Source organism: Phragmites australis, chromosome 22 (genome assembly GCF_958298935.1).
Source record: "Phragmites australis chromosome 22, lpPhrAust1.1, whole genome shotgun sequence".
NCBI classification, from domain to species: domain Eukaryota; kingdom Viridiplantae; phylum Streptophyta; class Magnoliopsida; order Poales; family Poaceae; genus Phragmites; species Phragmites australis.
Genome location: NC_084942.1, coordinates 14408949 through 14481037, shown reverse-complemented (window position 1 = coordinate 14481037; position 72089 = coordinate 14408949). Strand labels below are relative to the sequence as shown.

At 46.9% G+C, this 72089-nt stretch overlaps 2 protein-coding genes across 2 annotated transcripts; both read right to left on the bottom strand.

Annotated features, from left to right (window-relative positions):
• Positions 1–32066: 32066 nt before the first annotated feature.
• On the bottom strand, positions 32067–33798 carry LOC133904526 (TPD1 protein homolog 1A-like). Its single transcript, XM_062346023.1, has 3 exons — positions 33705–33798; positions 33106–33234; positions 32067–32671 (listed from the first exon to the last, which is right to left on the bottom strand). Exons 1-3 carry the CDS (start codon positions 33796–33798, stop codon positions 32277–32279), a joined length of 618 nt encoding a protein of 205 aa, XP_062202007.1. The 3' UTR covers positions 32067–32276.
• Positions 33799–61051: 27253 nt separating this feature from the next.
• Positions 61052–64834, bottom strand: LOC133905080 (cyclin-A1-1-like). The gene is made up of 11 exons (XM_062346788.1): positions 64540–64834; positions 63708–64110; positions 63228–63361; positions 62728–62820; positions 62497–62630; positions 62331–62406; positions 62150–62226; positions 62040–62073; positions 61809–61958; positions 61568–61702; positions 61052–61485 (listed from the first exon to the last, which is right to left on the bottom strand). The coding sequence occupies exons 1-11, from the start codon at positions 64771–64773 to the stop codon at positions 61414–61416; spliced, it is 1542 nt and encodes a 513-aa protein (XP_062202772.1). The 5' UTR covers positions 64774–64834; the 3' UTR covers positions 61052–61413.
• Between the last annotated feature and the right edge of the window lie 7255 nt (positions 64835–72089).

The window sequence follows — 72089 nt, the reverse complement described above, 5'->3', positions numbered from 1 at the left end:
TGATCATTCTCATCCTCCGTGGGAACAATTGTACTACTTGTTCCCAGGCCAATTGTAGCGCGGAGACTTTTTGCTCCCAGTACAATCCGAACATCCGATGCCCAAGTGAGATAGTTGCGGCCATCAGCACTCAGCTCAACGAACTCCTTGTTCGTGATGCCAGCCATCTACATATTTAAATGATGCAATTATTACTATTACAAAGGTTGCTTCATGTTGCTAAATTGGATTGCTGCAATTTTTCGATATTTTCTATGCTATTATGTGAATTTTACTAAATTTAAACGCATAACAGGCAATTTAAAAAGCAAAATAACATAGAAATAAATACTGCATAATGGCTAAAACATATGCAAAATTTAAATTCTAGAGATACTTTCATGTAGGAAAAGTATTTTCAAGATTTTCCATAAAGCCCGAGGGTTTATATGCAAAATTCCAAAAATTTGCGTAATTTTCAGAAACCACAGGGTCTAATATGCAAAATCAGAGCCTCTGGATAATTTTCAGAACAACCAGGGGCCTAAACGCAAAATTCAAGGACTGCGCTTAAATGTTGGAAAAACCGGGGGGCTCAGCGCAAGTTTTTTTTCTTCCCGGTTTACTTCATTTGGGCCGGCCCATTACCGCTGGACCAGCTCGGCCTACTCCGGTCCACCCAACTTCTCCAAAACCAGGGTGGCTAGGGTTTGGAAAACCCTAGCCACCACATTGACCCCGACGGCAATCGTCTTTAGGATGACGGGCGGCACCCGGCGGTGGCGCGCGCCCCGACACAGCTGCTGGTCGGTGCTCAGGCCCACGGCAGGTGGCGCGGTGTCAAGCAGAGCTTGTGCGGGAGCGGCGGCGGCGGCGCAGTTCGGGCGACGCACGTGCGGGGCGGGAGTGACTGAGCCGGCGATGGCGCGGTCCAGGCGGCGCTCATGCGAGAGCGGCGGGGCTCGCGCGGTCGCTTTGAGCGACGGCGGCGTAGCCCACGACCCAGCGTAGCTGTTGTTCGGTGTGCGGGCTGGTGCTAGCGGGGGATGCAGCGGTGTGGTCCGACGAGGCACGGTGGAGAATACCGTCGGCTTCAAGTCGGCGGTATGCCTCTCTTTTTTCTTTTTTTTTCTTTCCTGTGTTGGTGGCCTTTGAGCCACCCTGTATTGGGACAGTTTGCGTCGATGGGGGGTGCAACGAAGTTGCTGGCTTCATGCCGGTGATGTGCCGTGCCTCCCCCTTGTTTCCCATCTTCAATCTGTGCAGCGAGGGTGGTCGACGGTTTGCTGTCCGCAGAGCACAGTGGTGGCTGCGGGCCTCACCATGGCGTGCAGATTGATCTTGCTTCACCGCGTTCATGTGCTAGATACTGTCACGCGTATTGTTCATGTGCTAGATACTGTTCAGGTGTATCGTTCATGTGCTAGATACCATTCACGCGTATGAGGTGATGCTATTGTGCATTGCTTATATGTGCTACTATTCATACATACTCGGTATTGTTCACACATACGATGCACGCTACTGTTTATGCAAGATTTCAGATCTATTTTGATGCAAAAGACAGTAGTTGCGAGGATACATACCGAATCGATCGTACCTTTCAATTCTTGCGAACGATTCGTGCCGCGTAGGGCATATAGGCTAGGCCAAAGACCTGCCCGCTTGACGACGATGTTGATGAAGTGCAGATTGGTCGTAGGCAGATTCGTTCTGCTAGCTTGATCTCCAGCAGAGCTTCGTGCTGATAATGTGTTGAGAAACTGCTGCTACCGGGTGTAGTCTAGCGATCTCTCTGGATCAATTACAAAAGGAGACACAAGCGTAGGGGAAAAGCTGTTTATTCTTTATTCATCTGTGTTTATAATGAGGGGTGCTGCCCCGTATATATAGTGCCAAAAACCCCTAAGAGATAGAATCGAATCTTTCAAAAGATTGAGACGGTCCCACATTCGGTTGTAAAACTCCAGGTTTTCTAACAGGGACAAGCGGCGAGGGAGGTGGGTGAACGCACGGGGGCAGACGGGGCGGGTGGTTGGGGAATGAGGACAGGGCGTTCCGGTTTTTCTGGGATTTAGTTTTGCAGTTTTTTTGTATTTTATTAGGGAAAACTCCGAGCATGCTTGGTTCTTATATTAACATTATCATTTATTAGTTCGATGCATATGCTTTACAAGTAGTAATGCGAAAGCGCGTTGCCAAGTGACAGCACGCGAGAGCATGTGGCGGCGTGAGGGAGCGAGGGCGCGGGAGTGCGTGACGCGGGCCCACGCAGGGAGCAAAGCGGAACACAGGGGGAAGTGGAATTTTCGGGAGCGGAACACCGGACGCATGGAATAGGAATCCGTAGACGTTTCTTAAGTAGTACAGATTTGCCATAATTTTTTGTTACACTCGTTTAAGGTTAGTCAATCAAAATATTCGTTGCATTTTAGCAAGACTAAGAGAATCCACACTTTTTTAAGTCAGTGACATACGAGACTATAGCAATATGAAGAGAATCTTACCACAATTATAGCTACAAATCAAACAGATATCTAAACTGGTCAAACCTGACTAATCTTAGGTGTGACAAATCGTGGTAAATTTTGGCTATGAACCAGACATGCCCTACATATCACTCTTGAAATCTTAGCCTGATCTTCAAATTTCACCATAAACTATGAAACCAGATATATTTCACCTTAAACTTTACAATATCACTTAAATTTCACCCTAAACTATAAAACTAGATATATTTCACCATAAACTTTATAATACCACTTAAATAACTCCTTAGCCAGATTTGGATGTTGGTTTTACTAATGTGGCAAGTCTGCATCGGTGGTTAAGCTATGCAGACTGACATGCCAGTTAATTTTATTTTTATTCTTCTTTTCTCCAAATGATTTTGCCATGTATTCACTCGGTCATGTTGCTTCGTCATCATTCAACGTGTAGCTAAGTTAACACGGGCTACCCCAGGACCTTAATCTTGTTTTTATTCTTCTTTTTTTTAAGTGGTTTTGCCATGTATTAACTCGATCATGTTGCTTCATTATCATTCGACGTCTAGCTGAGCTAACACGGATTGCCACCAGGGTCTATACTGCCATGTCTCCATAAGGTGGATGGTGAACTAGACCAAATCAGCCATGACAACATGCCCTGTGGCAAAAACTAGTGTTATTTGAGTGATATTGTAAAGTTTAAAGTGAAATATATCTGGTTTCATAGTTTAAGGTAAAATTTGAATGGTATTATAAAGTTCAGGGTGAAAAAATATTTGGTTTCATATTTCATGGTAAAATTTGAAGATCAGATCAAAATTCAGAGGTGATATGCAGTTTTCCCTTTATTATTACCTAGGATGGTTTTTAATGGAAGGGGTAGGACAAGGAGGCAGGGGTGACATAGAAACCAACTCGTTCTTTATATAGTAGAGATATGATGACTCTACCGTGAATTTGAATATAAACTAGCAAGGTGGTTCATCAAATAACGAGGCTAGACTCGCTCAAATATATATTTTTCGGTACTTCTAATTGCCACACTAGCGAGCTGCTGTTTGCATTAGAAGGATTTGATTGATGATCCTAACGTATTTCATGTCAAGAACGGACCATGAACGATTCAACCTCTTATCGTATATTGACCAAGGGATCAATATCAATATACAAAGACTTTATTGATGATGACAAAACAATATCATCAACTTAACATAAAATCATTCTTACAAAGAGTACCTTCGAGGGTCAAAACTTGTAAATAAAACTACAGCTAATGTGGTCTTCAATTGTTCCGAACAACTCCACAAAGGATCGATGAAGAGCACCGGCTAGAATGCGCATTCTCTAGATGGTCCTCGGACTCCTCCCCGACTGAGCATCATGGATTTTAAGCAAGCATGAGTACAAAATTGCACTTCATAAGTTATAGTAAAAATGCAAATGGGGCATGAACTCAAGAATAAGGCCAACTAGGGTACATTTTCATAAAAACATAATTTATTTAAAAACATGAAATTAAATGACAAGCAATAATTTAAATAATCTTAAGATTTCCACCCGCTTGACTCATCCCAGATTCCAACCACCTCAACTATGATTCTCACCACTAAGGTTGACCAAACTAAACCACCAAGTTGTTCAAATCATGTATGGGTTCATCGCTGCTCTTGACAGTGGCATGGCTGATTAATCAATTTTACACTCTACAGAGGTTATACACTTTACCTAAAAATTGTAATTTCTCATTTCTCTCATGTCAGCTAAACACTTACACGTGTGACAGCCCATATTGATTAAGCATCATTAGCATCATGTTTATTTGTTTTGAGCAATTTTTAACATGCAATTTCAATTAAACATAAGTTCTTAAAGTTAATGTGAATTGGTGCATTGTGAAGCATCTCACAAAGTTACTATGAAACATAGGGCTACAAAAAAAAATTATAAATTAGTCCATACCTTTTGAAGAATATACATGAATTTTTCCAAATTTTTGAAAACTATTTTGAAGGCATAAAAATTACCATAAGTTAGAAAATCTTGCATCTTTGGGGAATTTTAATTGAAAATTGGCTCAGGCAATTGGGGTCAGTCAAAATGGATTGCACGTGAATTATAGTTTCACACAAAATTTATTCCATAGTTTTTGGACCATGGAAAAATTTTCTTTCGGATTAAAGAAGCGATGGGGATATTTTTCTTTCTGCTGTTCACTGTTCACCGGTCCCACATGTCATCCCCTCGCTCTCTCTCAGGCCAAGCGGCTTCCAGAGGCGATCGTCATTTTCCTTGACTTTGGCAGCCGACCAGCCACATCGCCGGAAAATCGGGTCACGACACCGTGCTCCTTCCCGAGGCACTAGGCGCCGCCCTTATCTCCTCCCTCGGCCTCCCTCTCTGCTCGCTCTCCTCTCTCTCCCCCCCCCCCTCTATCCCTCACTCAGCCGAGCAGCGCAGAGCACGCGCATGCACGTTGCCACTTAAATTCACCGGAGCCATGCCGTCTTGATCCCGCCCGGCCACCGAGAAGCTCGGAGGAGCTTCATTGAGCTCTCCTCGCGTGATTCCCCAACCGAATTCACCCCCTCCTCCACCGGGACGAGCTCCCCACGCTCCCTCCTCTTCTCCGGCGTGTTTCCTCCACCGCTCACCGTCGACCTGCCTCACCAAAGCTCCTCCGTCCAATATGAAACTGCGGTGAGCTTTCCCAAGCTCTCTTCTTCCTTTCGCGTGTGTTATTTTGGGCTTAGCCCACGGTCGGCGCGCCTCCCGTTGTATAACCGTGCATCACCGACCTGCTGCACACATCACCGTCGAGTCACCGCCAGGCCCGTCGATCCATAGACGCACTGTTGAGTCTGCATGCCCTTGTAGATGTTGTAGGAGCTTTCGGCTGAGTTGATCTCGTTGCCATTTCGCCGTCGGCGCACTGAACCGAGTCACCGTCGTGCTTTGTCCGTCATGCACAGCCGCCCACCGCCTTCTGGCAGTCGCCATTGGCCAGGTGTCCGTCGAGCAGAACCGTGCGCATCTACTAAAGCCACCGCTACCCTCCCTGGCCGCCTGCGTTGTGCCGCTCGCCACCAGCGTACCTCACCAGCGCCACCCGCCATGGGTAGCCTGAGCACGGGTCAATTTTGACCCGTGGTAAAAATGTTCAGGCCCACTGTCAGCGACCATGACTAGCTCCCCGCTGGTGCAAAAGGTTTAGGGCCATTTAATAACTCAGTTAAATCAAAAATTGCTAATTTGAATATTGGTTCAACTAGTAATGCAGCTGAAAGTTGTAAAATGCATAGAAAATAGAATATTGTTCAAAAATAGTGAAACCTATTTTGTTGGGTGAGCATAATCTACATGTTAAAAATACTAGGAGCTATAAAATATGTACTGGAATTTCATTAGTTAACAAACTAGGTTTAAGCTTTATTAATCTATCATTAATTGTTGATAACCCCAAAATTGGTGAGGTGAATTTTGTTAATCTCATTATCTTATGCCCTGTTCATTAAAAATACTCACATTCACGTTAAACATAGTTAACTTCCTAATTTGATTTGAGTTTGGTTTAACCATAATTAAATCCATAACCTATTAAATGTTTAACAATAAAGTTAAATTAAGGAAATCTGTAAAGCTATAAAGCCATAACATGAAGCATTGCATCTCCACTGTTGTCATACACTGTGGAGCATCTGTCATTACATGTCATTCATGGTCATCATTGCATGCGTTCTTCAGTAGTGAACGAAGATCCGGAGCGTGACGCAAGCGCGATTGAGAACAATGTCAACATTCTATATTTTTGTGAGTTCTGTGCGGGAAGTATCGAGCAAACCCTGGAGTGGCAAGGCAAGCATCTAATCATACTGCAGCCTTTGTTCAAATTTAATGGAGTCTAAATTGATAAATTATGCTTTATGTATATTTGCATATGTTGAGTCCAGTGTCGGGCTGATATGGGTAGAACATATGTTGATGCATTGTCTCTACCTTGACTTATTGATGAATCCTTATCCTTGTAGTTTTGATGATATAGTTGGTGTCTAGCTTCAAGGATTATTTGAAATACTTAGCAATGCTTAAGTCCTCGATAGAATTGAGCAACGGTGCTGCCATTGTTCACGAGCCTAGAGCTTAATCACTATTCACAAATACAAAGATGAGGTTGAGATGTGAGATTGAGGTGAGATATGGGCGTTATTAGGGGTATCTTCTGCCCAAGAGGAGTCCTCTGGGTAGTTCGGGAGGCGTGCTCGGATGCCATAGACCACTTGCATCATTTAAGACCGTCCGTCGGTGCAATTGGCTCTAGCACTTTCTGTACTCACCGCATGCTGATCTAATGGTAAGGTAAGAAGATTATCATATGTCGTGCTGACACTTGACTTGCGGCTCTATGACGCGTAAGAGAAAAAGAAAAGAAGAAGTAAGGTGTTGGGGAGCCGAAGCATGGCCGGGACTTGCTCACGATAACCCCGGTGCCATAGGGGTATTGCAAGTGGTGGTTCCGGGTATAAAAAAGGTTGACATGAGGACCCCCTTGTTTGTACTTTCGGGAGTAACACAAGAATGGTTCTCGAGTCGTGCGGGTAAAGTTGTACCCCCTGCAGGGTGTAAAAATATTTTTAAATGCCGCGCTCTTGGTTATGAGCATGTTTCTGTTCATTTGCATCAGTCGTAGAGTTTATGAATGTGAGATAAGGTTATGGTGTGACGGAAATGTTGGTGGTATTTGTTGATGGGATACTATGGTTCCTATACATACATGCTCAAGTTGTGGTTTGCAGGGTACATTAGTATGTCGGTTAAGTATAGATGCTCACACATAGTTGTCCAGGTTGTTTACCACATATGTTTACTTAAACCTGTGATCTTACTCTTGCTAATAGCTCAATACATGATCTTTAGAGTCGAGCTATTTATATGTGCCCTATATGAATTAAGTCTTGCAAGTACCTTCGTACTCACGCTGCTCTTTCAGGTTCTGCTGGTCAGGGTGAGGCGGTATTTAGCTACTTCATGCCCGCCGGTGCAGGTAATGGGCAAGAGTAGTGTATCCTATTCTGGTGAGACATAGCTTTTTGGATGGAACCTAAGAGCATATGACTTTAGATATTTTACTAAGAAAAACTCGAATTATGACTTTAGGTATTTAATTAATAATTTTCAGAATTATTCTACCACTGGAAACCTTATTCTAATTATTTTCAGGTTTATCAAAATTATTTTGCTATGGAAAAAGGCATTTATGATGTCGGCATGATGTTAGTAGAAAGATTAAAACTAAAACAATTAAAATGTTGGCCGAGTGCTACTAGCATGAGAGTGAACTGTAGTGAGTTAGCGTATGTCGGCTCTGGCTGGGTTAACATCGACGGCGGCTCATTCGTGGAGGCACGGGCATGGTGAGTCATCAAAATTGAGTACCAATGCTTGAGCTTCGATGACAAGCGGTGGAAGTCGATGCTGAGGTGATGGCGAACTTGTTTGAAGGTGTCGTGGGCGTCGGGAAGCTCCTCTGAGGCGTGGCGATAGTGCGCAACTCCGGCAGCATTGCCAGCTCGATTTGAGAGCTCTAGGGCGGCGCGCTCGCAATGAGAAATTGAGGAAAAGGAACTATGAGGTGTGGGGGTCTCGAATGGCTTTATATAGGGTGAGGAGGCGGGGCCGAGGTGGACTAGGTATCACAACGGTGCGCAACATCTTTTTGTAGATTTCCATGTTTTTCATCCGAGATCGTCATACATTTGGTTGGGAATTGATGGCACAATTTACGGTTTCCCATTTGACACTTCAGCGGTGATTTAATTCCTTAAACCTGAGCGGATTTGGCGGGGAGTGTTTGATTTCATGTCGGACGCAACTATGGGAAGGGGCAGTGGGAAGATGAAGGCGAAGCTGACTCATGGGTCCGGCGCGCATGAAGAGAGCAGAGAGGGGAGAGAACAGAGGGAGGGCGCAGACATGTTGGTGGGCTGAGATCGACTTCGGCCCTGGGGCGGCACGCGCGAGCTAGCGGTTGGCAGCCCAATGTGGAGACAGCCTGGGGGGAGGGCTTCTCGCACGGGGAAGACCTAGGTCGTGGCTGACTTCGGCCTAGTGGCAATGGATGGAGGCAGCTTGCGAAGGGGATAAGATGGGCTGCGCCTAGGAGGTGGAAAAGAGCTCAGGCCGGGGAGAAAAAGAATAGCTCGGGCCTTTCTTTTCTCCACACATCCTCTTGCTTCGGCTGCCGAGCTGCCGTGCAGCTGCGGTGGCGCTACCTCCTCTTGTAATGGCGTCAGCTTCCTTTCACGTGCAGGAGGTGTGGCGTCGAGGGGTTGACGTCGTCGACTTCCCACCCATCGCTTGTTCATCGTGTCAACCCCTACCATTTCCTCTTCTCTGACGGCGCCTTGGACCCCATTTTTCTCGGATGACCGCGCGGCCTCACGGCCGAGGCCGAGCGTGCCATTCGCCGCGTCTGTTGCATCATGCTCGCCGTCGATCGGGAGATCGACCACTCCACTGTCACCCCGCTCTTCAAGAGGTCACGCGTTGTGGATGTGGACGACATCGCCTGGATGGATCCCAGGTTAGGATGCAAATCTTGCAGAGCAATGGCACCAATTCAAACCCGCATTGATTTGTGTATCATTCGTTACCTGCATTGTCAAGCTGTTATCTAGTTTTTTTAGGAGCTATAAGTATGGGGAGCGAGAATCTAACAGGGATGCCTCGTGGTTTGGCAGTTGGATCTGCTTGTGTTTTCTTAAAATGTAATGGTACTGTGAACTTGAGAGTCGAGTACTGAATATGAGCTGAAATTTATTCAATGATGAATTCATATATGAGCAATATGATGTAAAATTATAACTGCATAGGAATGTTGCTATAGAATATAGCATATAAATTTGAGATTAAACTGTAGAAAGGAGTCACATTGAACACCCCCATGTATTTATGCAGACTACTTTGAAGCGAAATTAAATTAGAATATATATTTTTATACATGTTCTTAGCCATATCTTACATGGGCATTCTGTGCCGTCGGTCATCACCTACAATTCGTTTCTGTTTGTGACCCTAGATAACGCCATGTATAGATTGTACATACATGGTAGAATACCTGCTTATGCGAATACAATTCAACAATGTTAAGCGAAACCACTTCGGATCGCTTATTGACAGGATGATTAGAGGTATGAATACTTTGTTGCCTACATATGTTCCTGTGGTTATTTGTGCCTTCATGTACTCCCTTCCAAGTTCAGTGATTTTCTTGTACTGTTGCATAAACATGTAGAGTGGTTGATGCTGCTAAGGAGCATCACCGGCGGACCAACTTTGAGCTTCAGCTCATGGTTTGGGAACTTCAAGCTGTTGAGAAACTCCTCCATGTACATGCATATATTTGTGGTCAGAGTTTATAAAGTTTGATTGTATATATCTCTAAACGGTATCTATTTTAGAATGGAGGAAGTACCTCATAATCTAAATGATATAAAAAATATCATTAGTGGTTAGGTGCTCGTTTGGTCAAACAAAAGGGGTTGCTTTGGATGGGCACCCGGTCTTGAAAATATTACGTGGCCACTAACCTTTATCACAACATATATATAAACCATGGCAAAGTTATAATATAGATCATGAACCTACTTTTCAAAACGAACGTACTCATATCGTTTTAAAATGTCCGGGCTCAATATTTAAAATCATCAATGGCCAAACATCAAATAATTTAACATCTAGCACTCAACCCAAGCGACACTTTATTTGTGTTAGGAGGCAGTATTACCAAGTAACTAAGTTTATACGTATATTCCTATGATTGATAGACATCAGCGCCATGGGCCTTTGTCGGTGTATCAAGAACCGAAGGTCCCTGAGTCCCGAGGTCAGGCCAGCCATCCGCCACATGGCGTCATCCCGCGAGGTCCCTCCTGCGGGGTGAGAAAAGTTCGAGTCCCGGGAGAAGGTGCTCGGGGCCACAGTCACTGGTCCCCGGGCACCCCAGTTCCCCGGTGACCCGCGGAGTCTAAGTTCCAGGAAGAAAGTGCTCGGATCGGTGCCTGGTCACCTCCGAGCACCCTAGTCCCCCGATAATCAGAAGAGCTAAAGTTCCGGGAGAGAGTGCTCGGGGTTGCGAGCAGTAACCCCCGAGCACTCGGTTCCCCGAAGTTCCACACAAAGAGTGCTCGGGGCTGCACGTGGCAGCCCCCGAGCACTCGGTTCCCCGAAGGTTCGTATAAGAGTGCTCGGGAGAGAGTGCTCGGGGGGGTGAACAGTACCCCCAAGCACCCGGTACCCCGAGGACAAGGATAGGCATTCTCGGGAGAGAGTGCTCGGGGACGTGAACAGTACCCCCGAGCACTCGGTCCCCCGACGACCCAGAAAGGCCCCCGAGGGGCCCGCCGATGAGGTGTCAATCAGTCAGAGGTCCGAGGCCGCATTTAATGAGCGTGCGTGGCCTGACATCCCCAACTGCTCCCGCCGCAGTGTCAGTTCCTGCCATGTTTTGGCAGAGAGGCGTGGGGCTATTAATTGCACGGGTCCCGTCCCGTATCATCCGGCGTATCTCGGGATAACATCGTCAGGATCAAGGCGTTTCGTCTGCCACCCTGCTGTGGCAGAGGAACAAGACAGGGCGAGCATGCCGGGTTGCTCTGCGACTGCCCGGTGGGCCCTCTCCACGGCGCCCGTTGCCAGGGCGTTTATGGTGATAGGTGACCGGGCGTGCGACGTATTTTCCACCCTCCGGTCACTTCACCCAGAAGAAATGATGACGCCTTTCCCAGTCGTGGCGTCTTGGAACTTGTGCCCCCCTCCTTCCTGTTTGGGGCATATCACAGCCGGCGAGTGCATAAAAGAGCCGGCAGCACAGAAGAAAAGGAAGGGAGCCCAATCGACGAGTAGGACCAGAGAACCCAATAGAAGAGGCATCAACAAGCAATCGAAGAATAGAGCAAGAGACCGCAAGCATCGAACATAGAAGCACCAAGAACCGAACCACAGACCAACCCAAGACACGGTCCCTGCCCAAGAACAAGGAGCCTCAAGCTCTTAGTTAGACAAATATTCTTGTAACCAGCAACATCCTTGAGGGACTTCCTTAAGGACAGTTATTACATCCATACAGGAGTAGGGTATTACGCCCCCGTGCGGCCCGAACCTGTCTAAATTCTGGTGCATTTACTTCTTTCTTGCACTAGGCCATCATCACCCTCACCACCGGCCGTTGCATTTACTCTCATTCATTTCTCCGACAAACTTATTCAGGATCATCCCCCCGGCCGAATCTCTAAAAAAGGGTCTCTCGGGATCCCTGCGACAGGAGTTAATCCTCCGACAGCTGGCGCGCCAGGTAGAGGGGAACATACCTGAATCTGTTTGTTTGTTTTCTTCCACAGAAAAAATGGCCGGTGGACACCGCCTCCAGCGTTCCGGCTCCAGTTCCAGTGAGGAAATGCAGCCCCTCGCACAGGAGGCCCCAGCCGCGGCTACGTCCCAACAGCAGCCGCGTTCTGCACGCGCGGCGTTCCACTCCCAAGGGGACCAGGGCGCTGGGCCCAGCAGGGTCGCCGCCGTCGCCACCGGTGCACCATCCAACCCCCAGCAGGTGGTCGAAACTCCGGCCGCCTGGTCCGCCTCTGGACAGCGCCGGGTGCCACTCCGGCGTAGGCTCGCCTTCAGCGAGGCCGGTTCCGGGAGTGCGCTGCTTGCGGCATACGCTCTCCTCAGGCACCCTCCCGTCCAGGCGACGCCGAGCACTCCGGAAGGCCGGTGGATCCAAGAAGTCGCTGCCCTGGTCGACACTGCTCGTCGCCAGGTGCTGGCCAGGAGTTCTCGTGCCACCACCCAGCGTGGCGCCGCCAGAACCGGCCCATCAACGAACAACGCTCGCACTGGCTGGGGGGCCTCCAGGCAGAGCGCCACCCCCCTAGCCGCGTCCGGAGCCCAGGACCTCCGCTTGCGCCTCAACGAGCAGAGGGGCCACGAAGATGCGCGCGTCACTCTCGAGTGCCAGCGGGAAACCCGGCAGGAGGCCGAGGCTGAGGACCAAGCTTCCTCTTTTCCGGCCCACGACCGCGAGGATTCCCCGGCTCGCCGGCATTCTCCGCAAAGGAGCGCCGCCCGTGCCACGGGGTACGGCACTGGCTGCCGTGCTTTCTCTAGTGAGCTCCGACGAGTCAAATGGCCCTCCAAGTTCCGCCCAGAGCTGCCGGAGAAGTACGACGGGTCCATCGACCCCGTCGAGTTCCTCCAAATATACACTACGGCCGTCCAGGCGGCCAGTGCCAGTGAAAAGGTGATGGCAAATTATTTCCATGTTGCCTTGAGGGGCTCCGCCCGTTCTTGGCTCATGAACTTACCCCCAGGATCTATTAGCTCCTGGCATGACCTCTGCCATCAGTTTGTGGCTAATTTTCAGGGCACGTTCACGCGCCCCAGCTTGGAGTGCGACCTCCATGCCGTCAAGCAGCAGGAGGGGGAGACGCTGCGGCGCTTCATTCAGCGTTTCAGCCAGGTCCGCAACACCATCCCGCGGATAGCCCCCCACGCTGTCATCGTCGCCTTCCGGTAGGGTGTCCGCGACGAGCGGATGCTCGAAAAGCTAGGTACGCACGAAATCAAAACCACTACGGAACTCTTCGCACTGGCCGATAAGTGCGCTAAGGCGGCGGAGGCCCGGGCGTGGCATGCTCCGCGCCTCGCCACCGACCAGCCGAGTTCTTCCCGCTCCGACAGGCGGGAAAGAAAAAGAGAAGAAAGCGCGAAGCTGCTCCTGTCGAACCGGCCCAGGACCCCGCCCATAGGTTGGCCCAAGAGCCCGACTGCCGGCAAGAATGCCGGGCGGCCGCCGACAGACGGCCCGCGCCAGCGAGGGCCCCGGCGCCCGCAAGGGCCCCGGCTCCAGCAAGGGCTCCGGCCCCCGCCCGGGCTCCTGCTCCAGCGAGGGCCCCCGCTCCCGCGGGGCCCGAGCTAGGCAAATGGTGCTCCATACACCAGACCAGATGGCACGATCTCACGGAGTATCGTACGATCAAAGGCCTCATCGAGCAGCGCCAGAGGGAGCGCGACGAGTCCCGCGGGGGAGGCGATGCTGAGGCCGCCCCCGGCAACGCCGAGCTCGACTTCCAGGAACCCGAGCATACCGTCGCCTTCATCGACGGAGGCGCTTACACGCCTTCCTCGCGGCGTGGCATCAAGACCATGCGGCGCGAGGTGTCCTCGGTAATCCCGAGCAAAGAGGCCGCCAGGCCCCTGAAGTGGTCGGACGCTCCGATCACGTTCAGCATAGCCGATCACCCCGCCAGTACTGCAGCCGTGGGGCGATTACCCCTGGTGGTGTCCCCCACCATCTGCAATGTCAAGGTCGGTAGAGTGCTGATCGATGGGGGTGCAGGCCTCAACCTCCTCTCCAAGGAGGCCTTCGAAAAGCTGCAGGTGTCCTCCAGACGCCTAAAGCCGTCGCTTCCATTCTGCGGAGTGACACCCGGGCACTCCCTGCCCTTCGGGCAGGTCGAGCTACCCGTAACCTTCGGGAGTCGGGACAACTTCCGCACGGAAAACGTCCTCTTCGACGTCGCGGAGCTCCCCCTCCCCTACAACGACATTCTCGGGCGCCCGGCGCTCGCCAAATTCATGATGGCCGCACATTACGCGTATCTCACGGTTAAGATGCCGGGCCCAGCAGGCCCCATCTCCGTGACCGCCGACTCCGGCAGCGCCATTTCCTGCGTCGAGCAGTCGTACATGGCTTTGGTCTCAGCCCAGGCCGAGGTCGAAGGCTGCACAGGGGGCCCGGGACCCTCTTCATCCAAACCCCGACTCGCCGCCGACGCCTCTGTTCCTACGAAGCAGGTCGTGGTGGGCGAAGACGCTTCCCAGGTCGTCCGAATCGGCGGTGACCTAGGCAGTAAATAGGAAAGCGCGCTCGTCACATTCCTCCAGGCTAACGCCGACGTGTTTGCATGGCAACCGTCCGACATGCCCGGGATCCCTAGGGAGGTGATTGAGCACCACTTGGCTGTGCGCCCGGACGCACACCCGGTGAAGCAGAAAGTCCGGCGACAGGCTCCTGAGCACAAGGAATTCATCCGGGAGCAGGTCAGCAAGCTCCTCGACGCCGGATTTATCCGAGAGGTCCTCCACCCCGAGTGGCTGGCGAATCCAGTTATCGTCCCGAAGGCCAACGGCAAGCTCCGCATGTGCGTGGACTACACCGACCTGAACAAGGCTTGCCCCAAAGATCCCTTTCCCTTGCCCCGCATAGATCATATTGTAGATGCAATCGCGGGATGTGATCTTTTGTGTTTTTTAGATGCAAATTCTGGGTATCACCAGATTCGCCTGGCCGTAGAGGATGAAGAGAAAACTGCTTTTACCACCCCGGTGGGGACTTACTGTTATATGTCAATGCCTTTTGGTTTGCGCAATGCTGGGTCTTCTTTCCAGCGCGCTATTCGCATCACCCTTGATTCACAAGTTGGCCACAACGTCGAGGCCTACATCGACGATCTCGTGGTCAAATCCCGAGACCGCACCACCCTGCTCGACGACCTTGCCGAGACTTTCAACAGTCTCTGCACTACCTGCCTCAAGCTCAACCCCGAGAAGTGTGTCTTTGGGGTACCCGCGGGCAAGCTCCTCAGTTTCTTGGTTTCCAGCCGACGAATCGAGGCCAATCCAGAGAAGATCCGGGCCATCGAGCAGATGCGACCCCCGGCTCGACTCAAGGAGGTTCAGTGTCTCGCCGGCTGCATGGCGGCCCTCAGGCGCTTCATCTCCAAACTTGGAGAGCGGGGGCTCCCCCTCTTCAAGCTCCTGAAGAAGACCGGTCGTTTCGACTGGACGCCAGAGGCCGAGCAGGCCTTCCGCGATTTGAAGAAGTACCTCACCTCACCACCCGTGCTGGTGGCTCCCTCCGAAGGCGAGCCCTACTACTCTACGTATCGGCCACTCCTCAGGTCGTAAGCATAGTGCTGGTGGTGGAGCGTGATGAGTGCGCGGGGCCAGGTGCTGGGTCCCAGCTCCTGGCCACCCCCGAGCACTCCCCAGTCCTCGCGGCTCCCCCCGAGCAGGGGGTCGAGCCAGAGCACTTGGCTCCCCCCGAGCAAGGGGTCGAGCCCGAGCACTCGGTTCCTCCCGAGCAGGGGGTCAAGCCCGAGCACTCGGTTCCTCCCGACCAGGGAGTCGAGCCCGAGCACCCGGTCGGCCCCGACCGCGCTGCCGAGCCTGGGGGCTGTAATAGCCCCTCGGGTGAGGCTACCGTCCGGGCCCGCCGGGTACAGCGACCGGTGTACTTCGTCAGTGAAGTCCTCCGGGAGGCCAAAACAAGGTATCCCCAGGCTCAGAAGCTGCTCTATGCCGTGCTTATTGCTTCCCGGAAGCTGCGCCACTACTTTCAAGCGCACAAGGTCTCGGTGGTTACCACGTATCCACTGGGACCCATCCTCCGGAACCAAGAAGGCACCGGGCGTGTTGTCAAGTGGGCGGTGGAGCTGGCGGAATTCGACCTGCACTTTGTCAGTAGCCAGGCGCTCTCCGACTTCGTGGCAGAGTGGACGCCCGTCCCCGAGGTCGTCCCCAAAGAGATTTCTGCACATCCCAGGCGCGATGCGCCCGGGTACTGGGTCATGCACTTCGACGGTTCCCTCTCGCTGAAAAGCACGGGGGCTGGAGTGGTTCTCACCTCCCCAACGGGTGAAGAACTCCGGTACGTCGTGCAGCTACAGTTCCGCGCATCCAACAACATGACGGAATATGAAGGCCTCATCGCCGGCCTTCGAGCCGCGGTGGGCCTCGGGATTCGTCGCCTCCTGGTCAAGGGAGATTCCCAGCTGGTGATCAACCAGGTATCCAAAGAGTACTAGTGCACGGATCCTCAAATGGCGGCGTACGTGGCAGCAGTCAGGAAGCTGGAGAAGCGCTTCGACGGCCTGGAGTTGCGGTACATCCCTCGCCGCGACAACGCTCTGGCCGACGACCTCTCCCGCCTGGCCTCCTCCCATGTGCGCGTCCCTGCCGGAGTCTTTGAAGAAAGACTCACACGGCCTTCCGTCCTGCCTGCCGAACAGGACGAAGGGGAAACCTCGAACCCAATTCTGGGGACCCCAGCGGCGCCCTCAGTGGGAAGCCCCGTCAGGGTGCCGCCGACCGGCGAGTGCGCTGCACTTGCTGAATGTTCTCAACATGCCTCATGGATGGACAATATCCGAGGGTACTTGAAGGAAAAGTTCCTTCCCGGGTATGAGGCGTCTGCCGAAAGAGTTGCTCGGCAGTCCAAACGCTATGCCATAGTAGATGGGGATCTCTACCGGCGTAGCACAGGAGGCATCCTCCTGAAATGCATCTCCCAGGCAGAAGGCGGCGAGCTCCTCGCTTAGATCCACGAGGGCGAGTGCGGTGGCCATTCATCATTCCGCACGCTGGTCAGGAAGGCCTTCCGGCAAGGCTTCTACTGGCCTACAGCCCTCCAGGATGTTTCCGAGCTGGTTCGGCGCTGCAGAGCGTGCCAGTTCCATGCAAAGCAGATTCACCAGCCAGCTCAGGCTCTTCACACCATCCCCCTGTCATGGCCTTTTGCGGTCTGGGGGTTGGACATCCTGGGTCCATTCCCCCCAGCAATCGGGGGCTATGAGTACCTCTACGTCGCCATCGATAAGTTCACCAAGTGGCCGGAGGCGGTCCTAGTCATCAAGGTGACCAAGAACACGGCGCTCCAGTTTATCCGCGGCATCACCAGTCGCTTTGGTGTCCTGAACCGGATCATCACCGACAACGGCACTCAGTTCACAAGTGCCCTGTTCGGGGACTACTGCGAAGACCTCGGCATCAAGCTCTGCTTCGCCTCCGTCGCTCATCCTCGGAGTAACGGGCAAGTTGAGCGCGCCAACGCGGAGATACTGAAGGGCCTCAAGACCCGGACCTATAACGTACTCGCAAAGCACGGGAAGGGATGGGTCGACGAGCTGCCTGCCGTGCTATGGGCCAACCGGACCACGCCAAGCCGCGCTACTGGGGAGACTCCTTTCTTCCTCGTGTACGACACTGAAGCGGTCCTCCCCTCCGAGCTCACCCTAGGCTCCCCTCGGGTGCATGCCTATTCTGAAGGCGAACAGGAGCAGCAGAGGCGCGACGACGTCGACTACCTGGAAGAGCGTCGGCGGCGCGCCGTCGTCCGAGCAGCCCGCTACCAGCAAAGCCTGCGGCGCTATCACCAGCGCCACGTCCGGGCACGGTCCTTTGAGGTGGGGGATCTAGTTCTCCGACGCGTCCAGTCGCGCGAAAGAAGGAATAAGCTGTCCCCTATGTGGGAAGGTCCCTTCACCGTGATCGGGGTCCCGCGAGAAGGTTCTTTCAGGTTGGCGGCAGAAGATGGGCAGCCGCTTCCCAACCCGTGGAACATCGAGCACCTGTGCAGGTTCTACCCGTAGATGGCCATGCTCGCGGCTCAGGTCAACCAGCCCGGGGGCTTCCCCCCCCCCCCCCCGCCCAAGTTGACCGGGGGCTACCACTAGCTGGGTAAGTCACCCAACCTTGTAAAAAAGTGTCAATTCAATATGAATATTAATGTGCAATCATGTGTCAATTTTGTTTTTCTAGATTCCATATGTTTAATCTGTCTGGTGAGATGCTCGATTGTGCGAAAAAAGTTCGCTCTCTCATTTTCCCCGCTGATAAAAGAATCCCGATCGGTATGCGTGCGGGCGGTTGCCGCTGACTTACGTCCGACGTGGTACGCTGTGGTGTTCGGTGTCGTGGCAGGCTCCCGGGCACTACTGAGTCCCTGGGCACCCTGGGTAATCATATCGCTCGAGCTGCTCGAGTAGTCCGAAGCCTAGACCCCAGGGGCGGGCTGTCGGTGCTCGGTCTGGTTTGTCATACCCGGGCACCACCGAACCATAGGACCTCTGGGTTATACCTCTGCCTGCTCTTGTTCGCTGGTCTGGGTATTCGAGAGGTCTCGGGTCAAAAATGAGAGCAATCTATAAAAAGTATCGCACTAACAGAGTGCACCAAACAAGGATTTTCTCTATTTTCCCTTAAGTCACAGATCGACAACCAAAGCAAAAGCAGCTCGACCGCGAGGGCCTTGATACCTAGGTCGCTGCTCGGCCCCAAGGGTCCTCGGATGGTCCTACCACTTAAGCATGAGTGGTCGAGATCACCCGACCCCGGGCTCTTCGCAGGCCCCTTGATGCTCGGGCGCCCCGGCTGAGGGAACCAAGTCCCCGGGCACCCCGAGCTCGGAGCGCACGCCCCTCCTGGACCGGTTGGCCGAAAGGCCGACACCTGTCCAGTGAGTGGTTAAATTTAGACGAATTTACATCCAATAGTATTTTGTTCCCGAGTCGTCCTCGGGGGCCCTCGTATTCTAATCTTCCCGGTGAGACGGTCTCCTCGCGCACAAAACCCTACCGTGTGTCCACTTTTTCCTAGAACGACAGAACAGTCCATAGAAAGGTGTACCGTGTGTGCGGTAATGTCTGATCAAAGTCTTTCATGGTGGTCGTGGTGTTCGGTCCGCTTTTAAGGGCCCCGAGCACTACCGAGTCCCTGGGTGCCTTGGGTAATCCTATCGCTCGAGCCACTCGAGTAGTCCGGAGCCTAGGCCTCAGGGGCGGGCTATCGGTGCTCGGTTCGGTCCGTCTTAAGCCCGGGCACCACCGAACCATGGGGACTCTTGGTCGCATTCCCGCCAACGCGTGTCTCCGGTCTGCTGACTAAGTGGTCGCAAGGTGAAAAAGTGTTCACCGGTCATGGCGTGCTCCGTGCTGGATTCGACCTATATCCCGAGCAAGGAAGTTCGTGTCTTTGTCTTTTGACTTAGCCGATGCGGACTCGCGAGGGCTCGGGGGCTGAACGCACTGAAAAGGACGGTCGGGACGACTTCGTTCTCGGGGATGGAAAGGTCGGATCAAACCGACTGAGTACTCCTCGAGGCATCAAGGCAGAACATCAGAAACAACATCAAACACTCAGGAGAATACCGGAGTTGCGAGCCCAAAGAAAGCTTCCATTATATTTACAAAGGGGATACAAGCATTTCTAAGGGATCACTCCCGTATTTACATCAAGATAAAAATAAAAAGAAGAAGAAACTACTACAAAAAGCCTAATCGGAGGCGGAGTCGGCGTCGGCGTCGGAGCCAGAATCGTCACAGCCATCCCCGGGGGCTGGCGGTGGCGGCACTTCCCGCCTGAAGCCGGCCGCCACCTCGGCAGCGGTGCTCCGAACCGCTTCCCGGGCGGCCTCTCCCTCGGCTTCGACTACTCCTTCCCACGCTGGCTCCAGCGGGAAGTTCGAGTCTCTACTCCGGTAGCAGGCCAGAACGTGCTCGGCCACCGCTTGGGCCAAGCCGCGTCCTTCCCGGGCGGCAAGCTCCTGGATGGCCCAGGGCAGCGCCTCGAGGCATCGCAGACTTGCTGGAGTCCCAGGACGTGTCATCCGGGGGCATCACCATTCTCGTCCACGACGAGTCGCCCAAGACCGGCCCTCACCACGGACCGCCGCATCCGCCGGAGTACGTCCTCCAACATCTGCTGCAGGTTGACCCGCGCGACAAAGGCAGCCTCGAGCTTCTCCTTCGCAGTCCGCAGCTGCTCCTCGAGACCCTGGCCCCCGGCCGCGCCAGAAGAGCTGGCGTCGGGTGCAGGGCCGGCGGCTTTCTTCGCCTGCGCCACCAGTTCGGACAGAGCCCGCTCGCGGGCGGTCAGCTCCGCCTCGTGCTTAGCGTTCTGCTCCTCCCTGGCAGCGATGGCCGCCACCGCCTCTGTAGCCTCACCCTCCTGGCGGGTTAGCAAGTCCTCCCGGGTGCCCAGGTCCACCGCCGTAATCTCGGCGTTGAACTCCCGGATGGCGACGTCCTCCTCCCAGCGTCGGAGGTCCCCTTCGGTGTTCTGGAGCTCCGCTGCCCAACGCTGGAAGTCGGCGTACACCCGGTCGACCTCGCTCTCCCGAAGGGTCAGGTCAGCTTCGAGGGCCTCCACCGCCCACTCGCGGTTCGCGACCGCCTCCTCCCGCTCCTGCGCCCGCCTCTCCCTGGCAAGGGCCTCGGCAGCCTGCTGCCGCGATGCCTCAGCCAGGCGAGGGGCGTCTTCTCGCTCCCGCACAGCTTCTGCGCGGGCGCTCCCCAAAGCCTCCCGCTCCCACGCGATCTCTGCGCGGGTATCCTCCAAAATTTTCTGCTCCCGCGCGGCCGCCGCGCGGGCCTCTTCCATGGCGCTTCGTTCCTCCTCGTTGGCGGCGCGTTGCGCGGTGAGGCGGGATTCAAAGGCGCACCGAGCGGCCTTAAGCTGCGCCCTCTCCGAGTCCAGCCTGGCGCGCTCCGCCTCAAGCTGATCCTCCTTCGCGTCCACCACCGCGCCCAGCCGCTCGAACGCCACCTGGACGCACTCGATCGCGACCAGGAAGGGGTCGGCAGGCCGGTCGGGCGCTGGTTTCCCCGCGACCCTCCTCCGGCGGGTTCGGGGTCCCCGAAGGTTGCAAGGCCATCATCCGCCCCCGGCTCGGCACGCCCGGGGCAGGTTCCACCGGCGCCGAGAGCTCGGGCGACGGCTGCATCCCCACCTCGGCCGCCGCGTCCGCTGGCTCTGCCACGACTGCCGCTTCAGCCGTCCCCGCCTTGGTCGTCGCGTCCTCCATCCTCGCCTCGGCCGCCGCGTCCGCTGGCCCCGCCGCCATCGCTGCGTCTGCCTGCCTTGGCTCCGCCGGCCAGCTTGGCTCGGGTGCTGGCGTCGGCGCCGGCGCTCCTTCAACCTCGGCGGCGCCCGTGGGCGGCCTGCAGGAGACAGACGAAGGTCAAAACCGAAGCTTAGTTCGGGCAAACCGAGCCCAAGAAAGAACGAAGAATGAAACTTACGCGGTCGTAGTCCCCCAGTACTGCCATTTGGCCACCGGGAGCCTGAACTCCGGGACCGACAGCGCCGACCCGGAGTCCTCCCTTCTCCTCTTTCGCTGGGGGCTTGGCGGGGCTCCAGAACTGGAAACACCGCCACCGCCGATGGCGACGGCGGGGACTCCGGCACAGGAATGTAGAGCCAGGGGCGCTTCCCCCGGTCCTCCGGCGCCACCGCCGCTCCGTCGGCGGCAGCGCCTCCTCCTTCGGTGCGACGGCTGCTGCCCGCAGCGGCCCCACCGCTGGCCCGCGGCTCACCGCTCGCGACGCCCGGGCCACCGGTCCGCACCGGACTGCTTGCGGCCCCCTTGCTGGCCGCCTCATCCAACCCAGGGAGCTCCGGGGCCTCGAGGCTCCGGCTCCTCGGCCGATCGACGAGCCCCTGGGTGTCGAACTCCGGGAGCTTCGCCTGGATCGTCGTGCGTTCGCGGTTGGCGCAGAGCGCCATTTCCGGCCACGGGAGCTCCGCCCGGCTCGTGTCCTCCACGCCGGTCACCACCCGGATCAAGCCCCTCAGCTCCGCCGGGCCTAGGTCCCAGCTTGCACCGATTTGGGTCCTGGTGATGTCTTCGGGCCCGGTGTAGAGCCAGCATGGCTGGGCCCGCTCCCGCAGGGGCGCCAGGCGGCGGCGCAGGAAGTCTGCCACCACCATCACCGAGGTCAGCCCGGCGTCGTGCAGGAATCTGATGCGCTCGAACACCGGCTCCAACCTCGCGTCCTCCGGCGGCGGCGCCTCCCACGTCGACTTCTGGGGTTCCGCCGCCACCTCCGGTAGGGCAAGACGATCATGGGGGTAGACGTCGATGAAGAACCAGTCCCGCCGCCACTCCTCCCATTTGCTTCGCAGCACCTGGGGGATGTACCGCTCCCCCATGCCGTCTCGCAGCCGAAGATTGCAGCACCCCGCGACGTCCACCGTGGAGTACCCCCTCTTCTTCCCGGTCGATCGCAGGATGAAGAAATGTCGAAGAAGCGTCACCAAAGGCGCCACTCCCACGAACATCTCGCATAAATGCGCGAACACCGCCAGCACGAAGACGGAGTTGGGGCTCAGATGCACCAACTGCACGCCGTAGGTGTCGAGGACTTGGAGGAAGAATGTCGAGAACGGCGGCACCAGTCCCGCCGCCACGAAGGACGTGAACAAGACGATGCGCCCGGGGATGGTTGTCGCCGGCGGGAAGTTCACCGGCGTCACCACCGAGGCCCCCTGCTGGCCCTCGGGGACTAGCAGTTTCCTGACCCTCTCCGCCACCTCCTCATTCTTCAAGCGAGACTCCGGCAGCACGCTGTCCGGAGTCCTGTCGCGGCGGCTTCCCCCGACTCTCGGCATCTCGTCGGAGGGGGAGGTTGTCTGGGTGGTGGAGAGGAAGAGAGAGAAGTGCTCCGATCGCCTAAGGGATTCTAAAGGCTCAGGGGCGCAAAGGAAACGAGAATAGGATCGCAAGATGGCGTAAAGAGGGGGGCGGATCGCTCCCCTCCCCCTTTTATATACCTCAGGGAATTCAAACGTCTTCTGCCAACGGCACACTCGGCGGGACGGTTTCCTCGGTCGACGTAACCGCCAGGCGAATCTCCCACTGGTCGTGCGGCGTCAGCGGCTGCCAGGCGTATTTTCCTCGATCTGCGCGGCAGCCGCGCGTGCTGCCCGCCCCATTGTCATGCCCGTCGGGAGTTGTGTGGACGCGCGTCCATTCGTCTCCCCGTTGGGCCGTACTAAAGGCCCGAGTCGAAGGGGCCATCCCCTGAAAGCTTGCCACGTGGCGTCCGCACCGGCCTTGGCCTCGTTCGCGACGAAGGTCCCATCCGCAGTCTCCGTGCCATCGCCTGCCGATATGCCCGGGGGCTACTGTCGGTGTATCAAGAACCGGGGGTCCCTGAGTCCCGAGGCCAAGCCAGCCATCCGCCACATGGCGCCATCTCGCGAGGTCCCTCCCGCGGGGTGAGGAAAGTTCGAGTCCCGGGAGAAGGTGCTCGGGGCCACAGTCACCGGTCCCCGGGCACCCCAGTTCCCCGATGACCCGCGGAGTCTAAGTTCCGGGAAGAAAGTGCTCGGGCCAGTGCCTGGTCACCCCTGAGCACCCTAGTCCCCCGATAATCAGAAGAGCTAAAGTTCTAAGAGAGAGTGCTCGGGGTTGCGTGCAGTAACCCCCGAGCACTCGGTTCCCCGAAGTTCCACACAAAGAGTGCTCGGGAGAGAGTGCTCGGGGCTACACGTGGCAGCCCCCAAGCACTCGGTTCCCCGAAGGTTCGTATAAGAGTGCTCGGGAGAGAGTGCTTGGGGAGGTGAACAGTACTCCCGAGCACCCGGTACCTTGAGGACAAGGATAGGCATTCTCGAGAGAGAGTGCTCGGGGACGTGAAAGTACCCCCGAGCACTCGGTGCCCCGATGACCCAGAAAGGCCCCCGAGGGGCCCGCTGATGAGGTGTCAATCAGTCAAAGGTCCGAAGCCGCATTTAATGAGCGTGCGTGGCCTGACATCCCCAACTGCTCCCGCCGCAGTGTCAGTTCCTGCCATGTGTTGGCAGAGAGGCGTGGGGCTATTAATTGCACGGGTCCCGTCCCGTATCATCCGACGTATCTCGGGATAACATCACCAGGATCAAGGCGTTCCGTCTGCCGCCCTGCTGTGGCAGAGCAACAAGACAGGGCGGGCACGCCGGGTTGCTCTGCGACTGCCCGGTAGGCCCTCTCCACGGCGCCCGTTGCCAGGGCGTTTATGGTGATAGGTGACCGAGCGTGCGACGCATTTTCCACCCTCCGATCACTTCACCCAGAAGAAATGATGACGCCTTTCCCAGTCATGGCGTCTTGGAACTTGTGCCCCCTCCTTCCTGTTTGGGGCATATCACAGCCGACGAGTGCATAAAAGAGCCGGCAGCACAGAAGAAAAAGAAGGGAGCCCAATCGACGAGTAGGACCGGAGAACCCAATAGAAGAGGCATCAACAAGCAATCGAAGAATAGAGCAAGAGACCGCAAGCATCGAACATAGAAGCACCAAGAACCGAACCACAGACCAACCCAAGACACGGTCCCTGCCCAAGAACAAGGAGCCTCAAGCTCTTAGTTAGACAAATATTCTTGTAACCAGCAACATCCTCGAGAGACTTCCTTAAGGACAGTTATTACATCCATACATGAGTAGGGTATTACGCTCCCGTGCGGTCCGAACCTGTCTAAATTCCGGTGCATTTACTTCTTTCTTGCACTAGGCCATCATCACCCTCACCACCGGTCGTTGCATTTACTCTCATTCATTTCTCCGACGAACTTATTCAGGATCATACCCCCGGCCAAATCTCTAAAAAGGGGTCTCTCGGGATCCCTGCGACATGAGTTAATCCTCCGACAGCCTTGAACTCAGGTGGGCTGGATGCACAGCTAGTTGCACAGGCACACGCTAAGCCAGGCCACTTTCGATCTTGCAGATGTCAAAAAATGTTACTTCCTTCAATTATAAATATTTATCATTTTTTTTATTTTTTAAGTCTTCAATTTACAATTTTAATTATTATTTTTATTAAAATATATTTATAATATCTAATAAAAAGTATAATATTATGAAAGTATTTTTAACAAATCTACCCATATGATTTTTATACTTCCAAAATAATTGTTCTAGAAACTTTTAAAGATCAAAATTTTAAAAGATTGATCGAATATTGATCAAAGAGATAATTATTTATGACTTGATAGAGTACTTTCCTTCTTACTGACGTCACAAATTGCATGTGCTGGGACAAAGGCTCACCAATTGTAGAGATTCTTGCGTTGGACCAGTTGGGGTTTATCTTTAAGTGATACCCGCGATTTGTCTGTGCAAAGAGCAACGACATGTAGGGTCTTGATCACCACTATCACATACTCATATCAAAGAAAACAGAAGAATTGTTTTTGAAACCAAGAAAGAGAAGAATGTCAGCATATCATGCACCCACAAAGTTATACAGGTCCAATTAACCAGGCCCAACAATTAGCATATTTTGGACTCTGTGAATGTCTCTCACGCACGCATGGCTCCTTGTTTTAGTCCATTCCTATTTCCTATCAGCTTTAGTGCTGCTCATCTGGGCTATGTTTATTGAACCGACTGGAAGCACAGCACGATGCAAGAGGTAGACGGGTTATATCGACACGGTATAGTTAGCTGGATCGGGTCTGGATCGATATTTTAGCACAGTGTGCCAGTATGGCTTGGCTCGGCCACAGTCGCCCCGTCGCCCAACCCCGGTCGTGCCAGCCCCTGCCCCCGTCCCACCAGCTGGTCGCCCGGTTGCCTCGCCTCCGCCCAGTCGACCACCCCTCCCTGCCTAACCAACGCGCCATGCTGTAACCGTGCCCGGATCAACCTGACACGTCATGGTCGGCAACAGGTTGTGCCGTGAGTCACGCCTCCAGCATGCGGGCCGTCACAACACGGGTTGTTTGCTTAGTCGGGCCTGTCGGGTCGTGCCTTAGCCGGGTTGTACCTAGTTAGGTCCGTGCCAAGCCGGCTCAATAGACCCATTTGGACAGGTCTGAATTCAGCTTCAACGGCTTTAGGCATACTTGGAACTGGATCCTTGTTACTATTTATCAGCCATCTTACCACTTGGGGGAAACTTTGGAGGAATTTTTAGTTTTGTCACGAGTGAAAATCCACTTCTCACTTAAGTATGCCATAAAATCGATATAACTAGCAAAATAAACCATTGATACTGTGAGCTTGTTTGGTGGAACTTTAGCTTTGAGAATTAGCTTTAGAAAATTTTAAAGATGAAGCAGTGGGAAAATTGATGGTATTTGGTTGAGCCATATTATTCTTATTTTGGATTAAAAACTTATATTTAAATCATATTATTTTATTCTACAAATATCAAATCATGTATTGATCTCGGAGTTAGAGTTATATCAAGCAGACGCTCTACCGCTCTAAAGATTGATTGTTGCTGAAATACCACCTGAATTTTTGTGCTTTATCTCACTACCAAGAAGTTTTGATTCTTAGGATACCTTTTTCTAACTGCATTATGCATATTTTCATCCTTTTCAAGGCATGTGGAACAAATTTTTCATCTTCCTATCGAAACAAAAATGGTGTCTGCCCGAACCGCATGGCAAATGCAGATCACTGCAGCCGGTGCTACAGTGATTTTGTAGGATGGTGATCAGTCCCCTTCAGCAGCACTGTAGCACGTCCCTGCAGATAGGTGCTTTTTTTCAGTGTACTATCGTTTTACTGTCCATTGAGTACTGTAGCACCAAATTACTGAGCGCTTGGATTTTGATCAATTTGCACAAGTAGTGTTTCGCCCAATATGTGGAATGGTATAGTGTGAATTTTCATGAGAAACACTTTTCTTTAAAAAATCGATATATATATATATATATATAAAAGCTCAGCCGCGCACGTGCTATTGTATTGTGCAAGTCGATCCAATGGAGAAAAGTTTGACGACACAGGAGCTGGGATTAGACAGTTTGGAGTCCTATAATTACAGTACTACCCCTTTGCTGGTGTTCCTCCACACAAATTCAACTTTTTCCTGATCGAGCTTTTTGATATTTGAGACGCGCGCGTGAGCTGAGTAGATTTGCCTGCAGCTTTTCTGTTTGTTGTGAAAATGTAGATTTTGAATGGTAAAAAATTGCATTGCAAAAAACTAATGGAATCAAATTGTTAGATTGTTACAATCTAGAAGTTAAATTTACAAACTGAATTATAATGAGAAAATTGAATTATAATAAAAATTTATTTATTTTAGTTTATAGATTGTAAATTATAATTTACGACCTCTAATCGAAATAAACAAAGCCTTAATCGAGCCGTGGGGAAACGAAAGGTCACTTCCACTTCCAATGCGACCCCGTTAGCAATGATGGGGCGGGCTACATCATCAGCTTAACGTCATCCCAGTTATTCGTATCATTATCACATAAAAACAAGGTTACTTTGGTAAAGATACTCTTGTACCCCTATATACCGTGAGATCATGTAATAAAAAATTAGATTGAAATAATAAAATTGATAGAGCAAAATAATTTAGTATAATAACATTAGGATAATGTCCATAAATTGCTAAGATATTACTTAGATATGTTTGGATAGTATAGATGGTTTGATGCGCTATCAGAAGTTGAGTATGCTTATATTAGCATTATAGTTTTGCGTGATGTGTGAACTGATTTTGAGTCTAGTTAGGAAGGATTTCTGCTCATACTCGTTTGTTGTTTGACACATGTGTAGTTATTGCTCGAAGGTGAACGTGGTCGATGACGGATTGACGAATTAGGTTTAGGAGGAACTGATGTCGTGGTTATCGAGGATGTTACGCGGGACATTCAGGCTAGAGAATAATATACGTGAAGGCAAGATTACAGGTGTGCGACTAGATGCGTTGCGGGGAAGGGCAGGGGTACGCGAGGTTGTGGGCAACCAGATAATGTGTTCGAGTGATGGAGTCACTAGAGTATATGGCGAGATCAGGTTGCAGTCTAATTGGTTGGAGAGTCCAGTCCCATAGGAAATCAAGTACTAGTAAGAGTTAGACTTGAGCATGAGTTGGATTCAATTATGAATGTACGTGTTTTAGTATGGTTTGTGTTCCGGTAGGATAAGATCAGGATTGTTTCAAACCAAAGACGGTGTGGAGGACTATATATTTAGAGGGTCTCGTTCAGAGCAAGTATGTAAAAAGAACGAGATCGAATTCAGACTTTTGATCTAGAAAGTAGATGAATCTAGGTTTTAAAATTTTGTGAAAATCCTTGTTGAATGTTTTGGAGAGACATCTTGTAAATTCATCAGTGCAATGAAGAATCAAGTTTCGTAAGTTAATGAGTTGATTCAATATTTTCTTTATGTTCTATATTCTACGTGCATGGTTTTAGTTTTAGTTTGATTTCGTGTTTTAAGAAGTTTTATCTAGTTTAGTCCATTCAAAACCTTGCTACAATATCTAATATTTGATCCGAGAAAATTTTGAGTATTTTTGGTTTGATCTCGAGTAGCTTTTGTTCGTTATTAACTAGGTTTTGATCTTCTCGATTCTGGTTGATTCAGTCTATTTCGACTATGCATAATTTTTTATTTATATATCTGATTGACTTGATTCTTGTTGTAATATTTTCGTGTTTGAATCTAGTTTCTGTTATTCAAATTTGAGAGCAATCAGATCAATAGATCTTACTCTACATCCTTTTTACTAGAGTGTGTACAATCTGTTTCAAGTTAAATACTGAATTTAAGTCTATTTTTGATTTAGGTGAATTTATCTTTGAATTTAATTTCCATAATCATTCACCCTATCTGATTTTCCTCCGTATACAATCATCATCTCTTGTGCTCTGTTAATACAACTTAAAAGAATATTCAAAAGAACATTCCTTTCGCAACAAAAAACTGAAATATATTCTACATTGCTGAGCTGTGAACAGAGTATATATGCTCCACAAATAAAAAAAAGTGATGAAGCAAAAATATAGGTATATCATATAAAATGCTTATTTCCACGAAGTAATTAAATAAGATTTAATAGAACACCACACAAAAGACAAGTTACAATCTGGTATCGCTCCATTTTACTAATGATTATGCATATAATTTATGAATCACTTATCTCCTTATACAGAAGTAGGAGAGACCTCTTTTATATGAATGAATAATATGGCCTAAGCTTTCTACTACTAATGGGCCAAAGGGTCTTCATGTTCTATGGGCCTTTTTAGTCTAAATATCCACATGAGTAACCTATTAAATGTGCCTATATGCTAATTTCACGGAGAATGTGTATTTCTTCCAAGTTTTATTGCGTGGAACTACACCTACTTATGGGCCAACTCACATGGCTTGTACCGTACTGCCACATGAGACTTCCTTGTACACATCAGTTGGTCGACGTGTATCAGTTTGGAGACGGCATAGGAGGGTACATTTGCATGACAAGAAATTTAGGACAACGTTTGGAGAGAGCTTTTGCCTCTTTGGAAATCAAATTTTCTGACAAGTACTCCTGATTTTGGCTTTTAGCTTTTCCTCTGACTTCTGCTTCATCGGAAAACTGATTTAAAAGGGCACAAGGACTAGAGAAGAAATATGGAAATTACATGCTTCTCTCCTCCGACGCTGGAATGCTCTGTCTGTACGGAAAATCTCGAGCAAATCCCTTGCTCAGATGCTCCATGCATGCTCCTCCAGACTCCAGTGGTAGTGACTCGCAGAGCGATGCCAAACTGCTGCGTTAGTTGATGCGACGGACCGAAGTGATTGAGTGGAATTTCGCGCGTCTTTTGGATGCTCTCCCGCTGCACAAAGCCCAATAGCAACAGGTTTTTTATCACACCCGGCAGGCAGAGAAGTTCCTCTTTTTCTGTACTTTGGACCAAACTTGCAATCGCAGCACAGGAGTCGCGTACCTTTTTGTGTGTACGTATGCGTGCTACGAGTACTTGTTCAGTTGTTCACAACTAAGATTTGTTTTTAAATTCAAGGTTCAGAAAATGTACTATTCCGGCCTGATATATACATAGTAGTACGTGTCTTCTGATGTACTACCTGGTGTTTGGGACAAGGAATGTGAGGAGAAACCGAATCGTTTGGGAATGTTTTACTTTTCTTTACGAACAAGAAATGGAATCCTAAAAATTCAACGAGTATCCAGTGGAGCTCACCCCACCAAGAGCTGCAAGCCTGCAACCGCATCATAATTTCTATTTGAGGCGCATTTGAAAGCTGATGAAAGTTTCACTCGATTCCTGCCGGGATGGAATTGTTTTATATGAAACCCCTGCTTCCAATTGACAGGCTCTGACCCCAAAACCTTGTGTTTTATGTCTAATGTACATCTGAAATTCTAGATTAAGTTCAACAATTCCTACGGAATCAACTCGACGTGGTCTTGTAGGTTCTGTTTGGAACAAGAAGTTTACGAGAAGACACAATTTCAACGTTTTTGTATTACTTGTTTCTCCCTTACAAAACCGTAAATTCCATCGGCATACCTGAAGCTCAGACACATCAATCGTGTGCATTAACCGGCCGGGCAAGAGTATATATGGATTTCAGAGAAGTTTCCCGGCAACAAATTTGAAGCCGGCAGAAAAGATTTCGATGCGTCACCCCTTTAGAACAAAAGAAATGGCTCTGAGAATCCTCATGATCGAAATCTCGAGGCATGGCGCATAAGAATTCAAGAGGGAACTAGCATCGTTTGACATTTCCCGCTGGGTTCCTGTGTTTCCAGATCTCTGTGATCCGAACGGGGAACGTGGTGAGGTGGCAACAGCTAAACAGCTGCACCCCTTCCTCAGCTCGTCTCCTTCGATTCGGTATGGCAGTCTCCCGTCCCTCCGCGAAGCTGCCATTCCGGGAAGGCATGCAGCGCCGTAGCACGATCCACTAGTCACTTGCCCAGCCAACCACAGGCCGGCAGCTTTCATGGAACCAACCCCTGCCCTGCCTCCATCGATAGACCGCATCAGGCAAGGCAAGAGCAAAGCAAAAGATGGGAGGGAACCCAACGCGATACGCAGCGGGTGTAGTCTAGGGCGAAGGCTAGCCTGATCCCTAGGGCGAAGAAGGCTATAGAGAGAGAGCAGCAGAGACAGAAAGGCAGAGGGAGGCGCGCGTGTCCCAATCAGACCACAAACGCAGCAGGCAGCTGCTGCTTGAGCTCACCGCTGCGTCAACCCCCGCCTGTCCCCGTCCCCGTCCATCCATCGCTCGCGAGCTAAGCTTGCAGAAGGCAGCCCAGCCGATGCACACTGCTGCGCTCCGCCTCTGCACTACCTGGCCTCTTCACTCTCCTCGCTTCGCAGAACAGGCGGCCTACTGCCCAAGCCGCGATGCGCTGCGTAGCTAGCGAGATGGGCTGCTGGTAGCCGGTGCGCGCGCATCGGTTCCTGTGTGCCAGTACAGTACTCATTACCGATTGATCCTCAACTAGTCAGCTCCATCGGCTCCCTACATATGATGGGATGGGTCGACTGACGATCCCTTAGACGTGCACGTTTTGGGGTTTCGCTTCGCTCTTACTACAATTTTCTTCCACCAAAATGCAATGTGGTACTCCTATTAGTACTACTACTAGTTGCAGGAATGCCAGGTTCCATTCAATTCATTCATTTGCAAACCTGGCTCGCCTTGCAGCAGCTTATAGCCATCAGAGGAGTGAATGCCCAACACGTGTAAGCCAACACCAGGCCCCTACACCAACTCCCAACAAAGACTACGTGTATACAGTACCCTTCCCATCCCAAGAACTTTTAAAAGGGCACCCCCAGCCATCACACTGCAATTAATGCCAGGCGCGAAGCAAAGCACCCGTCGCTGCAGCATGTCTGTCACTCCGCACGAGAGAGAGGCTGAAGCAGAAGCACAGCCTTGCCCAGAAAAAGCAAGTCACAGACAAGGGGACAGCTGCACGGACGCACGGTGGAAGCCAAGCCATCCATCAATGGGGCAGCAGCAGCAGCAGCGCCCTTGGCAAAACGGCATTCCTCATGACAAGAAGAACTCACATTCACATGCGCGAGCAAACATGCATCGCAACACAGCCGCAAGAGCGCGACCAAAAGGAGAAGCAGAAAGCGGAAAAGCACTCGTCTTCTTTACCACAACTGCTGGAGTACTAAGCAGCAGCAGCGGATCGGAAGAAAGGCCATTTCGATGTAGTCCATGGAATGGAATCCCTCCCGGGCGAGGCGATCGTGTCATGTACACGTGACCCCACCATCATTGGCAAAACAAGCAGAGGCTAGCTAGTTACTTTGCCTCCGTTCGCACGCGTGACCGAAGAAGCTAACAAAATCACCATCAGTTACTTACACTTATTCCCATCTCAACTAACGATGCTTGTACGTAGTATAGTGTGCTATGAGTTTATACGTGTTCCAGTAAGCTCCGATCCGTATGGTGAGTGCGTGCGTGGGCGGCGGTGGTTAGGGCGAGGTGGTGGGGTCGACGCAGGTGGCGACGGAGACGGAGAGGCGGTACGGGAAGGAGTTGGCGTATTCGAAGGACAGCGTCTCGCCGCCGAGAAGCGGCCGCCCGTCGTTGAGGAGGCAGTCATCGTGCCGGACGCGGCGGAACTTGCGCGGGTCCACCAGGCTCACCGAGCTGAACCACCCGCACCGCACGTGGATGCCAGCGATCGCGCACTCTCGCCCGTCCACGCCGCACCGGTTCGTCACCTCCACCTTGTACGACGGCACCCCGCTCGGCAGCGGCGACGCGTGGTCCTGGTAGATCTCGATGTCCTCCACGCCAGCGCAACCCTCATCCATCCGGCTCGGCCGCGCCCCTCCGCCACCGACGGCGTCCGCGCTGCCGTTACCTGCGTTGCCAGTACAGGACAAAGTGAGACGCACGCAGATTACTCGCGCAGTGCACAAGCAGCCTTGCTACAGAAAAGACGGGCCCACTAGTCATGCACGGCGGCGGGCCAACACCAAACCGAACGGACCCACGTGTCACGGTCTAGGCTACGACAGAATGGAAGGTGCAAGCGAGCAGTTGGCCACCGGCATGGGCTCCTCCTCCTCCCTTCCCTCATCGAAGAGGTCGTTCTGAACACGACCACAAAACACGCCAGGCTCGGCACGACCGCAGGACGGCGGGGCCCGCTGAGGCAGGGCCCGGTCGGAGAAAGCGCGGGGCGGTGGGCCACCCGGGGTGCCGCGGCCAGCCCTGCACGTCGGACCAGCGGATCGGACGGCGAGGGACAGATGGATGGGTGTGGGCGAGGAGGGTGTGCGGGACGTGCAGGACGGGACGGGGCTTGCGGTTTACCTGGCGGGCGGAGGACCTTGCGGGGCAGGGGCAGGGGCAGGGCGGCTACGGCGGCGCGAGGTGCCGGATGCAGCGGACCCGCGGGTACGGCGGTCGGCGGCGAGAATCCTGCAGCGACAGAAGGGAGTTGGTTGGAGACGTCGTCAGTCAAGGGCGGCCCACACAGAAAAAACCGAAACGAAAAAGCGAAACAATTCCAGAGAAAAATACCTCGCGGTTTCAAAAATACCTTTTGGAAACAAGCCAAATCATTGGACGATAAAAAGTGTTCATACGAGTTCGGGGTAAAATTTCTAATAAGAACTGTGGAAGCATAGATCCTATCTAGATTTCATCCAGTTAATGGACGTGGTCGAAGAGGGAAAAAATGGCGTGCTGTGAAGGAGATTAATTGCTCAGAAATCCCTGGTCTCGAACAGAAAAATTGCTGAAAACCCCCCAACAAATAAAATCGAAAGGCGGCGACGAAGTAAGCGTATGTCGACTTCGTAGGTTCGGAGGAACGAACATGGAAAAAACCAACCTAGCCAAATGGTCGCGGCGGAAAAGTAGCACATGGGGATAGAGGGACACGGCACCTGCGTCGTCGGAGGCGACGAGGGCGGCGGAGGCGAGCAGCACGATCAACCACGCCAACGTCACGCGCGAGCCGGTCCACGGAGACGCCTTCATCGCGCTGGTTCCCTGCAGTAGAGACGAACGCGAGGAGTCGGTCACATCGATCGCCAAGTCTAGAACTGGAGAAACAACCCAGAACGGCAACCACAAGCCAGCAGCGAGTAGCTAGGGAGAACGCAACAAAGCTGCAGAAAGTGAGCGAGCGAGAGCGCGCTGCCTGCGAGAACTAGCAACCGCCATGCCTGGGGCTCGCGCCGCCAGCGTGCATCCCCGCGCGCCTCACCAGCGAGCGGACGCAGGGAGATCACCGCTACGCGCGTCCACGGCGAATGGCCGCAAGCGGGTACACCACGGCGCCGCGTCGCCAACCGCACCGCCGGAGAGAGACGAGATGAGCCTCCTCGGCAAGAGGCCGCGGGGAGACCACGACGCGTCCATCCGCAGCGCCCACGCCGGGGCGCGCCGCGGGACTTACGGCGCAACCCCTAACAATGCACGTGGACCCGACGGGAGCAGGGACGAAGAGCGCGAGGAGGACGACGGCGCCTCGCCTACCTGGAGGAGTTGGAGTTGTCGGAGGCGGCGGGCAGCGGCTCGTGGGTAGCAGTAGGGTTTCCTCCTCCCGTGGCCAAGCCCTCGCTCCCGCTCGCTGTCGCACGTGCGGCGGTGGAGTTGGTGGTGCTCCGGGTGCGGCCCCGGCCCGTACGCGACGCGGCTTATATAGGCAGGTCAGTCGCTCTCGGCTCGACGGGAGAATGTGTGTTGGTGGGTAGGTTCGCCTCGCCTTGGGTTCGACCGGCGCTGGTGGGCCCGGGAGTACCCGACAGGGGTCAGAGCGAAAGTGATCCGGTCTGGTCCGGTTCTGGTCAAGGCTGTGGGCTGTGGCACTGTGGAAGGCTGGGAGGAAAAGCTCTGGCTCGAGGATTTTTGGAACCGCCTGCATGCAGTGGCGGACCACCAGGAAGGGTGTCTCTCCCTTCTTGCACCTCCGCATCATCTTTTTCTTTTTTTTCTCTCCTTCCTTCTCCCCCTCCACCTCTAGTTTTCTATTTTTCACACGTCAACGTTCGGTGTTAGCGTGATTTGCTGCCATAATTCCTTCGGCCATTGTTTCTATAAACTGTATGGTTATTCATGCCATGATTGATCCTGTAATCAGGGTATGTATCTTACCTTCCCGTTTACACGAACCACATGAATGGTATAATATCATGTGGTCTGACATGTATACTAACCGGTGATCAATTAATCAAACCATGGCAATTACTCTTCAATTTCCCACACTTTCATGGTGTCATATTCAGATATCCCGCCTCTGGCTTTCGCTAATTCTTTCACCACCTAGCATGTCTGATGACGCACTACTTACGTAAATTATTTTTAGAAGCAATTTGTAACCAATTTTTATAGACGTTTAGCGTAACCGACTGTGATTGAAGGCCTGTGAAAATGAATAATTTCCACAGACGCAAAATAGACCGCCTATAATAATATATTTTCACATGTGATTTCTGTAAAAAATCAATACCACAGGTGGCTACTTAAGTGAACCAAAGAACAATCACCTGCGAAAATATATTTCCACAGGCGACGCACTTTAGTGTCCGCCTATAGATAGATAGAGTTCCACAGACGGGTGATATAAGGACTCATATGTGGTATGTATTTCATTTAAAATTAATAATGAGCATATATTTTATTCCCTCAAGATTTCAACACATTTTCAAGAAAGATTTCAACATCACAGATTTCAACAAAATTTGAATCAACACAAGTCCAATATTTAACACAAATACAATAATATTTATAACTACAATATTTTTACATCACAAGTCAATTTACATCACAAGCTAAATATTCAACACAAGTATTCTTTCATCTCCCACTCACAAAGCCTCGGATAGCTAGCCAATTCACCTCCGAGGTCAAAGAACCTGCCACTCTTGTGAATGACTTCGTAGATGATAATCCGATACATGTCACATTGGACCATCATCGAATCTGGTTTGGCCGTATCGTGTATCCCACCTTTTGTTACGTACCACTTGTAGGCCCTATTCAAATGCCAATAAGTAATTATCAATTTATAAATGATTTATAAGAATTTTCTGTATGTGGATTTTCTTTACCTCTGTATAACATCGATGAGATTTTGGTAAGATTTTTGGGGGAGATCAGCTGAGTCAAGGACTACAAGTCTGCTCGACTTCGGTATCAGCATTATACAAATAAAGTGATCGCTACATAAATCTTTATGTTAGGTTCTTAATCGACCAATTAAATTGAATACTTATATTAGGTTATGAATATATCATACTTACTTAAAGTTGTAGGGAGACATGATGTAGTCTTTATCTTGTATTTCTATCATAGCCCTTCCTATGTAGGTTGACATGTGAAGCCTACATGATTTGGTCATTCTCTTATGACCCTTGCTTTCTCCTTGTTACTCTTTCCTTTAATCTAGGGGTCATCTGTCCTCAACTTCACGACCAAGTTGGACTGGGAATCGTTGCGATCAATGAATCCGACCGGTACATTCAACTTTTCCGTATCGTTAAATTGCATTCTACAGAACAAGTCACTAGTCATTAGCTTCCATAGCATATATTAGTAGATATATAAACATAGAGGTAGATTGTATGCACTTACAGGCACCACACGCTTACGAGATTGATGCCTAGTTTCTCACGGCGGAACAAGGCATGCATGTCCCTAAAATCCACCATGAGATAGGAGTCTCTGCTTAGAAAAACGTTAGCAGGGACAGAAGTAGTGATTATGGAGAACCCAACGATATTTGCTCTCATGTACCATTCTTGGAATCTTCTCATCTCCCATGGACCTTCTTGGAGTTGAAACAATGGCATAAATGACTTGCCATTCTCATATTTCTCATGAACATCCAGTGTAGGCAAGAAATCCAATTAACGGGTACTTAATGTTTTGTCGGTCTATTTCGCGAGATTGCCCTTCACTGGAGATTCTGGAGCGGATGATGCCTTTGCTTTGGAGGATAGAAGCCACCTCTTCACCGGAGATGTTAGAGTCTTTTCGTATGGGGTAACCATGATAGGGACTCTCCGATGCTCAGATAAAGGTACCGGAGTCGCAGACGCTGGAGGCGGAGATGCCAGAGTCGCAGACGCTGGAGGCGGAGGTGCCGGAGTCATAGACGGTGAAGCACGATGCAACGATGCCTGAGACGGAGATAATGGACGCGAGGGCGAAGGTGCTTGTGGCGGAGATAATGGGCATGGGGGAGAAGGTGCATGAGGCGGAGAGGCTTGGCTCTGGGGCCGAAGTGCCTGAGGTAGAGATGCTAGGCGCGAGGGCGGCTATGACGCTGACGATTGTGACTTCTGATGGCTAAAGATGATATCCCGTCTAGAACACAGAATGAAGTTGCCAACAGTCTCATTGAGAATCTCGATACCCTCAAGTGTGCTGATGTCTAGCTTGTACTTCATGAAAAATGGTTGTACCGAGTCCTAAGAGGTGTACCATGACATCGAAAAAGGATGGAGGGAAGCACATTTTTAGCATCGATCACCTTTTAAGCAGTTGCGTTAAATAAGTGACACAACTGTGTGATGACCACCTTTATGTATCCTTTCTTGATACCCCTAATTGCAAAAGGGAGCATATGTGTCATCATCACATGACAATCATGAGACTTCATGCCGATTAGCTTTAAATCTTTCATCGAGACTAGTTTCTTGATGTTGGATGAGTAACTAGTCGAGACTCTCACCCCACGTAAGCACTTGCACAATACCTTTTTCTCTTCAGGTGTTAGAGAGTAGCTAGTCGGGGGAAGATAATGTTTCCCATTTGGTCTGTCTTTAGGGTGTAGCTCTAGCCTGATTCCAAAATACACCAAGTCCTTACGTGACTTGATTTCATCCTTTGTCTTGCCCATATGTCTAGTAAGAGGCCAAAGATGCTATCACATACATTCTTCTCAACGTGCATGACATCAATACTGTGGCGAACATCCAAATCCTTTCAGTAGGGCAAATACTTAAAGAAAATCGGCATCTTCTTTCACAGCATGCCGGTTGGCGTCTCACTTTTCTTCCTCTTTTTACCCTTCTGCAGCTTCCAAAAATAACCTTGATGCCGCTGACCATTTCAAACACTAGTGCCCCGCTGTGAGGTTTTGGGCCAAAACCTTACCCAATCGTGTTGTTAAAATGTTTCTTCATCTTGCACTATCTGTGAGTTTTGAGTAAGTACCGTCGATGTAGCATGTACAGTACCTTCTGTGAGTACGAAAGGTACAAAGATGTGATTTCATCCAAGCACACTACACATCCTTGCTTCCCTTTAACTTGTCCCGATAGGGAAAATGGTAGGATAATCACTGATGGTAACAAAAATCATGGCTTTCAGCGTGTAGTACTATCGTCGGAACTCATCCCATACTTGGACCCCATTGTTCCACAGTTTTGCCATATCTTCCATCAGTGGTTTCAGAAACACATCTATATCATTACCAGGTTGTTCGGTCCTTGGATAAGAATGGACAACATAAAGTACTTACACTTCATGCATAGCTATGGAGAAAGGTTGTAGATGGCCAAGACCATTGGCCAAGTGCTATGTGAGGTGCTCATCTCACCGAAAGGATTCATTCCATCGGTACCCAATGCGAACCTTACATTTCTTGGTTCTTCAGCGAAATCTAGATACATGGCATCGAACTTTCTCCATTGGCTAGCATCAGCGAGGTGTTGAAGCTTAGTTCCATCCTTCTCACGCTTATCGAAATGCTAACGCATCAGTACAGAGTCCCTAGGGTTCGAGTACAAACGCTGCAAGCAGGAGATCACTGGTAGGTACCACATAACCATGGCATGACTTTTTCTTTTCTTCTCCGCGTCAGAAGAAGTGTTTTCTTCGTCATGACCAGCAGTACTATTCTTCTTCTTCATGTTGGCAGAAGCATCTTCGTCCTCACAATCATCATTCCTCTTATACCGACTCGCATTGCATATTGGGTATCTATCCAAGGTTTCATACTCTTTACGGTAATGGATACAGTGGTTTGGACACGTGTGTATTTTTTGCACATCCAATTACAACGGGCATATAAGCTTCTTCGCTTGATAAGTGGTGGTGGGCAACGAGTTAGGCTTTGAAAGCATGTTTGCTAAGAGACTCAATAGATTCGAGAAACTCTTGTCGGATCATCCATTGCTGACCTTCAAACTTAGAAGTTCAAGCACCGAATGCAACACCGTAAACTCCTTATCACAACCCTTCAATTCCTCATACGAAAGTTCCTTTGATGCCTTCTGTAACGGCACAAAATTACCAAAACCACTCGTGTTCCTTAAAACATACGGTTCTGCATGGCGCAACATTTCCTCCAGATTGAAATCAGTATCATCATCCACCATAACATCAATGTCGCCTTTGACTCCCTCATCATCACCATCCACTTGATCAGCAGCGATGCCGTCATTTGGTTCGCTTGTACGTTGTTCGTCGTGATTGTACCAACATGTGTAATCCTCGACAAAACCTCTCAAAATCAAATGTGATTTGATTATGTTTGATTTGACCCATAATTTCTAGTTCTTGCAGTCAAAACATGGACCATATATTTTCTTTATCTTCTTAGTCAAAGCGTCCTTCTCGGCGGCTTCAATAAAAGCATAAAGTCCTTTGATGTATATTTATTCATATCTTGGCGCATCGTACATCCATGCTCTGTCCATCTTTAACTTCAACCACAGAATTAGATATATAAATTAATTAATTAATAATAAAATCAATTTAAAAAAATATTTTTTAAGTATAGAAAAAATTGGGCATGTTATGATTATAATATATCTACACAATTGAATCTACAGCGCAAATTTATGGCTCAAAACAATGTGAATTCATTACTCTCCCTCCCTCTACATCTAGATCTAGATCAAAAAAATCCCCATTCATGATAAAACCTCCTAGAGGCTTCAAAAACATCAAATTGAAGCTACATTTTTGAAATATAATGCTAGAATCATGTCCTGCTAGAGATCGCAGGAGTCAACATGTCCTGCTAGAGACCGCTATTGATTTCGGTTTGGAAAGTGTTTTCGAGTTGTAGCCGTTTGTACATAAACCTAACGGGTCACACACTTAATAGGTTGGAACAAAACATGCGAATTGGATTCGTATATGGGTTTTGATTGGATTGTGATCCATGAGAAGTTAGAGTCCAAAAGGGCTTCCAACGTGGGAGCATATTGGCGAGCTCTATATAAGGAGAGGCGTGGGTAGGGTGTGCCAAGGTTGAGCCACTCCGAAACCCTAGCCGCAACCTTCCACACGATCTCCCAAAACCCTAGCCGTGCGTGCGGTGCTAGCACATCGACACTTGACGTTTCTGCCTAATACGTGTGGATACCGTAGAGGCGATGCTGCTATTGCGGCGCTGATCTTCTCGGTGAGTTGAACGTGACGTGGTCGAGGAGCACGACACCTGCTCGGAGTTGGTTAAGGAGCACGACCACATGCTCGGAGTTGGTCGAGGAGCACGACCACCTGCTCGGAGTTGGTCGAGGAGCGCGATCACCTACTCGGAGTTGGTCGAGGAGAGTGACTGCCTGCGCGGAGCTGGTCGCAGATCTGATCGAGAAGCTACTCGAGGAGTTTGATGCACACGACGTTGGATCGGTCTACTCAAACTCTTCTTCCGTCGCACTGCGTGTCGAGCGATAACGATCTATGATCTCCTACTAGCATGATTTCCTGGATAAATACGGTAGAATTTTTTTGTTTTAGGCTAGCATAGCCTGCCTGTTCCCTTACAGAACCATGAGCACTCTAGAACATTTTCAAATCCTAAATGAGCCATAAATCTAAATCTATACTTCAAAAAGATGCTATCTAGGGATGAGATACTCTTACCTGAGATGTCTCCTCCAAGGAATTCAAATACAAAACCTTCCCCCTTTGTTTTCAAATTTCACGTCCGCCACTTGAGATGCACTGTTCGAACAACAGTGAGCTCGATCTGAATCGAGCTCCCCACAGACATGCACTATTTATGGGATATTTCCACAGGCGGTTTGTTATGTGAACCACCTATGAAATGGAGGTATTTCCACAGACAGTTCACATAAGGAACCGCTTATGGAAATTTGTTTCCACAGGCGGTTCACATCCACACGGAGCTACAGCCGAGTACTCAAGCGGTTTATCATATGAACTGCCTGTAAAAATGAAACCTAGGTGTTTCGAAAAATAGCTTTTGTAGTAGTGACGCCTCCACTGCTGATGGGCATCGCGTGTAGGAAGCAGCAGTCACTACGGTCAAGGCCGCCGCTCGGGCTGCTGTTGGCAATCCTTTATATGGTGACACCGCCTAGGCCACTGCACGTCTTGCTGCAGCCGAACAAGACCTTGCAGAAGCTCACACCTCGCCTATGGAGGACTTCGCTCTAGCGACTCTTCATGCTCAAGCAGTAGGTGATGAGCCCATGGCTCCTTCGAATACGATCAATACCGCCAATAATTCTCAAATCATATAAGGTCCAATTGCAAGAGTACGTGCACGATAATTAGATCACCAGGTGAACTCGTTCCTTGTTGTTCATGCTTCCTTGGATGGATTACTACTAAATTCTTGTAATATTTTATTACTTAGGAACGTGGGAGAAGTACTACAACCTTACCAAGACGTCACCCCTCGAAGACTAAGTCTACTCAGACTTGAGGCTGAGCTCTAGTCGTGGTCGAAGTCGTAGTCATGGTCGAGTCTCAGGACAACACGTCAGTAAAATAGGCATAACTCTCTCATACGAAGTCCGTTTTAGTCAATCTTGGATATTCTGGAAAGCTTATGATGAGCCCTTTCCAACGGATATAAGCTCAACCAAATATTTCTTATAGTTTAGTTAGAGTCAAGGAAATAAAGTGTTGCGTTATCGTTTCGGACCTTGTTAGGTCTTGTAATCGTGTCGGGGTCGGAGTCCAGGTTGTGTACTCCTCTTTTCACGGCTGCACAACCCTAGGTCGACCTCCTCACATCCCTCCTATATATACACAGTAGCCGTCGTAGTTTAGGCTCGGGTTTAGCTTAGATTATTCTATTTTAGACAGTTTCACCGTTTATCGGTTTGTTGAACCCCAACTCGAGTACTTCATTGGTAATTAGCAATATTCAGATTGCATCTACCTTTTTTTTTCTTGTGTTCTTGATTCACTTGCGGGAAAAGCCTTCTTAGTGAGGTCAACCGTGTCTTGGCACTATTGATAACCACAGAGTAGTGGTTTAGTGGCTGCGAGGGTTCTCGATCTGTTCTATTCAGAGCCTTTGGATCATCAACGTTGAAGCTCCACAAATTGACTTATCATATTACCTTTCGAAAGATCGGGAAAACGCGTATCAATAGGTGTCATCAACATCGCCTCTCTCATCCCCCTATCCTCGACATCTCCGCCACCAGCTACAGCAAGTGGTATGACTTACTCCTCGTCATGCTCAGCCGGTTCATCCTCACCAACTATGTTCTCTCCCCTATCGGCCACTTAGACCAAGCGACTTGGGCATGCATAGATTGTGTCGTGCTCTTGTGGATTTATGTTCGGATATCTACTGATCTCCTCGACATGGTCATGACTCCTACTGTAACCACGTACCACATCTGGACGAGTCTGGAGCAGCAATTTCTCAGCAATGGGTAGACACGTGGCGTTCATCCTGAGCGTAGTTTCACAACTTCACACAAGGTGACCTCAACAGCACCGACTACTGTCGCAAGCTCAAGAGCACGTGTGGACACTCTCGGTGATCTGGGTAAACCTATTGGGGACCGCACTCTCGTTCTTTCCGTCCTTCGGGGTTTGAATGAACAATACTCCAACATGGCCACCATCGTGCCTCTTCAGCGGTCCTTCCCGACATTCATCAAGATGCACTCTCTCCTCCTTCTCAAAGAGATCCAGAAGACGTCCCGACCATCCCTCTTCTCCGCCCTTACCACCAGCGTGCCTCCATCTGACTGCGTACCTAAGGGCCCCCTCCCACCCGACGGTTCTGGTGGCGACCACGGTGCACCCAATAGCGCAAATGGGGCAGAGCACGGTGGCGGTCACAGGGCCACCCGCAAAGCAATGGCAGCAATTACCACCGCCGCGGCAATCGCTCCAACGGCTAGTAGGGTGCAAGCTAGTAGGGCACTCCCGATGGTTGGCCTCTCATTCATAACCCCTGGACTGGGGCTGGGCAAGTGTGATCGGGCGACTCCATGGCCCCACAGCCTCTAGTCCTGGCGTCACCCCTGCCCACGACCCTAGTGTCCCCATAGTGACCATATAGCCCCCCTGTCGGGGGTTCTACGACGCATTTGTGGTAACCACCACATGCATCATTCACCTGGGATCAGCATAGCCTCACCAACTCCTGCAACAAGATGATGCTAACTCCTCCACCCACTACCGGTGAATGGTATATGGACTTGGGTGCGACCTTGCACATGACATCGGATGCCGGTAAGCTTTCGGTTTCATTCACTCCCTCTCCTTCCACTCTCTTCAGTATTATTGTTGGCAACAGATCCCTTCTCCCTATCATCTCTACTGACTCCATCTTATTTCTTTGCAATCCCATCCTCTTTTTCTTCGTAATTTGCTTGGCACAGCTCACTTAATTAAGAATCTTATTTTTGTTCGTCAATATACCACTGGCAATAATTGTTTCATTGAATTTGACCCATTCGGCCTTTTTGTGAAGGACCTTCACACCAAGACCACAATCGTCCGATGTGATAGCTTAGGCAATCTTTACCCGCTTCAGTCGCTGGTCTACTCCGCCCGTCCTCAGGCCATCTCCATCAACACTATCTCAATAGACCTTTGGCACCATCGTCTAGGTTATGTAGGTTCTAAGTCGCTTTTCAAGCTAGCTAACACTACAACTATCTCCTATAATAACCGAGATCCTCCCTCTCTCTTGTCATGCCTGCCAACTTGACCGCCATGTTCATTTATCCTTTTCCACCTCTACTTTGGATGTTGTCAAGAATTTTGATTTAATTCATTATGTTCATTGTGATCTTTGGACCTCTCCCACTCCCACTATTTTTTTGTTACAAATATTTTCTCGTTATTCTTGATGATTGCTCACACAACTTGTGGACTTTTCCCCTGCGTCTCAAGTCTGAAACTTTCAATGTGCTCTCGGTCTTTCTAGCATATGTCTCCACCCAGTTTGACTGCATAGTGCAAAGTATTCAATGCGACAATGGTTGTGAGTTTGATAATTCCACCACCCGTTCTTTCCTCTTCACACACCGCAGTGCAAACCACATGTCGTGTCCATATACTTCTCAGCAAAAAGGTAAAGTCAAACGCATTATTTGCTCCATTAATAACATCATGCACACCCTCCTCTTCCAGGCCAACCTTCCCCTAACTTATTGGGGTGAAGCCCTCCACACTGCCACATATCTTCTCAACCGCCATCCAACCAAGACTCAATTTCAGCACCCCTTATTTTGCTCTCTTTGGTGTCCAACCCTGTTACTCTCATCTTCGAGTCTTCGGGTGTCGCTACTACCCTAACCTCTCCTCCTTAGCCCCCCCCCCCCCACACACACAAACTTTCTTCACAAGCTTTCCATAGAGTCCAAATTCATCAAAATCAGAGTTCGGAGTGAAAAGTTATGCCCAAAATATATATTGTTATTTTTGCTGAAATTATACACGTCAGATATTCCAGCGCTCACAATAAAAAATACTCTGACATTCACAAAAAGTCTACAACAAAGTCTAATACACATTGGATGCTTCGGCGTTCACAAAATGAATATGTAGGGCCATTTTTTCCAGAGAGGTTGCAAATGGCTCGGTTGGCATCGTATGCACACTTGATGTTCTAGCGTTCAAAGAGGACATTACACCAAACCTTCTGGCGTTCATAAGAAAGAAAGTGGAGTTACAACAGCTAGTTCAAAGATAGTACATGCCGGATGTTCCAATGCTTATAATGTTGCACATGCCGAACCATCCGGTGAGTATAATGAAATATGACCGTTGGGGCAACGGCTAGTCCGCAGATTGAGGTTATAAATACCCCTCAACTTGATTATTTGAAGATGCTGGAGTCCAGAGAAGCTCACATACACTTAAGAAGACATTCAATCCACCAAAGTGCTTAAAGTAATCATTTAAGGAAATTAAGCACATGATTAGAGAGTGATTAGTGATAATTGGCCTAGAGATAGTTGTGTCTAGGTGTTGCTACCTAAAGGGGATCAAGGAGTAATCCTAGCTTGTACCAAGTGGTACGCCGGTACCTTAGAGTCTTAGTGATTTGCCAGCAGCTTGGGTCTTGGTAGCTCAAGCTTGTTGACCCTTCAACTTGGTGTGAAGCGGCAGCAAGACTTTTGTATGGAGATGTGGAGACTCTTGCCTTATTGGCTCAAGCTCTGAAGTGAAGACGGCGGCAAGTGACCGGAAGAGAGGCTTGTGGTGAGGTCTTGTCTTGGTTGCTCGGTGGCTTAAGGGTCATAACTGAGTGCCGTTCGAGAGCTATAACCTAGATGGCTACTCTAACATAGACTAAAGGTGGCGTTTATGCCATCTATACCACGGGATAAAAATCCATTGTGCCGAGTTTACTCTCTCTACCATCTTTACGTTTTCGTATTTACTCTTACAATATATAATTGCATGTTTACCTTCATAGAGTAATTTTCTAGATTTAGCTATAGGTTGCAAACCTTTGAACGGTAGAGTAGACATACTAGATGAACCTAGAGTATATTTAGATAGAAATTAATATAGGTTTATCTTGTGAAGTTTTTAGAGCCGGTTAGTTTTAAGTGTTATAATTCACCCCCTCTTAGGACGTCACTGATCCCTTCACAATCCCTGTTGTTCCGTTTGTCAATGGCCACACCATGGTCACCCGGGGCAAATGTGGCTTCGACAGCCCTAGACTCCATTTAATCTTCATGTGGTTGTTTTGTCCTTGGTGTTGAAGATGTATCACGGTGCTTTAGCTGATTCCAATTTCCATGATGCTATGTCCGAGGAATTTGTTACTTTGCAATCTAACAACACTTGGGATCTTGTTCCTAGGCCGGCTAGTGCAAACATTGTTATAGGCAAGTGAATTTTTTGTCATAAATTCTGCTCTGATGGTTCTCTTGATTGTTATAAGGTTCATTGGGTTCTTCAAGGTTTCACTCAATGATCCGGTATTGATTTTGTTGAGACTTTCAGTACTGTGGTTAAGCCTGCTACTGTTCGCACGGTTCTTTTAGTTGCACTATATCAGAATTGGTCTATTCATTAGCTCGATGTCAAGAATGCTTTTCTCTATGGTACTTCGATTGAGACAGTTTATTGCTCTCAACCCTTTTGATTTATTGACTCTTCTCTATCCGATTATGTTTGTCATCTCAGTAAGTATTTGTATGGGTTGAAGCGAGCTCCTCACGCATGGTTTAGTCGGATCACTTCATATTTGCTCACTATTGGCTTTGTTGGTGCTCGCTTGAACACATCACTATTTATATTTCATCGAGGCTCTAACATTGTATATCTACTTCTATATGTTGGTGACATTGTCGTGACTACCTGGTCGGATGCTCTTTTGCGATCCACCATCATTGTGCTTCAACATGAGTTTTCTATGAAGGATTTGGGTCCCCTACATCATTTTCTTGGGGTCTCTGTTGAGCGCACCACTGGAGGCCTCTTTTTCTCTTAACGACAGTATATTTTGGATATTCTGGACCATGTTGGTATGTCTGATTGCAAGCTCTGCAACACTCCGGTTCATACTTGTTCCAAGATGTCAGCTCCTGATGGTGCCACTATGGCTGATCCCACTCTTATCGTAGCCTGACCGGTGCATTGCAGTACCTCACATTCACTAGGCCAGACATTGCTTATGCTATTTAACAAGTCTGCTTGCATATGCATGACCCTCGGGAACCTCACCTCACCTCAGTCAAGCGTATTCTCCGTTACCTCCACGACACTCTTGACCATGATTTGCACCTTCATCATACTACTACGACTGATTTAGTTGCTTATTATGATGCTGACTCGATTGGTTGTCCCGACATTCGTTGTTCCACTTCTACATATGGAGTTTTTCCACTTCTACATATGGAGTTTTTCTCGGCGACAATCTCATCTCCTAGTCCTCCAAGCGCTAATACACAGTTTCTCGCCCTAGTGCCAAGTCCAAGTATTGTGCTGTTGCTAATGTTGTCAGCGAGATTTGTTGGCTGCATCAACTTCTTCTGGAGTTCCATCGCCGGCTTCATCGCGTCGCCGTTGTTTATTGCGACAACATAAGTGTTAGTTTATCTCTCAACTAATCTTGTTCAACACTAACGCATGAATCATGCTGAGATTTATTTGCACTTTGTTTGTAATCTTGTTGCTACTAGTGCAGTTCAGGTTCTTCACGTTCCAACGTCGTCACGGTATGCGAATATCTTTACTAAAGGATTGTCTTCTTCGGTGTTCTTAGAGTTTTATCCTAGTCCGAACGTTCGCTCCACTCCCGCTCTGACGACGAGAGCGTGTTAGCGTGATTTACTGCCATAATCCTGCGGTCATTGCTTCCATAAATCGTAAGGATATTCATGGCATGATTGATCCTGTAATCGCGGCATGTACTTCGCGTTCCTGTTTACACCAACCACATATATGGTAGGAGATTATGTGGTCTGGCCTATATATGTAACCGTTGATGAATTAATGAAAGCATGTCGATTAATCTCCAATTTCCCACGGTTTCATTCGGGAATGAATAATTCATACAGAGATATTCTCTGGAACAATTGAGCCGTCCAAAGACATCTCTGTGAAGGAAACATGTATACAATTTTAGTCCTAGGCAGAGCTGAGAGATTTACCACCAGTGGTTAAAATCATGGGTAACTCATGAGCGCGTGTGGCGCCCTGGCACACGTGACGGGGATCCGCGAGGTCGAACGCCCTGGCGACCGAAGTCGGGGTGGCCATCATGGTGCATGCTTGGTGCTGCTCATGCGCATCCCGCCGCGTGCGTGGGTGATCTAGCCGCTGGCACGAAGCAGCCAAGCTCGCAGCGTGGCTGATCGACTGGAGCGGCCGTGCTTTAACTGGGAGGCCATCGTGATGCCGCCCGGCGGCAGGGGCATCGACGTCCGCCGCGTACGTGCGTGAGTCGGAGGCCGCCCCCGACCCCCAGGCTCACCGAACCGTGGGTCCGGCCGGAAGAACGCGAGCTGCTGAGGAATGGGGTCGGACCTGCGGGGTCCACTTGTCAGGGACCTGGTGGCATTGCAACCTGAGGAACGGCTGTGAACGAGCAAGATTTTGCTTAAATCTAATCTCATTTCCCACTTACTGAAGGATTAATCAATCTCTAACCTCCAGAATAGCAATATATACATACCTGATTGAGTGTTCATCGATTCCATGATGGTAGCTTTTGTCTGTACGACTAGTGTAGTCATCGAGCTCGCTGTGTCCACCGGATTTCTTATATTATTTAGCCTATTTAAATTAAATATTGTAATAATAGTCGTTCTTCAACTAAACTTTCAACATATAACCCTTTTAATCACGTCATAGATCTTAGCTTGGTTATATAGGATATCACCCCACGTGACATGCGATATAGTCACCTCATGGGCCGCGGCGTAACTAAATCATTGACCGGCGGCCTATATAACTACGGCAAGGGCAAGGGCAATGGCGTGGTAAAAAGGTTTATAGATCTTAAAAAATTTAGTTGGGACGAGGTTATTCTTAAAATATTAGATTTAAATAGGTTAAAAAATAAAAAGATTCCGCGTCCCACCGAGCTTGCTTTCCTCCTCCTCTTTTTTGCCCCTCCCGTACGTGTGCGCTGCAGAGCTGCTAGCTGCTGCAGCACTGGTCGACCGATCCCGTCCGGCCGGCCCTGATGCCTGCAGTTTGTCGCATTCAATTGCATGCTTTGCACTTCGCATTGCAATTGCCTCTCGTTGCCTTTCCGTAGACTGCAGCAGAGGGCGGTCGCCGTGCAGTGCAGCACCGGGTGGCAGGAAACTGGACAGCAACGATATCTGATTGCCGAAGCTACCGCTAATTTTCCTTAATCACAAATCTCGCTCCATCCTCTCTTCTTCCTTTTCTTTGTCTGATCACATCACTACACACGCATACTTTCGTGAGCGTACCACCCTACATTACACTTTTACAAATTTAATCACCGAAAAAGCACATGTAAATTTAATCACCGAAAGCGCTTGCGTGTAAACAGAGATAGGTGAAGTCCTATTCTTCTTGATACGGTTTTCATGCTATTGATCACTATAAGATGAACTCAGTTGCGTTACAGGTAGCTACACGCATCTAAGCTGCTATGCTTGGCGCCAACACGGAACTAGTGTTCAAGCCTGACTTCAGCAGGCTATTAGATCGAGTGAATTGAGAGGACATTGCCCAAACATTTCACATTCTTGAATCGGAATGTCCAGCCACATTGATCCTCCGTTTCGGCTTCTTTTGCTTCAGACGTTACATCTGTTCATTTGGTGTCTGTGTTTGCTTAAGTACGTAGGAACCACTTCTTGATGGTGTTGGGTGGCCTATGCCATTGTGAGAAAGCTTTTGTCCGTGGGCTCTTTGATGTATATTTGTCTCTTATTAGTGTTTTTTGGTGGTCCACGGCGCACCAAGCCCTAGATGAGAAAGCTTTCACAAGAATTTTTTTCTCAAACACATTGTAGCCGAGGGGGGCCTCCGTCTATACTACACAAGTTTCTTTTTTCAAGTTAAACGGGTGACGCGTGTGCAAACACACTATAGACCGATACACGTATCCAGTACGTCCCTAACACATATCTACAAACAAATTCATTGAAAATACTCGTGTGTGTAAATAACAACAACCTCCTAGTGGCCACAACAACCTCCCAGTGGCCATAATCAAAACATAGACACCATATCACTTCATTGATTAGTGCTTAATTGTCCTCCTATCCACATTTGCGATGCCAAAACTGTTGTTAGGAATTTCGTATATTATTTTGTACTGAGAGTTCCGACCTTTGTAAAAGACGGCAACCCCTAAAATTAGAAATTAATTAATAGGTACTCCCTCCGTTGTAAAAGACGGCAACCGATGGCAACCCCTAAAATTAGAAATTAATAGGTACTTCCACCGTTTCTTTTATTGACATATTAGGATTTTAAAAAGTATTTAAAAGTATCCTTTAACTATTAATTTCTTTCTTAATATATTATGTTACCACAAAATCAATATCATGTTAAAACAATTATGAAACAAATTTATTGGTACAACTTTTGTACACTAAATTTGACTAATTGTTAGTCAAAACTTATGATGTTTAACCTTTTCATATCCTAATACATCCTATGACAAAAAACAAAGGGAGTACTCTACCCGAGTCTCTTAAACAGGTATGTCGGTTGGTTATTATATAGCTTTTGAAGATCATAATATATGATAACTACATTTTTTTTAAGTACTGGGCATGAAATACAGTAGTTTCTTAGTATCACAGTATTTCACATTTGTGAGAAAACCTAGACGTGTTTGGCAGCTACACATTTTGATGCAACATTAGATGTTAAAAACATAGTTAGTAGGCTAACTTGTCATCATATATGAATACTTGAATAAGTTGTACCATGCATAAGGCTAACGGTATTAACTTGGATTTTAACAAAAAGGCCAAGCATAGTATAATTAGCGATGTGATTTGTCAAGGCTACAAGACTTTGATCAATTTGTTACAATACTCGTAGGAGAATTAGTGACATACTAGTCAATACACAGGTGAGTATTTCGATCTTAATTGCATTACACGTACGCATGCACATGTAACGTTAATTTGTCGGAGCGTCACTTCATCAGGTTAGCAGATCGACTGAATGTACACTATTACATAAACCGTCATAAATATCAGCACTGCACAATTGACAATGATAACTAAGAATTATTACTACCAGTTTCTGAACCAATAACGATAATAGACTATCATTATCGATTTGAGCCATAAATCAGTAGTGATAGCCTAATATCATTACCGATTTGAGGCACGAGCCAGCAATGATGTCTCCGCTATCATTACCGATTTGAGCTAAGAACCGGCAATGATATCACCACTATCACTACTTGTTTATAGCTCAAACTAGCAGTGAAAATGGTGATATCACTGCCGGTTCATGGCTCAAATGGCAGTGATAATTCCACACCCACAAAAGAAAACTGCACATATGGTTTATATACAGTTCATCATCACATATCACATAAGTTCATCATTATATATCACACATGGTTCAATATATGTAATTATCGCTTATCACATATGGAGTTTATCATTCACATATGCTTATATACCGGTTAGAGCGGCAATATTCTGTTGATCGTTATGACTATGCAGAAATAATATTATATTTAATAAGAGAGAATTTTATCTCCTTAACAAATTATCTATATTTATACATACTGAATCCGTATTTGATCTTTACTAACTCCGTATTTGATCTTTGCTTCGGCGGTCAGACTCTCAAGGAATGGTAGCAGAGGCATACACATAACTAGAGTAGGCAATCAGAGAGATATTCGTCAGATATGGATGGTGTCAGACTTCGAATCATGAGTTAACTACTATAATGTCTTCTGTTTTGAGTTTAACCTATTGGACAAGGATTCCATTTCATTTTCGATTGTTTTATCCAAAAAAGATTGCACTACACCTAAGTCTGCATCTAAACAGCTGTACTTGGAATTGTTTGAGCCTGACACTCAAAGCAGGTAGACAGATTGAATTGAAAGAGACCTTGACAAAATATTTCGCACACTTGATTGAAATGCCGACCAGGCATATTAATCCTCTGTTTTGGCTCCATCCTTACATCTGCTTGCACGCGGTGTCTTATGCCACTGCGAGAAAGCTTTTGTTCCTGACTCATCTACTTGATGTAGCATGTAATATATCTCCGACCTCTACATTTATAGACTTGTTTTTGTGGTGCACACATCCGCGTGTAACATGTCTGTTTTTTACGTGTACATGAAACTTGTATTCACTGCCACAAAAAGAATAAAATTGCTAAAACCAATATGGAACTTTGGGTGCTTGTCAAACACACACAACTTATTTTTCGCCAATGTAACACACACACACAAAAAAATTCGCCAATGTAAACCCGCTTCTCCCTTGATGTTGTATTGGTCGAGTTTTTGTCACACAAATGGGGCATATCCCAAAAGCCTCGTCCACTCTCAGTTTCTCACACAAAATTCCTTGAACTTTTGTCTTCGCAAAACACACACACCTAGGCCTAGTTTGGAAGCAGGGGGAGAGAAAACCAGGGATGGAAAACCCTTAGGGGGATTTTGATGGCACATTGTTTTCTTGGGTGTTGCTGTTTGGTAGCAAAGGACAGAAATCCCTGAGAACACAAATAGGCTAAAAAAAATCAGAAAAAATCAATACAAATTCAGAAAAAATCAATAACATGGGAAACTTATTGCAAGATAATTTAAATTAAAAATATTCACCAACATTATAAGGTCATCCATATATTCAACATCACACGCTCATGACATTTCATCACAATCCACAAGCAAATTTCACTTGCACAATCCAATTATCAAGCAGTAAGGTGTGTAACAGCACATACCTAACAGCTAAAGTCTAAAGCAACGTCACCAGATCCACATCAGTACAAAAATAGAGAACACAATCCACATGAGATGGTCCTCTCCATCTATCAACATAGATAGTTGAAAAATAAATGGTTTTCATATTTTCTCTCTTTGCACTCTTGAGCTGAAACTGATGTTCTCCTGATTGCTTAATCCACTGGGCTAATCCTAGCGAGTGTGGTCTCTGAGAGAATTAGAAAGAAACATGATGAAGGAAGAAATCTTTTTTTTTTTTTTGCAAATTAAGGTTCTGGACAGTAACAAACACTTGTTGGAAAATTAGCAAAATTGTAAACTACACAGGTACTTCAGCTCTACTCTAGTGTTTCATGATATAATCAAGAAACTATGATTGACCATGTAGTTCCCATCCATAACACAATTTGACACAAGCACCATCAAACCAAATTACAGTTGAATCAAATTGAATTAGGTTTACACAGAAGAATAGATGAATGAAAATTCGTTGATAGGATAAAATATCAGTTGAAAGAAAATAAGAACTCAGTACTGAAACTAAGTACAGCTAAGCTACTATCTAGTATGCTACTGCTCTCACTTGCAACGTGTAGCTAACACAATCAGCAATTTTCTATAAACATGACTCAAGACCAATCATATGTACATCCTGCAAATAATATGGTCATAATGTGTCCAACATCCACAACAAGCAAAAACACTAAAATGCATGAAGAATGAGGCTAGATTTGTTGCTACCAGAACTGAAAAAAAATGGAAACTCTAGGACATCCATTACACTTGATAAATAGCCTGAATCAAACACTTGGATCTAGGAAACAACAGAAGCACCTCACCCACATGTAACAGCCAACACATGAAACCAGGAGCGACACTTACCTAAACAATACCACAGGCATCAAGAGTTACCTTGCACACATGCAAAGATCGAAACAACAACAGAATCAAGAGAGTGTGCTACTCCAAAACAACATAACAAGCAGAAATTTGAAAGGATCATACCTATGGAGTAATTTTCTTGTTCAGCCAAATTAATCGCACAAATGGGTTCTTGGTTTTGATGAATATTTGTTTGTTTACCTCACTTTCGAAGATCACTAATGCGTCTGCCTTCTTTTCATCGGTCAGTTCCTCCATGGCTTCCAAGTTATCAATACATTTTTCAATGGAATAATCATCTTCACGCCTTTACTTTTCATTCAAACTTTCTGTAGATTTTTCTGTTTGTTTATTTTTGTAGTACAAGTAGTCTCCAAGAAAACTGCAACTTGACTTTGCTTGCGCTTTTTCCCGCTGTCACCTTCTTGCTGTCCTAAATTATGATCGGATAATCCAGATTGAGCTTCATTGGGTTTAATATGTTGATTTGACGTCCCTTGCCCATCCAAACTTGAAGCAAATGGATTTGTACCAATATTGTGTTTAGAGGTGGGGGGCACGTGTTGTATACTCTGTTCGGAGGTACTTCTTTCAGTTAGAGGTTCCACTCGCTCAGTTAATATAAAATTTAAATCTCCCGTAGCAATGCTTTCTGTTCCAAAGCAAAAAATAACTTCATACGCATGCATATGCACCATGCTGAGAATAACTAAATACATGTATATGCATGAATATGCATCATGTTGAAAATAATTTAATACATGTATATGTCAAGATGATGATGCAGTCCTATACTTGGTGATCTTGCCCTGTTTCTCTGTACCTTAACCTTGCTCAAAGCTCTCAGCTTTCCTAAGACACAAGCACAGGTTATTAGCTACAAACTACCACTACAACTGCCCCTCTAAGTACTAATACTGCTAGTTGATTGCTTTGTTTAACTATCAACTGTCCAAACTATATGGCCAAACTGCCTATCAACAATAGAGTCAGAGGACACATTCTATAATAGCTAAAGCATATAACTGTCGGGATATATCAGAAAACATGAAAATCACCAGTAGTAGAGGGTCAAAATTACCTTCATACAGTGATGCCAAGTTGTTAAACAAAGGAAATGGCTTTTTGCAGAACTTTTTATCTTTTGGGTGATCTTATTGAATGCAACACAACAAGATAGTTAGTACTTATTAACAAAAGGCAGCACAAAGGCATCTAGCTGCTAATGTGTGTGAGAAGACCTTACATGAATAATATTATCCCAAATCATTGGTTAACAACTATCATGCCTAGAGAATCATTTCAACCAATACCACTATGTTTTCTAGTTTCCTTTCAATTCCTTTTTCTTTTCTTGTATTTGCTGCTTTGTGAAATACGCTAGAGGATATCTTTCATTGAACTTGCTTGTGATACTTCTCCAACCTTCTGTTGTCCAACCGTTTTGCCCCATGAACATTGGGTTATTATTGTGCTCATGCAATGTGTCAACAAGACTTTTTTCATATGTGAATGTCCATGCAACCCTTTATACCTTCTGTTAACATGACTACATTTTCCACAACAAAATTAAACAAAATATGCTTATTATAAAATAACATTACGAGAAATAAGCAATATTATGGAACATCTTTTACAATATCATAAAAGAAATACATTAGTATTACTTTAAGTGTCCAACACACAAACTAGTGCTACCATACTACATTCCAAGACATCATGCTCAACTAATTATTGTAGGCAACCCACATTTATAGTGCAATTTGATCTCTTAGGGTACTTCCATCAATTGACTCCACATTGTTTGCATAGTTATCATCTTCCTCCGGCAAGTCAACGTAATCGGATGGCTCAATATAAACAGGATGGTCATCTAGCCAACCTTCTTAACCATTTTGCCCTCTAATGATATTATGAAATGCAACCGTTGCAGCTACAATCTTAATATGAGACTCTATTAGATAGAATGTCCCCACTTTCAAAATTGGAAACTGTTTTTTCAACACTCCTATTGCTCTTTCAATGTGATTGCGGAGGATTGCATGTCGATAATTGAACAATTATTTGTAGTTTGCATAATCATTTCTTCGAGATGAATGATGCCTCCTAAACTCACTAATATGGTACCTAACTCCTCGATATGGAGCAATGAAGGATGGTGTGTTTGCATAGCCACCATCTACAAGGCAAAATTTCCCCTCTGGCACATTAAAACCCTTCCTAAGAGCAGATCACAGAACTCCTGCATCAGATGCAGACCCTTCCCACATGCATGAATGAATGTGAAATTTAGATTGAAGTCACAAGCGAGCATCACACTCTGAGATAGTGTTCCTTTCCTATTTCTGTATGGAGGAGCCTTGTCTTCTGCAATGGTTAGAGATATGTGTGTCATAAATGGCACCAATGCAGGTCTGCACATAAAAAAAGAAAACTAAGCATTGGAATAGAGTGTTCTACAATGGTTATAGAGACATGTGTTTAGATCTTATGGCTAACATGAAAGAAAGGCATAAATCAAGGGTCAAACGCACTCTTAACATGAGTTTGGTTTGCACTAGGGAGCTTCACAAATCTATGAGTCAAGGCTGGGATTATATCAAAGGCCTCCTTTATTTTCCTATGGATTGTCTCACCACTGTGTTAGAATACCTTTGTTAGCCTTAGATTGCTTGCATTGTGAGAGAGCATGAACATGAACATTCCTAGCCGCTCCTTAATGGAAACACCACGTGTATCACGCAACAAATTCTCCCTCCTAAGAAAATTTGTTGTAGCTCAAAATATTTCAGACTCCATCCTGAACTCAGCTTTGCACCAACTCTCATGACCTTTCACTATTTATTTGATCTTTTTTGCACTAGGAAGTGATGACGTGTGCATTAGCATTTTCTCATCATGAAGACAAGAGTGAATAGCAGGGACAATAGCTACAAATAGTTCATCGTTCTCTTCTTCCTAATCTAACTTGAATTCCCTAAATTGTTCCTCCCAAGAACCTATTATCTAGTAAATGCAATTCATATTGTTAATTAGCAATAGGATAATGACATATATACCACTACCAATTGGGTTGTTGCATCAAATTTTGAATGCCAAAGATGCATATCTATGTTTGGCACAAAAGTAAAGCTTTAGCTTCACTTACAAATGATTTAGAGTAATTTTACATGTACTCCTTTTTAATACATTCTAACTATACAGCTATAACAATCCAAAATAGTTCAAATTTCTGGGGACATTTTTATTAGACATTTATTATCTTTAAAGAAATTAATTTGCCATGAGTTCATCTAATCCAACCTTATTACCAATTAAAAAATCATGAAACCAAATGACATCTAGATAATACAACAACAATAATATTTGGATAATCCAATATGTTGATTTCTCAGCTACAGTGCCTAACAACACATTTTTCTCTAAAGAACTGTAATTATTGGACGCTACTACCAGTTCTCCACCAAATATGCTTGCATCTAAAGTTGCATCCTATCTGAACCAATTATTTTCACCAAAAAAAACCTCAAGACTACATGATATAAACTCAAATACTCAAATTGCACCTAATCATAGCAATAATATCATGATTGGCTCATGCCCCTGCTAGACTACATTGTACAACCATGCATTGAAATCATAGATATTAAAACCAAGCATATCCAAATCTAACTCTCAACTAGAAAGCCATACCATACCCAAGATCCTGGTGCTGCTTAAAAATTTCAGAGGGGGGGGGGGGGAGGGGAGAAAAGGTCATGTACACTGATCTATCATGGAGCAGGGGCGGACTTGACATGGCCATGCATTTTGCAGATTATGAATTGCTATCATTAACCCTCCCCAGAGCATACAAAATCCGCATTCTAATATCTGCTGGAATACCCGCCCGCTGGAAAACGGATGCCACCGTTGTTGGTGTTGAAGGAAAGACGACGACAGACACTAGAATGCTTCAGAGGTAAGAAGAGGATAGCCAGATCAAATGCATGAGGGAAGAGGAGTTGGTCGCCCCTGGTACCTCTTGATCAAGTCCCCCACTGGAGACAGGGGCGAAGACAACGGCACCGGTGAGATTTGCGAGTGAGCAGTCGAAACCCTAGCACGAGCTTCGCTCAGCGAAGTGGCGCGCATGTGGTTGAGGAAGATGGGTCTGCGGGGGCGGAAAAGGGCGTGGCGATGGAGCTTTCACAAGGATGGGCGCTACAACACTGGGGAAATGATGGCGAAGGCGGTTGGCGGGTGGGGTCTGGTCACGAAGCCGCAGTGGTGGTGTCGGCCGTGGAGGTTGAGTCGCAACTCGTGAGCGAACGAGCGAGACGGGGGAGTCGCGCCCGACCTATGTTGGTGGGGCGTGTTTCCCCCATGGAAATGACGAGGATCGGGCCAGGGAGACTAGTCCCATGAGCTTCCAAATGTGCAATCCACCTAACCCATAAATTCTTCCTCCGTGGGCTTGCTGCTCTAGGAATGGGTCGAGATGCCCACAAGATTTGGGCCTCCCAAACAAGCCCCTAAAGAGGTTGAGGAAAAACCTTCTGTTGTCAAACACACCCTTATTGTCATCAATTTTTAGTTGAAAATTATAGCTTAATTTTTCTAGGCACTTTCCCATCTTCTTAATCCCAAATGAAATGGTCAAGGGAAAAAGAAGAAAACACAACCTTTTGTGGTCTTTGAGTAAATACACATCTCCTATTTCTGATGGGATGGGGCTAGACCTGAGCATATTAGGCTTGACTTGGCCCAAAAAGCCCAACCTGATGAGGCTTATTGGATGGGCACATGCAAATGTTGTCGAGGTTGAAACACCCTGAACCTGATCCGAGCCCCGCTCGAAATATTCTTTGAATTATTTTTACGCGTGAAATTGACTGGGCGGCCCGATTTCAGCATGAAAATGCAATCTTGAAACCTGCTCATGGGCGTGTCTAGGCACAGTTTTTTGACCCAAAATAAATCAGGCTTTTTGCCAGCCCGACTCATTCCGCCACAAAAAATTCTCAAGTCTAGATGGGGCCAATTTGGCTATAAACTAAGTAGAGTGTGGACTGCGACGTAGGTTGTGTATGGTGGTGGGAACGAGAGATTGGTATTGCCAAGCCTACAAGGCTGCAATCCATGGCTGCGGCAGGACACACCATGCACGCCTCATGCTTGAGTGTGTTGTGTGTGGCTCGACACGATGTATAATATGATGATTATTGTACGATTGAGAATGATAACTAGAGAGATGAATATGCGCCTTACCAACTTCTTAGATGATCTTTTTCTAATCTTTCACTCAATGCGTCTCAAAACAACACGTGGAAGCAAAAATTCAAGAGAAACACGTTGCACCAAAAGATCATATAAGAAATCATAGCTCTTATGGATGGAATTGAATACTAAGTTCTATTGAAAACCAATCCATATGTCATCGTACTCCAAAACTTGCAATTTGAGAAAGAAATACTTAAATTCAAGAAGATAGTCACCGGATGAAGAAACTCTTCAAGTTGATGATTTAAAGGCAAAGTAATTCAAGACTAATTCTAAATATGAATTCTATACTTCTAGCAACAAGAAGAACAACTTCAACATGGAGAAAAATTTCAGCTCTCAAACCAAAATGAAAATCGCAATGAAAACTGAAAAATTCGCAATGAAACAAGGGAGCCAATAGGGAGAAACTAGAAGAAGATAAGCACAAGCATAAGAGGCAATATGAACTTCATTACTTATAAAGGATAGCCCTATTTTTAGCATATTACAAAGTATTTTACAAACAAAAAGCTGTTACCTAATACATAGGCTAAGCACTCCTCTCACCATTCTAAAATCCTAGCTTACAACTCTCAAATGTCTAACTCAAAGGGCTCAACTAACAATCCCACTCTATTTATAACCTAGGTTCATTGTCCCCTAAGTTTTCTAGATTATTTTTAAAATACCACTCTCTTCCAATACACTCATACCTAACACCGAGGGTATTTTCGTTCATCTTTTTTCTTGTCCATCAAACGGTCGTGGTGCCTTCATGACTTAGCTTCGTCTCGATGCAAGCTTCACGATGATGCAACTTGTACTCCTCCTTCCTACAGTTTTGAGGCCAAACTGTGAAACCGTATTGCACGTTTCTCAAAGTGTGACTCACCGCCACTTGTTTACACATTAAGCAAGTGATCCGATATCGACACGTGTATTTCGTCTTGCGATCTTGACCGCCAGCAAGTCTCTCATGCTCCCGATCTCTCATGCCATCTTGTTACTTGCATCAGCATCCCTTTCATTTGACTTTGTTAATACGCTGTCTACATCCGCCTTCTCACACTTTGCTTGCTCTCTACTTATACAACTAGAATCATCCTTGACTCCATCTGGCCACTTTGATCGTCCAGCAGCAAGCACCCTGTTTAGTCCTGATCATCCCGTTGTTGATCACCAAGTTGCATTCATCAATTACACATCATAGAATAAGCAAACACATATCTCCAACTCTATTATAGATTAGTCAAAATTAAAATCCTCAGTCAGAAAGCTGATCTCAGAAAAATCGTGAACGTTGAGTGATCTGGTGTTGCAAACTCTTCAACACCGGATCATCCAGTGAATGCAACCCAGCATACAAGCTATTTTGCAACTTCTCCAGAACAAATACTCCGATGAATTCTCCGGCATTCACAAATCCAATCGCCGGTCCGTCCGGCGTGTACATCCTTACCAGACATGCTATTTGCAACCTCTCTAGAAAAATTGGTCCAACATGCACAGATCTAATCGTCGGTCCATCCGGTGTATACATTCTCACCAAATACGCCATTTGCAACCTCTTTGAAAAAATTACTTCAGCATGTCGAGCTTCCCATCGTCAGACCATCCGGTGTACACTTCAAATCTTGCTTTTGTACTGAAATACTTCTGCGTGAAACCTTTTAAGCGCCGGACCATCTGGCGAGTTTACTTTTCTAAATGCTGGATCATCCAGTGAGGCAAAAATTTCTAGACTCAAAGACAAAAATACCAACTCCGTTTTCTATGCAACTTTGATTAGTTATGATAATAATTGCAATATATAAACATATCGCTACAATCCCAAAATCATCATACCAAATTAATAAACTTGTCAATCATCAGCGTATTTCAATTTATCATCACGGTCATTCCACTAGTAGAAATAAAAATAGATTTGTCTATGTTTCTTTTTTTAAAGAAAGGAGGTTCTAATATTTAATCCACTGAAATTTATAATTGTTACAGTTAATGCACACGGTACGTCTGAGTACCATCCAACGATCATCTTCTTTCTTCTTCCCAGCTGCACGCAACCCCACCATCCTCTATCTACGACACCCCGGATCAACCCCTGCTACACTAATCCGGTATCGCTAGACCGCTTCCTTACCTCCTCCGTCACCGCCCACCACAGCAGATGGCACTCTGCCTCGACGCTCTACCTGTCATTCGCAACCACCACCGGTCCGACCACCGCCTAATGGCATGCCCTACGGCCTCCAGAACCCTAAAACTCGGAACCCCTCTACTAACCTTGCCAGGGGCCGTCCACCGGAAATATTGATGTGGAGGAGACGCGTAAAAAGAATACAGCGGTGAGAAGGTAGGAAAGTATTGCAGGTAACGTAAAGATGACACGCGGTTATTCCATTGACCGAAACAACTAGATAGATCCGAGCAAAGAGGCTAGAAGGTAGGCAGAACTTTTAACCCCAAACATCAATTTCTGTAGGCTTTGACTCGAACCAAACATTTCTCATTAGAAAAAAAATCAAATAAAACTTTGGTAAACGGAGCCTTTCCATATCTTTGTTAGATGGGATAATGTAACTCCAACATTGCATCAGTTAGCTGAGCTCAAGGACAAGAGGCAGAAAGTAAAGACATGGTCGGAATGAGCACTGTTAAAATGTGGTGCTCTTATGAAGGTATCAGACTAGCAGTCCTGTCTTATGGCATACAAACGAGATGTGCTTTGCACTTTGCAGCAGGACTCCGATTTACATGCACCTGAAAAATACATGGGTCTGTACATTCTCTCAGTAAGAAAAAAGAGCACACCGCTGTCATAACATATCACAAGCACTGAACAACCTGGCATTTGAGTCATGAGAGGAAGAATTCAGTAAGCAACTGCAACTCCTCTAGCACGTTGCATCTCGGAAGAACTCAGAAGGAATTGATGCTGGACAGTGCTTTTTTGCAACAAATTTGTACTGAGGAAGGAAAGGGAGAAGACGGCGTTAGTATTGGCGACTTTGTTGTTAACCCAAGAAATTGGGGAGCAAAGCCAGTTACCTTATGTTGACTGTACTTTTCTCTGATTGCAGGAAGGTTACCCACAGGACCAACACTGAAAAGGCGGTGCAGTGCCTTTACGCAGTCGCATAACTCTGAGGGCTTGTATTGTGTGTACTCGGCAAGGGTCGAATTCTGCTTCCCAGTTTGCAATGAGAATTATACGTTAGCCCATGCAGATATTTGATTTGGCAACTGCTACAAGTATATATGCAAACGGCAACATTGTGATGCCACCTACCCAAGGATACTTTGTCGGCTGGAGTATAAATTTCGCCAAGAAGATAGCTGAGGCAGCTATTAGTGAAGGAGCGTAAGAAAGTAGATTGTACTCCAGCAGTGAGAGCTCCGCTACATAATTGGCTAGGGACTCCAGATGCAAAGCTGGATCCTGTAAAAAGATAAGTCGTAAGTGCAATGCAATAACATTTATAACTTGTGGGATTGCAAAAGTTGATTAAAAGAGCAGCACCTCATCACATACTTGTGCAGCACGAACAAATCTCCTATCGTAAGCAAAGAAAAGAGTCAGTAATGTTTCTTGTTAGCATCATAAAGTTTATAAGATGAAAAGAGCAGAACCTCAAAAAGCATTTTGCTGTAGGTGCAGCCATTTCAAAGTTCAGGTAATTCAGGACAGAAGCTTCCATTTCTAAAACCTGTTCATGTATAAGTAAGAGAGTGAGGGTGACGAAGAAGGCCTGTCGGATGTCATGATCTAACAGATAAAACAAAGAACTGTTGGAAGTAATATATCGCATACCTCATCTCTGAAGTATGTGTTGTCAGTTATGTAGCAGAATTCTTCTACGTGGGGTGCACATATCTCTTCGTATTTTCTGAATTTGAACTTGTGGACATGTCAAAATCAGTATGCCAACAGTTTAATACTAACTGAGAATAACTGAAAGAAAAATAATAGATCTTACGCAGCTATAAGCATGCAAGCAACGCCAAGTAACTGCAGCCTTTGGCGGTTGATTTGGTTGCCAGAAAGATGACGGTCAATGTAGTTAACTGCCAGGTATAAAGTATCAGGAACAAGACGATATTCTTCAGCAACCTGCACAAGGGAAAAGCGTGAATACAATGTTAGGTTTCAAACAAGATTGATCTTTAGTCTTTTAAGTAAGTTTAATTTGTGAAGCAGACAAGCTTACTTCCACAAGCCAGTCTATCAAAATAGCTCTCATGCTTGAAGTTACATCCATTTGGATCGTTTCCATAAAATCAGCTGATGGCCTTTTCTTGGTCTGCTAGAAAGCAATGCAGTATATTAACAACATACACCGAAAGGGAAAAAACAGGGGTTCTAGGACTCCAGTACGTATATATAAATCATGTCTAGCCGAAATCGAAGACTTTCATAGATGAAATCCACTTTAGTCATTCAGAAAAAAATAAGTTATTTTTTCCATACTGTGGAAGTGCATGGATATGCTGAAATATAATTACAATAAACAAATTACGGTCTTGTTGATTTGGTGCCATCGATGTAGACTTTTTGCTTGTTGGCGGATGCAATCAACCGCAACATTAATTAAATGCAAAGCAAATCTTCTAATCTTCTCTAAGCATTTTTTAAAAAGCATTTTCTTATGTTCAGTGCTTGAGGAAAATTATTTTGGCACGGACAAAGGTGTAGACAAGAATGTGTCACCTCAGCCTCACGCAAGAGCATGTAGATGTCAGAAGCAGGAGTCGGACACAACTGCGGATCCTCATCTTTATTTTCAGCATCACAAGTGCGGTCGATTTCAATTGCAGCAGGGGCATCCTTCTTCCACTTAGTTTCTGGTAACGAAAACAATATATATACTTAAATGTACCAAAATTAAGACCATCTCTAATAATATTCTCTTCATTTCGTTCTCTTTTTATTCCTCTTCCTGTTTCTATTTTATTTATTTTCTCTTATCTCTAACAACTTTTCTTCGAAGGAAATCGTGAAGAAAAATGAGAGAAAATCCCGTGATGGAGAGAATAGGGGAGAGAATCTCTTCGTGAAAATGTTAGAAGCCGGTTAAAACGTTGAAGGAAATAGGAATTCTTCGCGAGACTCGCGGCGACGAAAACCGTTAAAGATGATCTAACAAAATAAAGCACAAATCCTAACAGGAATGTCAGCAAGGAAACAAACCTTCAACACCTCTGTCCTCCGAGATATGTAGGTGTTCATTTCCCCGTCGCTCCAATGAAGCGAGCATTGACGAGTCCCCATAATCAATGTACTCAAAGTCTGGGCTTTTCATAGAGTCGCAGGTAGACATCGTCTCATCGATGGAAACTGAGTCTCCTGAGTATCGGGAAGACACAATGCTGCTGCAGGGTGCAGTGGCAGGTGCGACATTTGGCGCATGCGCAACAGTGGGCACCTTAGGAGGAGGAACATTGTGCTTTTGCACCGTGCCGTCATTGCGAGATACGGCTGGAGTTGGCTTGGTAGAAGCCGATTTCACTGCAGAACACCGATCGGATCCCCTGCGAGCACTTGCCAAAGAGCCCTTCTTGAGTGGTGCAGCTGAGGTAGCTGAATTCAATTTCTGCGAACAAAAGGAACAAGCTATTTCAAATCTCCTAAATACCCAATGAGATTAAAGGAAGTAATAGCAACACTACGAATGCATAATATCATATTGTGAAGATGTGAAGAGAGGATCCCAAAGCTACTAGAGAAAAAAGATTGCCGCATTGGGAAGTGGGAACACCAAGAAAATTTCGTTTGAAAATGCCAATAAATTTTGTACGAAAACGATCAGGTGCAGTTAGGCCTATTGACCATCAATGTATATAAGATGCCAATCAAGACAGGTAAATGTGTTGAATAACAGTGCAGAACCACAAAATCCGACAGATTGTAGCGAAGTGGATGAGATCCCATTTCGGCATGACGAATGCCCCAAACCAGCAGAACATGAATGAACTCGATCCATCCCGACTCCCAAGAACAGCAAAGAAGCATCACGACGTACCCCAGTGCGCGCCGGGTCCATCGCGACCTTCCCGGAGCCGCCGACCCTCCTCCATCCCGCGCCGTCGACAACGGCGTTGGTGATGTTGCCGAGCGCGGCGCGCTTCTTGGCCTGCGCCGCGGTGGCCGCCTTGGCTCCCCGGCCGGCGCTCTCCGCAGCCACCGCAGAGCGTTTGGCCGTCGCGGTGGCCGCCGCCGCCGCCGCCGAGCGGCGGGAGGTGGCGTTGCTCGACATCGGCGAGGGGATTGATTGGGCCTGGGAAGGAGGGGAGGACGAACGGAATGGATGGAGGCTCCGCCGTTTCAAAAATTTTCGAACCAAGGGAGCTGAGCTGACGATGGTGGGACCGGGGACGAGCTTAGACTGCGCAGGGTCGCATGACAGAAGGTGGGGCCCACCTGCCTGATTCAGCTCATGCGACTGCAGTGACGCACTGCACATGCCACGGGGGAAAAAATTCTGCTCCTTAGTCTGTCTCCGACAGACTCTGTAGCTATATTTTTTCCAAATGCTACAGTAAAATGAGGGATGATGATGCCTCGTATCTGGTTCCAACAAAATTCGTATCAGCTAAACAGTGTTACGGATGAGAGATGGGCGACGACATTTTTTGATGGATACGGGAGCCTCTATCACTGTTCATAGCGTATGCACGTTGATCCGAGAGGATTAGGAGAATAATAGAAGGTAAGAAATATGGTAGCTGTTAGAGATGAAAAAAATAATGGATGCTGTAATAATGTTAGAAGATGCTGTAATAGTGTTATAAGGAACGGATTTTTGGAGTATTTATTGGAGATGACGTAAGCACACTCTGGATGGCTACCGTTGAAAGTAATAGATGAGATCTACTCAATACTAATTATATATATTAAATAATTAATATTTAATATATCTTTTACATTTTGATAAGATCTATCACTTTGAGATTCACATTGAGAACAGGTAATAGCAAATGATGGTGCTGCAGGAGGAGGTGTTTGTATCATAGCTGGATAGAAATTTTTTTCCTGCCTGAAACCATTTGAGATGTGAATAGCATCTTTGACATGGGTGTGTTTGATTGTTCAGATAAAGTTTTGTAGAGTTGTATCGTATATATAGTCTAAGGGAAAGATGGTTAAGCGAAGTTGTATTCATTAAAAAGAATAATGTTTGATTAGTTGTCTATGTCTAGACAGTTTGAGTTGAGTTTCTGTTTTATTGATAAAATCAGAAGTTATATGAGCGAATGCAAGAGTTAAGATGGTGATTGATTACTTACGTGAATAGAATTTTATGACACTAACAAATAAATCCATTTATATAAATAGATACATCGAGCCAGAAATAATTTTGGTAACTAAACACACCCCATCTGAACGAGGGGAAGTAAGAGCAGGGTTTTGTTTGTACCCAATGAACCTTACAAAAAATTAGTAATACTAAAACGTAAGGAAAAACAAATATTCGGATTGTGACCGCACCAAGGACGGATCAATATATTAGGACCGGAGTCAAGCGAACCCAATGCCATCACCTCAACCCTTGATTAAGTTAACTAGTCAAATAGCCGGCGCAATTACACTTGCAAGATTTGAAAATATACTTATATCTGCTATAAGCTTGCAATGCTTACAATCAATCATTTTATTAGTGCAACCGTAAAATATTTGATTTATTCCCTAATGGTTGAAATATATATAGCTGTTAGTATGCAAATAAATTTGCGAACATCAGAATTAGAACTGAAAGGGAATTTAAATTTTTACTCCAACAAATCTCTTTGTACGTTTTGTCTTTTACCATATCATTATATGGTCTTTTTTTCGTTGTTCACCTTGAGCTAGCTTGAACCAAACATACCCGATGCCTTCAAACTTAGGTATTGGATGTGGTTTGACATGTACATAAAACTTCCGTATACCAATCTAAGAACGTAATCAGGGATACTATATCTCCTTGATCGTACGGGAATGAAATGAATCTGTGTTTGATCAGGAGGAGGAAGAGAATGGGGCGCGTACCTTAGTTGTAGCTCCTTTGTTGTAGCGAAGTCCTAGCCTCCTACATGGAAGTGTATGATTATCTATGGTATCCATAGGATCCTTTACCCACTTCTTTTAGGAAAATACTCACCCTGGGTCACATGAGGAGATATAGCCAAAATATGCACAGATGAACAATTCATTATGTAATTCCACAAAATATAATCCAAAAGGTTTAAAATTTGAAATAAAAATGTTTTCATAGTTCAGGTTCAAATTATTCCTAATTGGCTAATTCTACTATTTCATATTGGAGTCGAATTACTAAAGCCTTAAATTAACATAGACAATTATCTAACTCTTGGCTAAAGCCAAATTTTACTGCAAACCTGCAAGGCCACGTCACCTTTTACTTCGACTCGACCTGTACATATAAGTGATAGGTGACGGGTTATAAATGTCATTCGTCACTTATTGTAAGTAAAAGGTGACAGGTTATTAATATCACCCGTCACCTTTTACTTCAACTCGACATGTATATATAAGTGATAGGTGACGGTTTATAAATATAACCCGTTACTTATTGTAAATAAAAGGTGACAGGTTATGAAACCTGTCACCTTTTACTTTAACTCGTCCTTAAAGTCATAGGTGATGGGTCATAAATGTCACCCGTCACCTATGAGTATGACCCATCACCTTTTAACAAACCTAATATTACAAATTCAAATTTGACATTAACATTAACAATTCAAATAACGTAAAAGTCAAATTTACCATTAATATTACAAATTTGACACTGAAATTCAAATTCGCCGTTTTCGTGCTTTCTTGACATGGATCCCTTCGTTATGGTCGGGGCGGATGTATGGAGTTTCCTCGATCGGCGAAAGGCATGGCACGACTATAGTAGCAAAAGGAGGAATTTCATCAAATTGATTGAACTCCTCCTCATCAACGATGTTTTCAACTCTGATGATGTATTTTTTCCCAGCGAGAACCACATGACGTTTCTTCTTTATTGTGTCAGTCACATAAAAGACTTGGCGAACATCTTTAGCGAGTACGAAGGGTTCAGACCTGTATCCGACATGTTTGAGATCAACGCTAGTGAACCCATACTTGTCATTAGTGACGCCCTTTACCCTATATACCCAACGGTACCGAAACAGGGCTACCTTGAATCTCAAGTAGTTCAGCTCCCAGATCTCCTCTATTTGACCGTAGTATGTGCCCCTCTGCATGTAGTTGTCATAAGCATCTATACGGACACCACTGTTCTAGTATATGCTCTTCTCATCTTGGGCAACCGTGTAAAATGTGTATCCGTTTATATCGTACCCTTGATATGTTATATTTTTTTGTTATGTAGGGTCTGATGTTAGTTTTTTTATTATAGCACTTGTAGGAGTACTCGATTGTCTGATTTGATCTCGGAACCAAGTCGTAAACCTTCGCATATGTTGCCTCGCAACCCAAGCTTCAGTCTGCCCTGGATTCTCTTCAAGCAGCATCTACTTGTGCTCATCGACATATCGTCACACTTCACTCATTTTTTGCAGCACAAGGAAATGAGCTTGGTCGTAAGCTTTCAGATCAGGAGTTATTGCCATCTTCCCCAGAACTCCCACACCTACGAGCCTCCCCTCATGGAGAGACTTAGGCACGCCAATTGAGTTATTTGGGTCTATGTAATTAACAGACCACTCCAATGCCTCCTCTGTCGTGTAACCCTGCATGATGCATCCCTCAGGAAAGGCTACATTCCTTACGTACGACTTGAGAATGCACATATATCTCTCGTATGGAAACATGTGATGCAGGAACACGGGGCCAAGGTAGTGTATCTCCTTCACAAGGTGAGCAGTAAGATGTACCATGATATCGAAAAATGATGGTGGGAAATACACCTCAAGAATACATAGAGTCTTAAAGTGTCTTCTTTCTAGCTCCTCCAGCGAGTCTGGATCGAGCACTTTTTGTTCAATTGCATTGAAGAAAAAGCACAGGCTTAGGATAGCCTCGCGAACCTTTATTAGGAGGATGTTCCTAATTGCTACCGCAAGCAGTGACGTCATCATCACATGGCAATCATGGGACTTCAACATGGTGAAATTCATTTTTAGCTTTTTCACTGAGACAAGTCTTGCGATGTTAGATGAGTAACCGGAGGGAACTTTTACACTGTACAAGAACTCGCAGAATTTGTTTTCTCCTTCCTAGAGAGAGTGATAGCTGCTAGGGGTAGGTATTTTTCTTTGTCCGTATCTTGTGCATGGAGCTCCGGCCTTAAGCCCATTTCATCAAGGTCAGCTCGTGCGTTCTCATGATCCTTTCCTTTTCCCTTCATTTGGAGCAATGTACCGATCAAACTCTTGCAGATATTCTTCTTTACATGTATGTTATCGATAGAGTGACGAACATCTAATTTTTCCCAATACTCTAGTTCGAATAGTATTGATTTCTTGTTCCACATTCCTAACTATTCATCATCTTTAGAGAATTGATTTCGCTTGCCAAGGACAACATTGATATTCTTAACCTGATTGTGGACATCTTCCTCGCTGAAATGCCTCGGAGGTAACGCTTTCTCCCTTATGCCATCGAACTGCTTGTCCATATTTCGGTACGGGTGTTTCCTGGGAAGGAAACATCGATGCCACATGTATATTATTTTCTTTGAGTTGTTCAACCTCAAACTGCATATGTCATCTAAGCAATGGGGGCATGCTTTACCTTTTCTTTTACTCTAACCTGACAAGGTACGAAGTGCTGGTGCAATATGGCGTGCAAGGTAAAGTACTCTTGCTTGTACTGATCCCAAACCTCGACGCCTTCCGACTAGAGTTTCTTAAGATTATCGACTAAAGGCCTGAGGTACACATCTATATTGTTGCCAGGTTGTTTCGGTCCTGATATCAAGATCGACAACATAATGTATTTTCGCTTGTTACAAAGCCAGGGTGGAAGGTTGTAGATCGATAATACAACAGGCCAGGTGCTATGTGAGGTACTCATGTTACTGAATGGATTCATGCTATCTGTGCTCATAGCAAACCTAATATTTTTTAATTCTTCGGGGAACCAACCAAATGTGGAATCAACGATTTGTCACTGAGCGGAATCTGCCGGGTGCCGTATCATTGTGTCGCTCTTACGACCCTCCTTATGCCAACGCACCAATTGGGCCTCCTTTTTGTTGGCAAACAGATGCTTCAGACGGGAAATTAGGAAAATACAACACCACCTTCCTAGGACCACCTTTACTTTTCTTGCCTTCGTCCCTGTCACCATCGTCATTTCTACACCTATATCGATGGGTTCCACACACGGGGCATTGATCCAGCTCTGCATACTCTCCACGAAACATGATACAATCCTTCTTACATACATGTATATTTTTCTATTTCCAGTCCTAGAGGACAAATTATCTTCTTCGTGTCGTAGACGCCCTTGGGCACCAAGTTTCCCTCCGGTAGCATGTCCCTTAACAGATCCAGCAATGCCTCGAAACTCTTGTCAGTCCAACCATGGGTTGCCTTCAGCTGTAGAAGCTTTAGGTTCCCAAAGATCCGCGTGTACTTCTCCTTACAGTTGGGATAAAGGGGGGTTTTGGAATCCTGCATAAATTTCTAGAATTTAGCAAACTCACCATTGTTATACTCGTCGTGCTGCTCAACATCCTACACCATCTGGTCCATAGTCTCCACAAAATCGTCGAGATCATTATCATTCAAACCTAATTTGTCCTCATTCCTGAGATCATGATCCATTTCATCGGGTGTAAGTCCTTGATCCACACTATCGGCATGGAGGGCCCGATCCATCTCTCCCTCGTTAAGGCCTTCTTTGCCATGTTTGTTCCAACATGTATAATTCTCTTTAAATCCATGCATGACCTAGTGTGCATGGATATTGTCTGGTTTTGGAAACTTCTTTTCATTTCTGCAGTCGCAACATGGGCAATACATTGCCGTTATACCACGATCTTTCATATCCGCCAAGGCAGCACTCATGAAATGCTTCACCCCGATCAGGTACTCTGGACAAGTCCGGGTCTCGAGGTACATCCAACTTCTGTCCGTCATCTACAATTAATATAAAAACATTAATTCTTCATTAACAATGACCTTAATTTCGTGGTTAAGCACGCGATTAAAAATTCCCAATAAATACACTAGATCTGTGGTATCTCGCGGTAGATCGGACAAACCTAGTACCAAATCTAACATAAATACGACTCACTTGTACTAAGATTTTGGATAAAGATGCAAAATAACCGATTACAACTCAAAGCACAACAAATCTACCAAATAGGGATAAGAGGAGAAGGAAAGGGGGAGATGCAAACCTTCAAAGACCTAGCACCAATTCAAACTTTAAATTAACAAAATATTAGAGAGTCTCTAGTGGAACCGAAGAAAATCGCCAGAACTAAACGCACGATACTGTTGACAATTGTTCGGCCCGCACAGTAGCTGGCCAGCTCTTATAACAGGTCTAAGTAATAAGTGATGGGTGATAATATTACCCGTCACTTATTACTTCTTATAAGTGACGGGTCATATTACGATCCGTCACTTATTACTGGTCCAGGGAGACCCGTCACTTATGACCAGGTTATAGGTAACGAGTCTATTTATTACCCGTCACTTATGTTATAGGTGACGGGTAATATTATGACCCATCACCTATTACATGTTATAAGTGACGGGTATATACCCGGTCCCGACAAGAGGTGACATAAGTGACGGGTAGTGTAATAACTCGTCACTAAATTGTGTCTCCTTTATTCGTTTTTCATGTTGTGCACGGTGAGGGAGAATAGGGTGCTGCGATGCTGCTGTGGGTAATTTGTTGTCACCACAACTAAACAACTACAAACATTAGTAATGAAATCAAACATGAGAAATAAATTGCTTTATAAAAATCACACAAAATTCCCCATAAAAACTTAGCTATCACAATTTTACGAATATGCTGCTTAGTTTCTCGTTTTCTCCCTAGTGCTCTGTCATAAAAATGACAGGAGACTTCTTTCTTTCTCGTTTTTTTTATTTCTACAACATGAATTAAGTCAAATAATAGAACTTCTTAAATATACATAAAATTATCTATAACTTCTCAATTATAACCATATTTAATTATCCTATTACCTAACCCTCATTTGCTTCTTAACCCTGCTGTGCTGACAGCAAAGAGATTCTGGACAGCAGCACAAAAACATGAATAACTTCCAAACAACCACACCAAAATTTACGTTCTACTAGTCTGCGGAAATATTAAATGATAATCTATATTTTTTGTTTAAGCACTAAGGTTGGTAGTAAACATAAAATATGGCAGCCATGTTCCCGAAGCCATAATTTATGACCCATACATCCAAATTCGATGTTATACGACTCTAACGAAAGCTTAAACAATAACACAACACTTTCTTTGATGCCAACAACAAAAAATCGGCCATCTACCATCTTTAATCTATAAGTTTCCGCGACACTGCTCAATTGCGAGACTGTCAGAACAGCATGCTTGCAGAGCTCATAACTACTAATCTATCCATCCAAATTTTCATTCTAAATA

What these genes read in the sequence shown, in the direction of transcription:
- LOC133904526 (XM_062346023.1), bottom strand. Translation starts at nt 33,798, where the DNA reads ATGAAGGCGTCTCCGTGGACCGGCTCGCGCGTGACGTTGGCGTGGTTG. An exon ending in CGTCGCCTCCGACGACGCAG is followed by an intron (nt 33,235 to 33,704) that starts GTGCCGTGTCCC and finishes CTGTCGCTGCAG; the next exon opens with GATTCTCGCCGCCGACCGCC. An exon ending in TAAACCGCAAGCCCCGTCCC is followed by an intron (nt 32,672 to 33,105) that starts GTCCTGCACGTC and finishes CTGGCAACGCAG; the next exon opens with GTAACGGCAGCGCGGACGCC.
- LOC133905080 (XM_062346788.1), bottom strand. Translation starts at nt 64,773, where the DNA reads ATGTCGAGCAACGCCACCTCCCGCCGCTCGGCGGCGGCGGCGGCGGCC. An exon ending in GGAGGACAGAGGTGTTGAAG is followed by an intron (nt 63,362 to 63,707) that starts GTTTGTTTCCTT and finishes TTTCGTTACCAG; the next exon opens with AAACTAAGTGGAAGAAGGAT. An exon ending in TGCTCTTGCGTGAGGCTGAG is followed by an intron (nt 62,821 to 63,227) that starts GTGACACATTCT and finishes GCTTTCTAGCAG; the next exon opens with ACCAAGAAAAGGCCATCAGC.